This window comes from Balaenoptera physalus, assembly GCF_965194825.1.
Source record: "Balaenoptera physalus genome assembly, chromosome: X".
Classification (NCBI taxonomy): Eukaryota; Metazoa; Chordata; class Mammalia; order Artiodactyla; family Balaenopteridae; genus Balaenoptera; species Balaenoptera physalus.
The window spans coordinates 111,711,765-111,783,853 of record NC_138903.1 but is presented as its reverse complement, the minus strand read 5'-3'; the positions used below and the strand labels follow the sequence as shown (position 1 = coordinate 111,783,853).

The following is a 72,089-nucleotide window of genomic DNA, read 5'->3' as shown; positions in this document are numbered from 1 at the left end:
TTCTTCTGCTTCAGTTAATCTGCTATTGATTCCTTCTAGTGTATTTTTCATTTCAGTTATTGTGTTGTTGATTTCTGTTTGTTTGTTCTTTAGTTATTCTAGGTCCTTGTTAAACATTTCTTGTACTTTCTCCATCCGTGCCTCCATTCTGTTTCTGAGATTTTGGATCATCTTTACTATCATTACTCTGAATTCTTTTTGAGGTAGGTTGCCCATTTCCTCTTCATGTATTTGGTCTTGTAGATTTTTATCTTACTCCTTCGTCTGTAACGTATTTTTTTGTTGTCTCTTTTTTTTTTTTTTTTTTTGATGGATGGGGCTGTGTTCCTGTCTTACTGATTGTTTGGCCTGAGACGTCCAGTACTGGAGTTTGCAAGCAGTTGGGTAGAGCTGGGTCTTGGTGCTGAGATGAGGGCATCTGGGAGACCTCTCACCAATTAACATTCCCTGGGGTCTGAGGTTCTCTGTCAGTCCAGCGGTATGGACTCGGTGCTCTCACCACAGGAGCTCAGGCCCTTCCCCTGGCCCAGTCGCTCAGAGATTCCTCCTGTCCCTTTATGTGTCTGAGGTCCCCCACCAGTGCCCTGGTAGATGCCCTAGTTGTGAGGAGATGCAAACTCCACATTTTCCTACTCTGCCATTTTGACTCCTCCTCTCATATATCTAAATTATTTTTTAAGGTTGACAAAGATTTAAATATTGACAAATGGTGTTGCAAAATGAAAATTTAGTCACTAATAAAATTTAAATTAAATTATATGTCTTCAAAATGATAAATGAAAAAATGTGGTAATATAGAAAGGTAAATGCAATACTCTGTTCTTCAGCCTTTTAAAATTGGCTTCTTTCACTTAGTAATATGCATTTAAGTTTTCTCCATGGCTTGATAGCTCATTTCTTTTTAGTGCTGAATAATATTCTCTTGTCTCGGTGTACCACAGTTTATCTATTCACTTACTAAAGAAGATCTTGGTTGCTCCCAAGCTTTGGCAGCTTTTGGCAGTTATGAATAAAGCTGCTATAAATGTCTGTGTGCACGTTTCTGTATGGACGTAAGTTTTCAGTTTGTTTGGGTAAATACCAAGGACTGTGACTGCTGTATCAGATGGTAAAAGTATGTTTAATTTTGTCAGAAACTACCTTTTTGCATTCCCACCAGGAATGAATATGAATATGAGTACCTTTTGCTCCACACCTTCACTAGCATTTGATGTTGTCAGAGTTCTGGGTTTTGACCATTTTAATAAGTGTGTTGTTGTATCTAATTGTTGTTTTAATTTTCATTCCCCTGTTGACATAGGATTTGGATCATCTTTTCATATGCTTATTTGCCATCTGTATATCTTTTTTTGGTGTGGTGTCCGTTATGGTCTTTGCTGCATTTTAAAATAGGGTTACTTTCTTTTTGCTGAATTTTAAGAGTTCTTTGTATATTTTGGATAGCAATCCTTATCAGGTGTGTCTTTGCAAATAAATTTGTCCTATTTTTCATTTCTTTTTTTTTTTTTTTATTCTGTCTACTTGTGGGTTACTTAAACATTTTCTAGGATTCCATTTTTTATTAATTTCTATTCTTGAGTTAAACCTCTTGTATAGCTTTTTCAGTATTTGTTATTGCCATTACATTATGTATATATAATTTATCATAATCTATTGGTATGTTTTAACCTGTTTTGTATGAAGTGCAGAAACCTTGACTTCCTTTACTGTTTAAATTATGATTTTCTTAAATATATCCTCCACATCAATTTACTTATTTATTTTTTATTGAAGTATAGTTGATTTACAATATTTCAGGTGTACAGCAAAGTGATTCAGTTACACACACACACACACACACACACACACACACATATTCTTTTCCTGATTCTTTTTCATTATAGGTTATCACAAGATATTAAATGTAGTTCCTTGTGCTCTACAGTAGATCCTTGTTGTTTATCTATTTTATATACAGTAGTGTGTATCTGTTAATCTCAAATTCTCAATTTATCCCTCCCTCCTCTTTCCCCTTTGGTAACCATGAGTTTGTTTTCTAGGTCTGTGAGTCTATTTTTGTTTTGTAAAGAAGTTCATTTGTATCATATTTTTAGATTCCACATATAAGTGATATCATATGATATTTGTTTTTCTCTGCCTGACTTACTTCACTTAGTATGATAATATCTAGGTCCATCTATGTTACTGCAAATGGCATTATTTCATTCTTTTTTATGGCTGAGTAATATTTTATTGTCTATATATATATATACCACATCTTCTTTATCCATTCATCTGTTGATGGACATTTATGTTACTTCCATGTCTTGACTATTGTAAGTAATGCTGCTATGAACATTGGGGTATATTTCTGGCATTTTTCACAGAATTGGAACAAAAAATTTTTACACTTGTATGGAGACACAAGAAATCCCGAATAGCCAAAACAACCATGAGAAGGAAGAACAGAGCCGGAGGACTCACATTCCCTGACTTTGGAGTATACTACAAAGCTACAGTAATCAAGACAGTATGGTACCAGCACAAAAACAGACACATAGATCAATGGAACAGGATAGAAACTCAGAAATAAACCCATGCCATAGGGAAGTTCCTTAAAAAACAAAAATAGAGCTACTATATGATCCAGCAATTCCACTCCTGTGTATAAATCCAAAAAAATGAAAACTCTAATTTGAAAAGATACATGCACCCCAGTGTTCATAGCAGCACTATTTACAATAGCCAAGACATGGAAACAACCCAAGTGCCCATCAACAGATGATTGGTTAAGAGGATATGGTATATATATATATATATATATATATATATATACACATACATACTACTCAGCCATTAAAAAGAATGAAATATTGCCATTTGTAGCAACATGGATGGACATAGAGAATATTATATTTAGTGAAGTAAGTGAGACAGAGAAAGATCAATACTATATTATCACTTATATGTGGAATCTAAAAATAATAAAAAATAAATCTGTATACAGAACAGAAAAAGACTCATAGACATAGAAAACTTATTTTACCAACAGGGAAAGTGTGGGGGAGGGATAAATTAGTAGTACGGGATTGACAGATAAAAACTACTCTACATAAAATAGATAAGCAACACGGATTTACTGTATAACACAGGGAATTAATTCAACATCTTATAACCACCTATAATATATAGGAATATAATCTATAAAAAATAACTGATTCACTTTGCTGTACTCCTGAAAATAACATAATATTATCAATCAACTATCCTTCAATTAAAAAAAATTGTCTAGCTGAGTCTTTTTACTGGTTTATATGAGGTTCAGTGGCTTCTGTCCATGATAAGCAAATGCTCAAGTCATGTTTCTCCCTGAAAGTACCTGTCTTATTCCAGAAATCAGGTGGGTTGATTTCCCTGAGACTTCTGTGGTCAGACAAAATCAAGACATCAAAGATTTACCTTTTGTCCGTGTTTTTTGTGAGTGATGCTCTTTCAAACTCTCTATATTTCTGAATAGAAACCACACTTATGGAGTTTTAAATTTCAGCAATGTCGTTTTCTATTCTATTAGTATTACTTGGCTGTTTTCCACACCAACTTACTTTGTGTTCAATGTTCTCTTTTATTTCTTTAAACATTTAAAATATTTTTTGTTATGTTATTTTCTATAATGTAAAAACTAATAGCATACTTGGGATTCCACTCAATTGTTTTCATTGACGCTTGCTCATGTTTTGAATGGCTTTCTTTTGTGTTTTGTAGTTTCTGGGTTGATTCCTTTAAGTGTTTTTTTTACCTATCACCCTAAGGTGCTATCAATTCAAAACATTTTTAATTATTTGATGGCTGTAGTTATATTATACCACGTATGTAGTATACCCCTGAATCATACATCTATATGAGGATAGTCAATGTTAAATTTCTCAGTGAATGATTTTTTTCATATGGAGTCAAGGGTTATGTATTTTAGCTTGTCTTTGGATTAATTTTTAATTTTTATTTTAAACTGAGCTTTCTACTACTATAAAGACTAGTAGAAATATAGTAGAATATTTTTATATCCTTTTTAAGGCGGGGGGGGGTGGGTCAGCAAATTATGGCTTACATCTGGACTGTAGCTAAATGCAGCCTGCCAAGAATGGTTTTTACATTTTAAAGAGTAGTTTGAAAACAAGCAAACAAAAAACAAAGAAAAATACCTTACAATGACCATACATGACCTACAATATCTGAAATATTTACTATTTGGCCTTTTCTGAAAAAAAAAAAAAAAAATCCCTGACTCTTGATCTTGAACCCAAGAGTCATTAATGAAAAAACTAAACAACTTGACCTAATTAAAATTTCAAATTTCTGTTTGATAAATTACAATAGATTCAAAGTTTAAAAAGTTATAAAATGGGAGCAAATATTGATAAATTAAGATTTAATAATGAACATAGTTCTTTTCAAGAGCATATAAATGTCTTCTGCAAATCAATGAAATAATAGTCTTTTTAGAAGGCAATTTGATAATATACATAACATTTAAGATGCATATATGCTTTGAGCTAGCAGTTGAATTTCTAGTAATATTTGACAAGTGGTGAGGTTATGTTTGTAAAGATGTTCACTGTTGAATTGTTTATAACAGTGAAAATCTTCAAGAAATATTTTAGGAATAATTCACTAAATTATCATACATCCCATCATGTCATAATCCCGTCTAAAATTTAATGAATATTTACTATAAACCTGAGACACAAATGATTTACATGTATTAATTCATTCAGTGCTCATGGACCACCAGTTTGAAAGGTTCAATTATGTTCTGTAATATGTAGGAATGAACACCATCTCAATGAGGTTAAATAACTTGCCATAACTCACACAGGTAATGAGTGGTTAGCAAGTATTCTAATTTGAACATTCTGATTTCAGAGTTCACACTCTTAATCACTTTGCTATATTGGCACTCCATGTAACGCTATCTCGTTATTAAAAGAAAAATATAAACCTGTATATAACATGCAAAAACCTTTAGATATATTTTAATGAGATAAAAATAATCACAGGGCACTATATATATGTTAAAAACCATACCTCATGGATATATATATGTGTTTGTGTGTGTGTGTGTATATATATATATATATATATATCAATGAGCAATGTATATAAACAGAACAATGTATACCAGAATATTGACAAAAATTACCTCTTGAGGAGAGTGTGGGCAGTTAACAGTAGGTGGTAGTAGCAGAGTGGGAAAAAGCTCAAATTTAGCGTACTTATGTGTAAAAATCACTATTGCTTGAATTTGTCCAATGAGAATATGTTAATAGAATTATGGGTTAATAAAAAGAAATAACTTAATGTGGATTTCATTGTAACAAAATCTTATTTACCTTTATACTAACATTTTAATAAGAGCCTTTAAACTTAATAGAATGATGAGTGCTTAAATACAAAATGATACATCAGTGACTTTTTAAGCAATTCAGTATGGTAAATGGAGGATACGGATGATGGTCACTTGGCTTAGAATTAACAACCTTCTTAAAACTTCAGTGAAATGCTTGAATCTAATGAAAATTCCCATCTCTGTTTTATTGCAGTGGTATCACACCATTGGCATGCTAAAGAATTTGTCAGGCTTAACTATGCTCCTTTGTCTTTTGCAAGGAAAAAAAAATCTTTGTGGGAGGCAAAGACTGTAGATGCTGTCATGCTACCAATTTAAAAACAGAGCTGAATTTCTCAGTTTTTTATCACTCTAGTATCACATATCCATAGCAAAATATCTGGTGGAATACTGTACAAAATCTTTGACATTGAGCAAAACATTTAGAATTGTGCTAATTAAGCTTTTTTGTGACAATGCAGTTAGATTTTGTATGATTATTCAAATAATTTGGGGAAATAGCTGAAAATAACATTTATAGATATAGGTATAAAGCAGTGCACAAACCATGGATAATATCCCACTGTACTTGTGTTTCAGAGTTTTTAAAAAAGTTTTCTGACCAGTCATACTTGTAGAAGATGAAAAAGGAAAAATATAGCTTGTTTAAAATAACCGTCTATTAAGGTGAAAGAAGTAACAATATATTTTTAAAAGATTAATACTCTATTTACTGTTTAAAAGATGGTTATTTTAATTATATTTAAGCAATATACATTGTTTTATGAACAATTGAATTATTTCTATGTGCAAGTTATTATTCTGTGCCCTGAGTAAAAGAAAAGATACTAGGTCCTTCTATTAGAAACTGTTATCCTAAAGAAAGTAGAAGTTAAACATGTAAATAAATGATCACACTTTGGAGCTAAAATAGCCTAGGAAAACATTTTTTTGGAGAAAGCAAACAACTCAGCATGGACTGTTCAAAATTTTGAGAAGTCATAAATTTAGATAGACTTTAAATAATTTTGGAAACTCTGTTCATGAGGGAGGTATATGAAAAAGGAATATCATGAGTGAAGTCACAGAGAACTAATAGAATATAATATATTTAAGAAAGAGTGGATATTATTGTAGTGTGTGAATATGTGTTTGTGTTTTTGTGTGTGTGTGGTATGTAATATTAGGTAGGGAGTGGAAGGTGTATTACAAGAATATGAGGAATAAAATACAGATTGAGTAAAATTGCACTTGTTCTTTTATGCCATGCTAAGAAAAGAATTTATACTGTAAAAAATAGTGAAGTGTTTCAACCATAGATTTTACAATAATGAATATGGGATGTAGAAGGAACACTGATGGCAGAAAAGACTACAGATTGATGAAGACATTCCCTTAGTTAAGAAGACGAGTTTGAGGCCTACTACAAAAATCAAAGCAAGGTTTTAAAAGAGCATATACATTCAGAGTTATATGTGAGATAGAATTAATAGGGCCTGGTGCCCTGAAATTCCATTTAAAAAAATAATTGCAGATTATTATGATGAGAAACTCTAGGGACAGTAAATACAAGGGGAGGAAATTAAATGACTGCCCATGAATTCATTTATTTAAGGACAGAATTACAAGTGACAGAAAGTATAAACCCATGTCAATTCTTTCATTTGTTTATAGTTAATACACTTAATTCTCCAGAGCAGTTTTAAGTTTGCAGAAAATATAGAGTTCCAATATACTCCCTGTTGACTTAAAACAAATAGACTGCCAGCAAAATGGGTTTATTCGGGATCAGCAGAGAATTATGATTTAGTGTCTGCAACCATGGTGAGCCATGTGTAAGTCCCTCCTTGGCAAGTGAAGAACTCTTTATGGGGGGGAAAAAGAAGCTGGGAGGCTCTAGTAAACAATGAATCCATGGTTTTTCATTGGCTGAAACCTTGCCAGGAAAGTTGAGGAGTCTCTTCTTTTTGTTGGGCTTTGCTATTGTTGCATGCTGTGAGAACCCCCCTTCTGGTCTCCCAACTCTATTTAATTAAGGTTTTTATTCATTAATTTTTTATATTTTCCCCTTTTGATCAAGATCTTTCTCCAAAAGTATCACTGATCAGGAGTCAGGTTTTCTGTTTTCAGTGACTTTTTTGTCCCTCAATGCCAGGAGGAACCTTTCCTGGGTATATTGTCTCATGTCAGAGGAAAAGTAGACAGATTGGAAACCTACTGAAGTCACATGTGAGTAACAAAGAGAGGTAGGAGGGAAAACTGTCAGGAGGTTTTAAAATAAAGTTCATATGCTATCAAGATCAAGACATTGGAGATCATCTTAAGTGTTATGTCATCATCAGAAGTTTGGCAACAAACTTCCAAAAGGCCTGGTCTGGATATCCTGGAAGAGCTGTCTCATTAGATGTTGTATGCTTCAATTCTGGGAAAACATTACTTTCAGGACAACAGATGCCGTGAATGTCCAGCCAGGGTTTGGTGCTTTCTTTACATATGTCACGTGGATCCAAGAATCTATTCCTTGGAGTTTGTCCAGTGAGGTTGAAGAGAGTATTTCTTTTCTAATAGACAAAATCTCAAGGTTGCAAAGTATGATGCTTAAGGTCTTTGTCTCCTGAGAGCACACTGTGAAAGATTGCTCTACCAAAACATGGTTATTTTTAATAGAAGAAATTAGGCTTTTGCAATATTGGAGTATCTCTTTTTTTATCAGTTGTATGTCAAAAGAGGCAGGAGATAAGTGCATTGGGTGTCATAACTATCTCAAAGAGCAAAAGTTTATGAGTTCTAAAAGGGGTGGATATAAGAGTTAAAAGAACCAATGACAATGCTTTTGGCCAAGGTATTTGGAGAGCCCTTAAAATTTTGCCAATTAAGTCTTTATATTTTTACTGAAGTATAGTTGATTGACAATATTATATTAGTTTCAGGTGTACAGCACAGTGATTTTACAAATTATACTCCATTATAAGTTATTACAAGATAATGTCTGTAATTCCCTCTGCGATACAACATATCCTTGTTGCTTATCTATCTTATACATAGTAGTTTGTATCTCTTAATCCCATACCCCTAATTTTCCCCTCCCCCTTCTCACTCCCCCTTTGGTAACCACTAGTTTGTTTTCTATATCTCTGAGTCTGTTCCTGTTTTGCATATACATTCATTTGTATTATTATTTAGATTACACATGTAAGTGATATCATACAGTATTTGTGTTACTCTGCCTGATTTATTTCACTAAGCATGATATCCTCCAGGTCCATCCTCAGTGCTGCAAATGGCAATATTTCATTCATTTTTACGGCTGACTAATAGTCCTTTTAATATATATACCACATCTTCTTTATCCATTCATCTGTTGATGGACACTTGGGTTGCTTCCATGTCTTGGTTATTGTAAAGTGTTGTTATGAACACTGGGGTGCATGTATCTTTTCAAATTAGTGTTTTCATTTTACGGATATATACTCAGGAGTGGAATTGTTGGATCATATGGTAGTTCTAATTTTAGTTTTTTGAGGAACCTCCATATGTTCTCTGCAGTGGCTGAATCAAGTTACATTCCCATTAACAGTGTACAAGGGTTCACTTTTCTCCACGTTCTTGCCAACATTTGTTATTGTTATTTGTAGACTTTTTAATGGTAGCCATACTGACAAGCATGAGGTGATATCTCACTGTTGTTTTGATTTGCATTTCTCTAATACTTAGTGATGTTGAGCATCTTTTCATGTGCCTGTTACCCATCTGCGTGTCTTCCTTGGGAAAATGTCTGTTTAGGTCTTCTGCCCATTTTTTGAGTGGGTTGTTTGTTTTTTTGATATTGAGTTTAAGAGCTGTTTATGTATTTTGGATATTAATCCCTTGTCAGTTGCATCATATGCAAAAATTTTGTCCCCGTCCATAGGTTTCTTTTCATTTTGTCAATGACTCCTTTGCTGTGCAAAAACTTTTAAGTTTAATTAGGTCCCATGTGCTTATATTTGCTTTTATTTCTTTTGCCTAACAAGACAGATCAAAAATAAAATATTGGTACAATTTATATCAAAGGGTGTTCTGCCTGTGTTCTCTTCAAAGAGTTTTATAGTTTCAGGCCTTACATTTAGGTTTTTAATCCATCTTGAGTCTTTTTTTTATATGGTGTGAGGAAGTGTTCTAATCTCATTATTTTACATGTAGCTGTTAAGTTTTCCTAGCACCACTTATTGAAAAGACTGTTTTTTCTCCAGTGTGTTGTTCTTGACTCTTTTGTTGTAGAGTAATTGACTAGACATGTGTGGGTTTATTTCTGAGCTCTCTATACTGTTCCATTGAACTATGTGCCTGTTTCTGTGCCAGTACTATGCTGTTTTGATTACTGCAGCTTTGTAGTGTAGTCTGAAGTGTCGGAGGGAGATATTTCCAGCTTTGTTCTATTTTTCTCAGCTTACTTTGGCAATTTGGAATACTCTGTGATTCCATGTGAATTTTAGGATAACTTGTTCTAGTTCTCTGAAAAATGTCATGAGTATTTTGATAGGGATTGCATTAAATCTGTAGATTGTTTGGAGTATTATGGCCATTTTAACAATATTATCTTTTCCAGTCCAAGAGCATGGGTTATCTTTCCATTTCTTTGTATCACCTTCAATTTCTTTCATGAATGTTTCATAGTTCAGTGTATGTCTTTCACCTCCTTGGTTAAGTTTATTCCTAGGTATTTTATTATTTTTGATGCAATTTTAAATGGGTTTGTTTTTTATTTTCTGTTCTGATATTTCATTATAAGTGTACAGAAACACAACAGATTTCTGTATGCTAATATTGTATCCTGCAACTTTGATGAATTCACTTATTAGTTCTAATACTTTTTGGGTGGAGTTGTAAGGGTTTTCTATGTAAAGTGTTGCCATCTGCAAGTAGTGCCAGGTTTACATCTTCCCTTCCAATTTGGATGTCTTTTATTTATCTTTCTTGTCTGATTGCTGTGGCTAGATCTTCCAATACTATTCTAAATAGAAGTGGCAATAGTGGGCATCCTTGTCTTGTTTCTCAATTTAGCAGGAAGGCTTTCAGCTTTTCAACATCGAGTATGATGTTAGCTGTTGGTTTGCCATAAATGGCCTTTATTATATTGAGTTATTATCCCTCTATACTCGCTTTGATGAGAGTTTTTATCATAAATGGATGTTGAATTATGTCAAATACTTTTTCTGCATCAGGAGATGATCATGTGATTTTTATACTTCCTTTCATTAATGTGGTGTATTGCATTGACTGATTTGCAATTATTGAATCATCCTTGTGTCCCTGGGATAAATCCAGCTTGATCATGTGGTATGATACTTTTTATATTTTGTTGGATTCAGTTTGCTAATATTTTGTTGAGGATTTTTGTGTCTATATTCATTAAAGATATTGGCTTTAATTTGCTTTTTTATAATATTTTTGCCTGGTTTTGGTATCAGGGTAATGGTTGCCTTGAATGAATTTGGGAATGTTCCCTCCTCTTCAACTTTTTGGAGTAGTTTGAGAAGCATAGGTATTAGATTTTTTATATATGTTTGGTTAGAATTCCCCTGTGAATCCATCCTATCCTGGATGTTTGTTTGCTTGGAGTTTTTTTCTAAAAAATTCAATTTCACTACTAGTGATTGGCCCATTCAAATTGACTGTTTCTCCTTGATTCAGTCTTGGCAGGTTGAATGATTCTAGAATTTTTTTTCCATTTCTTCTCTGCTGTGAAATTTGTTAGCATATAAATTTTCATAGTATTCACTGATGATTTTTTGTATCTCTGTGGCATCTGTTGTTATTTCTCATCTTTTATTTTTTATTTTGTTTATTTGGGTTCTCTCTCTTTTCTTCATAGCCTAACTAAAGGTTTATCAATTTTGTTTATCATTTCAAAACAACTGCTCTTGGTTTCATTGATTTTTTTCCATTGTGTTTTTTATTCTATTTTATTTATTTCCTCTCTGGTCTTTATTATTTCTTTCCTTCTTCTGAATTTGGGCTTTGTTTCTTTTCTTTTCTAATACCTTAAATTGGTAGGTTACATTGTTTATTTGAGATTTTTCTTGTTCCTTGAGGAAGGCCTGTATCACTATAAACTTGCCTCTTAGAACTGCTTTTGCTGCATCCCAGAGATTTTGGAGTGCTGTGTTTCCATTTTCTTTTGTTTCAAGGTGTTTTCTGATTTCCTCTTTGATTTCTTCATTGACTTGTTGGATTTTTAATAGCATATTGTTTAGTTTCCATGTGTTTGTTCTTTTCCTGTTTTTCTTTCTGTAGTTGATTTCTAGTTTCATACATTTGTGATCGAAAACTGTTGATATAATTTCTCTCCTCTTAAATTGTTTGAGTCTTGTTTTGTGGTCTAGTATGTGATGTATGCTCAGGACATTCCAAGTGCATTTGAAAAGAATGTTTGTTCTGCTGTTTTTGGTTGTAATGTCCTGGAGATATCAATTAAATCCAACTGGTCTGTTTTGTCATTAAAGACCAGTGTTGCCTTATTGATTTTCTGTGTGGATGAAATGTCCATTGATGTCAGTGGGGTGTTCAACTCCCCTACTATTATTGTATTATTGTCAATTTCTCCCTTTATGTCTGTTAGTATTTGCTTCATGTATTTAGGTGCTCCTGTAAAGGGTGCATATATGTTAACGAGTCTAATATCTTCTTCTTGTATAGAACCCTTTCTCATTATATAATGCCCTCCTTTGTCTTTTTTTATAGCCTTTGCTTTAAAGTTTATTTTGTGTGATATAAGTATTGCTAATCTGCTTTCTTGTCATTTCTGTTTTCAGGAAGTATCTTTTTCCATCCCTTCATGTTCAGTCTATATGTGTCTTTAGCCCTGAAGTGGGTCTCTTGTAGGCAGCCTATTGAGGGTATTTTTTAATCCAATCAGCCATTCTGTATATTTTGATTGGAACATTTAGTCCATTGACATTTAAAGTAATTATTGATAGGTATGTATTTATGTCCATTTTATTACTTGTTTTCTGGTTGTTTCTTTAGTTTTTCTCTGCTCATTTCTTCTTTCTGTTTCTACCCTTGTGGTTTGATAATTTTCTTTAGTAGTATGCTTGTGTTCCTTTCTTTTTGTTTTTGTGTATCCATTGTCAGTTTTTTATTTGTCCTTACCATGGAGTTCATATATGTTAACCTTTAATTATATCTACCTGTTTTAAATTGATATTTATTTAAGTTCATACTCATTCTAAACATCTACATTTTTTACTCCCCTTGCCCACATTTTGTGTTTTGATGTCATATTTTACATCTTCGTGCTTATACTTTTACTGTTTATTATAATTTATTTGCTTTTATAATTTTTTGTCTTTTATTCTATGTATTGGCTTATTTAATTGGTTGATTCTCAATCCTTACTATATATTTGCCTTTCCTATTGGGATTTTCCCTTTCCTATATATTCTTACTTCTTTTCAATTTAAAGGACACCCTTCAATGTTTCTTTTAAGGCAGGTTTCGTTTTTGGGTTTTTTGTTGTTGTTGTTGCTGTTGTTGTTTTTTAAGTAAGAAGTGGATTTATTTAGAGAGATACACATTTCATAGACAGAATGTGGTCCATCTGAAAAGGCAAGAATGGCCTTGGGAGAAACACACTCCACAGACAGAGTGTGGACCATCTCAGAAGGTGAGAGGCCCCAAAATATGGCGTGGTTAGTTTTTATGGGTTGGGTAATGAGGCTAATAGGCTAATGAGTGGGAGGATTATTCCAACTATTTCAGGGAAAGGGTGGGAATTTCCAGGAATTGGGCCACCACCCACTTTTTGGTCTTTTATGGTTGGCCTTGGAATTGTCATGGCACTGGTGGGTGTGTCATTTAGTATTGATGAACTCTTAGTTTTTGCTTGTCTGAGTTATTTATCTCCCCTTCTATTTTAAATTATAATCTTGCTGGGTAGAGTATCCTAGGTTGCAGGTTTTTCCCTTTCAGCACTTTGAATATATCATGCAACTCCCTTCTGGCCTGCAAAATTTCTTCAGAGAAATCAGCTTATAACCCTATGGGGATTCCCTTGTATATGATTCTTTGTTTTTCTCTTACTGCCTTTATAATTCTCTTTTTATCTTTAAATTTTGACGTTTTAATTATGATACGTCTTGGTGTGGTTGTCTTTGAGTTCATCTTATTTGGGACTTTTTGCTCCCTGTACCTGGATATCTGTTTTCTTCTTCAGGTTTGGGAAGTTTTCAGTCATAATTTCCTCAAATACTTTTTTGATTCCCTTTGCTCTCTTTTCCTTCTGGAACTCCTATAATGCGAATCTTGGAATGCTTAAGGTTATCCTAGAGAATTCTTAAATTGCTTTCTTTTTTTAAGTTTGTTTTTATTTATGATGTTCTCATTGGGTGATTTCCATTATTCTATCTTCCAGATCACTTATGCATTGTTCTGTATCACTTAGTCTGCTACTCCTTTATTCTTCTTTTAAAATTTTAACTATTGAATTATTCATTTCTGATTGGGTTTTTTTATATTTTCTAGTTCCTTGTTGACATGTTCACTATTTAGATAAATTCTTTTTCTTAATTAAGGTAACATTTTATTACCAATATTTTGAATCTTTACCTGGTAAATTGCTTATTTCTGTTTAAATTTTTCAGGGTTTTCTTCTTGCTCTTTAAATTGAGAGTAGTTCCTCTGCCTTTTCATTTTGCTTAACTTTCTCTTCCTCTATAAATTTAGGTTAAACAGGTACCTACTGAAGTCTTGAAGTGGGGTTCTTCTGTGGGAGTGTCTCTATACAGTCTGCATATTCCTAATGACTTTGTTGGGAGAGCTGGATTTGATGTGGACACAATTCACTCATTACTTCAGGGTGCGCTGGTAGCTATCACCTTGGTAAGGAGTAAACCTGGACTTGGAGGGGCTAGAGCCTGCACCAGGTGTGAGGTGGGATTTTCTCTCTATTCAGTGGCCATCACTGTCCTCTCAGGGGCATGTTCTGTTCCCATATTGTTAGAGGAGAAACCCTGAGGGTCATGCTGGAACTTGCTCCTTTTCCTTTAGATTTGTATTTTTTCCTCTCCCCACACCAGGACCTTTGCCCCAGAGGAGGGGAGTGCTGAACAACTGGGGCCCGTGTGCAGACAAAAGTCCAATGTGCTCCCTGTTTAGGTACCCATATCTGTGCTCAAACACAGCCTCTTGTGAAAGTCCCCTTTTTCTCTCACAGCTGATTGCTGCCCACTGCTTCCAATGCCCTTGCCCTGTTGTGGAACCACTCTGCAGGGCTGGCACAGCTGGTGTGATCTCTCTGCATGTACCAAGGGGTGATCTATGGCAGAGTGGCTGCTGTCAGAGATCTGGGAATCTTCTCGGGTGCTTCCTGAGTAAGCACCAACAGTGGACACCACTGCACCATCCAGGATCTGCCCCGGGACTGGGTTGCCTCCTCAGATGGAGCCTGAGCCTGAGGAGCTGAGGGAGAGAGACAAGATGGTGCCAGAGGTGGAGCCTGAGACAAAGAAGCCTAGGAAGAAGAGCCTGATTCTTTGGGAGCCATCTTAACTTTCTTTAATCATTTGTTTGCTTCACTTAATTTTAAAAGTTTATTTTGCAGAGAGGCAACTTTAAGCTCCCAATAACATTTGGAAGCCTCAAAGTACTAATCGAAATAGGCTTACCATTCAGTTCTGGAAATTTCAGAGCTATAGTGATCCAATTCAGTTTTAAGAAAATTAAGTTTGGTGATTTCAAAAGTTTCCCATAATGGCCATTAATATTCTAAATTACCTATGGGCAGGTCTATCCATTTAGTTAGAAATGTGCATGAGGAAAGACCATAGTTTTGAAACATAAAATTGGCTTGAGTCCCTATGGGAGAGTGCCCTCAAAATGTTTAGATAACTAGGATCCCATTTCTCAGAGGTTTTTCTCTAGAGTAAAATAATCATATTCAAACAGCTTAAACAGCTTATAGCTCAAACAGCTCAGTTCAAATAGCTCATAACTCAAATACCCTGCAGGCTTAATACCAGCCAGTTCTAAGGGAATAGCTTGGTCCTAGAGGAGGCAGGCTGAAGGCTTCTCAGCCAATTTGCATAGAACAGCTCCTCTTCCAAAGGAATGGGCTGATGGCTGAACTGGCAGTTTCAGTGAATGAACTCCTGTTCTTGAAAGAATGGGTAAAAGGCTTTTCAGCCAGTTTCAGTTGAAACAATCTGATCTCAAAATTAAACTGAAGTGCCAAACAAGTACTTGCACACAGAACAAAGCCTTAACTAGAAAGGTGAAACCTTAAAATAGATGCTGAATAAAGCCTGGATAGCTTCAAATGCAAAAGGGGAGACTCAGATCCAGGATAAAGATATACCTTCAAACTCGAGGGTTAGTGAGAAAAGCAATGAGCAACAATGGGCTCAGTTGTGGGTACTGCATCTGTTTGTTCATCAGCCCTTGAGCAGTCAAAGGTCTTCTCTGGTCCCTGAACCAGCCACCAAAAAGTTGACCTAAAACAAACTGCTAGTTATTTCTCTAGCGAAAATGGATTTATTTTTTATCAGCTGAGAATTGCAGTTTGGGGTCTGCAACCATGGTGAGCCACGTGTGAGTCCCTGCATGACAAAGGAAGGATAACTCTTTTATAGAGGGGCAAAGGAAGTTTGGAGTGCTGTAGTAAATAAAGAGTCCATGGCTTTTCATTAGCTGAGTTGTTGCCAAAAAAGAGGAGTCTTTCTTTTTCCTGTTGGGTTCTACTATTTTCACAGGGAGTGAGTGTTGCGTTTTCTGGTCTCCTGACTGTATTTAACTGAAGTTTCTGTTTATTAATTTTTTTTACACCTCTCATTTCCCCCACAATCACGCCTATTATTATTAACATTTTGCATTAGCATGATTAAAATTAATGAGCTAATAATTCGTAACTAAAGTCCATAGATTACATTAGGATTTACTCTTTGTGTTGTACATTCTATAAGTATAAAAAATATATAGTGAGATATAAGCACCAATACAGTATCATACAGAATATTTTCACTACCCTAAAAAGTCTATTTTAAATTATTCATCCCTCTCTCTCTCCCTACCTTCAACCTCAGGCAACCACTGATCTTATTACTACTCCATAATTTTACCTTTTCCAGAATGTCGTATAGTTGGAGTCACACAGTATGTAGCCTTTTCGAATTGCCTTCTTTCACTAGCAATAAGCATTAAGGTTCTGCCATATCTTTTCATGGCTTGATAGCTCATTTCTTTTTAGCACTGAGTAATATCCCATTGCCTAGACATATCACTGTGTGTTTATCCATACACCTATTGAAAGACATATTGGTTGCTTCCAAGTTTTGACAATTATGAGTAAAGCTGCTATAAACATTTGTGTACAGGTTTTTGTGTGGATGCAAGTTTTCAACTCATTTGGGTAAATACCAAGTAGTACAATTGCTGGATCATATGGTATGAGTATACTTAGCTTTGTAAAAAACAAAAACAAAAAACTGCCAAAATGTCTTCTAAAGTGGTTGTACTATTTTGTATTCCCACCAGTAGTGAATGAGTGTCCTTGTTGCTCCACATTCTAGCCAGTATTTGGTATTGTCAGTGTTTTGGATTTTAGCCATTCCAGTGGGTTTGTAGTGGTATCTAATTGTTATTTTAATTTGAAATTACTTGATGTACTATGATGATGAATATCTTTAGATATGCTTATTTTCCATCCATATATCTTATTTGCTGAGGGGTCTTTTTAGATCTTTTGCCCATTTCTAAATGAGTTGTTTTTTTTCTTATTGTTAAGTTTTAAGACTCTTTTTTGATATATTTTGGGTACCACTCCTTTATCATATATGTGTTTTGCAAATATTTTCTCCAACTCTGTGTCCTGTCTTTTTATTCTCCTAACAGTGTCCTTCACAGGGCAGAAGTTTTTAATTTAAATAAAGTCCAAATTACCCTTTTTTTCAATAGAGCATCCTTTGGGTGTTGTATCTAAAACATGACCACCAAATCCAAGGTCACCTAGATTTTCTCCTGCTATATTCTAGAAATTTTAAAGTTTTGAGTTTTACAGTTAGTTCTATGATCCATTTTGAGTTAATTTTTGTGAAAGGTATAAGATTTGTGTATAGATTCATTATTTGTAATTCAAATATTTCCAAAATTGTTGTTATAAAATCAGGATGATGTTATAAGGGTGAAATTGGCAGATATTACAAAGTGATAAAGTCATCCAAATGAAATTTTAAAATAATGTTTAAACTAAAATCAAACACAAATAAATAACAAGAAAAGGAAAAGTCTGACACTTGAGGAAGGGAATGTGATATTCATGAATGATGAAGAAAAGTACAACTACCCAGTTCCTACTATGTTTCCATCTTCTCAGGCAAGGTGAATTAGTTTCAGATCAGAAAATATGTAATCAACATTGGTAATGGAAAACTGCATTCAATGGTATGTCAGAAGAATATAAGAGAACACCTGGTTACTCTAGATGTATTCAAGATCCCTGATCCAAATTAATTACAGAAGAAAGTTCTGAATGAGTTTCATAATTATATCACCAAATCTGCCAACAAATTTTTAGTCATTGTAAAGAATATGAAAGGGGTTAGAAGGCTGAATATGGAAAAACATGGTCCTTATTTTTCATGAAAAGGAAAGGGCATTTTGGTGACATGTCTCTTGATTTCAGTAAAATTATAAAATCAATCATTAAATAAGTTAACAATTATAAAATGTGATGAATGAGCACTAATTAATACATTCACTTGTTTTTTGACTGGGTTACTAAACAAATACATCAGGGAAATATAGCAATAGACATAGTATGTCTGTATTTCATCAGAGTCTCAATGTGTCCTTCTGGAAAAGATGGAAATATCTGGGATAACTGATAATAATGTTAGGATTTCTAACTCACAGGGACAGTGCTAATTTCTGAGTCCCTATCAACCTAGAGTGCATTCACTAATATCATGCCACAGATATCTCTCCTATTAATAATATATAGCAGCTACCAGGGAGAATATTGATGGCATTCAGTTGTAATTTGCATATAACATTAGAGTGAGAAGAAGACTTAGTATGTTAAAACCAAAAATATATTTTCATAGACTAGAGCATTAGTTGAATCTAACCAAGTAAAATTTATTAGAGATACATGTAAAGTCCTACAATTATGTCAATAATTTTTATTTATACACAACATGTTTGAAAAACCTGATTATATTTACCTAAAAATAAGAGTCTGTTGGTGGGGTGCACATTTTGCTGACTTCACATATTTGAGGGATTCCATGACTACCAGCAGAGATAAATGCCTAGTGGCATAAACAATGCCCCCCACCAAAGAAGAAATATTTATCAATTACGGCTATGCAGAATTGAATGGGCTTTTTGAATGGCTGTGTGTTCAATAAAGTTGAAGTATTAAAGAAGAAGCTAGAAAACCATGTATTATTGTATTGGGAGGAAATTCAATCATTCAATGGAGGATTCAATTGGATAATCATTAAGGTCCCTTCTGACCGAAATTGACTTGACAGTATTTTTTAAAGTATGCAACTTTTTGTTGGAAAATCAACTCAAAGTACTTTGAAATGCATATTCATAGTATGTAAAATCTTCCCCACTTTGTTATCAAAACTGGCTTCTTACAATCTCCATAGTTGCATATTAACCACACACTAGTATAGTCAGGCAAAATCAGTTCCCTGATGTTCTCTGATAGAGTAAAAATACTTTATTAATAGTGGAATATTCTCTTTTCATTGTTTGTCACGGTACTGTTGTACAGTACAATGGTTAATTGCCTGGCTATTTCTTTTTGCATTAGCCTGGACACTGCTGTTTAATAAGATAATGGCTTACATTTTAACAATTACAGTCCTATTCATTGAGATGGAGACATGTTTGCATGCTGACAATAAATGAGGGACAAACAGGAGTTTGTTTAAAGGCTGAACTGGAAACAGAAACAGTAAGTGTAAAGTCAATAATTAGAATCATTACTTCTGTGCCACTGAGGATTAATTTTCATTGGCAATAGCTGTTAGACCTAGTTGATGATTCTTGGAAAAATAATTTTCTATTTTCTGAGACAGATGTTGTCACAATTTACCCTGGCAATCTCTTAATCCTCTAGCGACCATAAGATTAATATCCATTAGTGAACAATCATGCTTAGGTTGATATCAACTGAATAGAATATTTAACTGATGGCTTGTGTCCTATCTGTGAGTGTTAGCACATTATAAAACTATAAACATTTTTTAAAGCAGTGTATTATGCTTGTGTCCATTTTTCCCCTTTCCCAAATTTGTAAAATATTCTTTGCTGTTCTGATAATCACGTATGATAGCTAAGAATAAAAAAAATTTAAATTAAGGCTACCAAATTTTATTACAATGTATAGATTACAATAATTACAATAATATATCTGGCTATCAGTGCATTTTCAACAGTTCCACTAAACTAACTTTTACAGATGCTGAAAAGCATTGTACAAGGGCTGTCAGAATTCATCTCATTTGTTTCTAATACACCTAAGTGCCTTCACTTTTTCTTTTCCCTCTGGAATTGCCATAATCGTCGTTCAGTCCCTTCACTCAACAAAAAAATACATTGAGAACTCTAACAAAAAAATACATTGAGAACTCTAACAAAAATTCTTTAGGGTAGATCAAATTTCTATTCTCTTTGATGGTGCTCTTGTTCACACTACTTGCTTGGATTCTGACTTCTTGTATCTTAGTCTAATTGCTAAGACCTGATATAATTCACCTTGGCACATGACCCAACTCTAACTCTGAACTATGACACTTTCAGGTCTTATTTTCCCACCCATTTATATTAATTTTCTATTGTCGCTGAAACAAATTACCACAAACTTGGTGAATTAAAACAATGCAAATATCTGATCATTCTGTACCTCAAAATTCTGACATGAGTCTCACTGGGCTAAAATCACGTTTTTGGCAAGGCTGCATTCCTTTCTGGAGGCTCTAGGGGCAAACACATTTTCTTTTCTTTTCCAGCTGCTAGAGGCTGTCTGCATTCCTTGGCTTATGGGTGTCTTCCTCCATCCTCAAAGCCAGCAACCATAGGTTGAGGTCTTCTAACATCAGATCACTTTGAAGTACCCTTCTGATTCCCTCTTCTACTTTTAAGGACCCTCCTGATTTAGGCCCATCCAGATAAGCTAATATAATCCTATTTTAAGGTCAAATGATTAGCAACGTTAATTCCATCTTCAACCTTAATTCCCCTTTACTATGTAACCTAACAAATTCACAGGTACTGGGGATTAGGACATGGGTATATTTGGGGGCCATTATCCTGCCTGCCACAGTTAAAATAAATATCTGAATTTTCACTTCTGATCAAGATTGAACTGGACTTACCTTTCCACCTGAAACAATTAAAAATTCAGACAAAATACATGAAACAATGCTTTTCAGGTCATCAAGTAGAACAGAACAGTAATCTCTAAAAAAAGAATAAGCAGACACTGTGAACCCTACAGTTGTCCCAACTAACTGCCTAGAACGATCTTAAAGGTTTCAGTGCAGGGATCAGGAACCCATACAAAGCCTGGCAATCTCGTTGAGTTGAGGAGATAGAGCTGCAACTCTGGGAAGACTAACACAGCTAAAGTTCACAGGACAGAATAACAGAGTGCTGCACAGACAAGTAGATCCCAAGATAAGAAGATGGTCTCCCTCAACTTTCCTGCTGAGTACTATTGGTTTTTTTTTAACCTGTGTATGTTTATTTTTTATTTATTGTCTTATTAGTCATCCATTTTATACATATCAGTGTATACATGTCAATCCCAATCTCCCAATTCATCACACCACAACCCCCACCCCTTGGTGTCCATATGTTTTTTCTCTACTTCCATATCTCAGTTTCTGCTCTGCAAACCAGTTCATCTGTACCATTTTCTAGGTTCCACATATATGCGTTAATATATGATATTTGTTTTTCTCTTTCTGACTTACTTCACTCTGTATGACAGTCTCTAGATGCATCCACGTCTCTACAAATGACCCAATTTCGTTCCTTTTTATGGCTGAGTAATATTCCATTGTATATATGTACCACATCTTCTTTATCCATTCGTCTGTCGATGGGCATTTAGGTTGCTTCCATGACCTGGCTATTGTAAATAATGCTGCAGTGAACATTGGGGTGCATGTGTCTTGTTGAATTATGGTTTTCTCAGGGTATATGCCCAGTAGTGGGATTGCTGGGTCATATGGTAATTCTATTTTTAGTTCTTTAAGGAACCTCCATACTATTCTCCATAGTGGCTGTATCAATTTACATTCCCACAAACAATGCAAGAGGTTCCCTTTTCTCCACACCCTCTCCAGCATTTGTTGTTTGTAGATTTTCTGATGATGCCCATTCTAACTGGTGTGAGGGGATACCTCATTGTAGTTTTGATTTGCATTTTTCTAATAATTAGTGATGTTGAGCAGCTTTTCATGTGCTTCTTGGCAATCTGTATGTCTTCTTTGGAGAAATGTCTATTTAGGTCTTCTGCCCATTTTTTGATTGGGTTGTTTGTTTTTTTAATATTGAGTTGCATGAGCTGTTTATATATTTTGGAGATGAATCCTTTGTCCGTTGATTGGTTTGCAAATATTTTCTCCCATTCTGAGGGTTGTTTTTTCGTCTTGTTTGTAGTTTCCTTTGCTTTGCAAAAGCTTTTAAGTTTCGTGAGGTTTCCTTTGTTTATTTTTGTTTTTTATTCCATTACTCTACGAGGTGGATCAAAAAAGATCTTGCTGTGATTTATGTCAAAGAGTATTTTTCCTATGTTTTCCTCTAAGAGTTTTATAGTGTCCGGTCTTACATTTGGGTCTCTAATCCCTTTTGAGTTTATTTTTGTGTAGGGTGTTAGGGAGTGTTCTAATTTCATTTAGCTGTCTAGTTTTCCCAGCACCATTTATTGGAGAGACTGTCTTTTCTCCATTGTATATCCTTGCCTCCTTTGTCATAGATTAGTTGACCATATGTGCGTGGGTTTATCTCTGGGCTTTCTATCCTGTTCCATTGATCTACATTTCTGTTTTTGTGCCAGTACCATATTGTCTTGATTACTGTAGCTTTGTAGTATAGTCTGAAGTCAGGGGGTCTGATTCCTCCAGGTCCGTTTTTTTCCCTCAAGATGCTTTGGCTATTCAGGGTCTTTTGTGTCTCCATACAAATTTTAAGATTTTTTGTTCTAGTTCTGTAAAAAATGCCATTGGTAATTTGATAGAGATTGCATTGAATCTGTAGATTGCTTTGGGTAGTATAGTCATTTTCACAATATTGATTCTTCCAATCCAAGAACATGGTATATCTCTCCATCTGTTGGTATCATCTTTAATTGCTTTCATCAGTGTCTTATAGTTTTCTGCATACAGGTCTTTTGTTTCCCTAGGTAGGTTTATTTTTAGGTATTTTATTATTTTTGTTGCAATGGTAAATGGGAGTGTTTCCTTAAATTCTCTTTCAGATTTTTTGTCGTTACAGTATAGGAATGCGAGAGATTTCTGTGCATTAATTTTGTATCCTGCAACTTTACCAAATTCATTGATTAGCTCTAGTAGTTTTCTGGTGGCATCTTTAGGATTCTCTATGTATAGTATCATGTCATCTGCAAACAGTGACAGTTTTACTTCTTCTTTTCCAATTTGTATTCCTTTTATTTCTTTTTCTTCTCTGATTGCCATGGCTAGGACTTCCAAAACTATGTTGAATAATAATGGTGAGAGTGGACATCCTTGTCTTGTTCCTGATCTTAGAGGAAATGCTTTCAGTTTTTCACCCTTGAGAATGATGTTTCCTGTGGGTTTGTCGTATATGGCCTTTATTATGTTGAAGTAGGTTCCCTCTATGCCCACTTTCTGGAGAGTTTTTATCATAAAGCGGTGTTGAATTTTGTCAAAAGCTTTTTCTGCATCTATTGAGATGATCATATGGTTTTTCTTCTTCAATTTTTAATATGGTGTATCACATTGATTGATTTGCATATATTGAAGGATCCTTGCATCTCTGTGATAAATCCCACTTGTTCATGTTGTATGATCCTTTTAATGTGTTGTTGGATTCTGTTTGCTAGTATTTTGTTGAGGATTTTTGCATATTCATCAGTGATATTGGTCTGTAATTTTCTTTTTTTGTAGTATCTTTGTTTATATCTGTACAAGCCTACCTCAAGAAACAAGAACAATCTCAAATAAACAATCTAACATTACACCTAAAGGAACTAGAGAAAGAAGAAGAAACAAAACCCAAAATTAGCAGAAGGAAAGAAATCATAAATATCAGAGCAGAAATAAATGAAATAGAAACAAAGAAAACAATAGCAAAGATCAATAAAACTAAAAGCTGGTTCTTTGAGAAGATAAACAAAATTGATAAACCATTAGCCAGACTCATCGAGAAAAAGAGGGAGAGGACTCAAATCAATAGAGTTAGAAATGAAAAAGAAGAAGTTACAACAGACACCGCAGAAATACAAAGCATCAAAAGAGACTACTACAAGCAACTCTATGCCAATAAAATGGACAACCTGGAAGAAATGGACAAATTCTTAGAAAGGTATAACCTTCCAAGACTGAACCAGGAAGAAATAGAAAATATGAACAGACCAATCACAAGTAATGAAATTGAAACTGTGATTAAAAATTTTCCAACAAACAAAAGTCCAGGACCAGATGGCTTCACAGGTGAATTCTATCAAACATTTAGAGAAGAGCTAACACCCATCCTTCTCCAACTCTTCCAAAAAATTGCAGAGGAAGGAAAACTCTCAAACTCATTCTATGAGGCCACCATCACCCTGATTCCAAAACCAGACAAAGATGCTGAGTATTATTTTAGTGCATGTATATGAGGAAACTACCTGAGGCCAACTCAATAAGCAACCAAAAAGAGCCAGGGAAACAATACTGTTAACTGAGCTTTGGGAATAGTTCTTGTTCCCAGAAGCCATAGTTGGAAAACTAGAAAGAATACTCAGGAGGGTATTGTCTAAGGAGGGAGGCAAAATTAATCCTATATAAAGGCTGCTGTGCTCCCATCTAATAAAGGTAAAGTCAAATCCCCAAAGGAGAAAGTATTTCCCAGTAACATAATTGTGTCCAAGAAGAAAGCTAAACTATATTTATTGAACACAATGATATCCAGTACTCAACAGTGAAACAAAATCACAATGTCAGGCGTCCATTAAAAAGTTACAGTGCATGAAAAGAAGTGGGAAAATATAGCACCAAAAAGAGAAAAATAGCTGACTAGAATCAGTCTCAGCAAGGATGGAAATTATAGAATTAATATACAAGGACGTTAAAATAATTAGTATTGAGTATATTCCATATGTTCAAGAAGGTAAGGAAAAGATTGGGCATGTTTAGTAGATGCAGGAAACATATAGAAACACCCAAATGAAACTTCAAGAGATGAAAAATGCAACATATGAATTAAAAAATTATTATATGGGACCATGTAATTTAGACACTACAAAAAAAATTAGTGAACTTGAAGATACAGCAACTGAAACTATCCAAAATGAAAAAGTAAGGCATTACACTTTCTGATTTTAAACTATATTATAAAGCTATAGTAATCGAAACAGTGTGGTACTGGCATAAAAACAGACACATAAATCAGTGGAACAGAATTGAGAGCCCAGAAATCAACCTAGGCCTATATGGTTAACTATTTGACATGGGAGACAAGAACACTCAATGCAGAAAAGACAGTCTCCTCAATAAATTGTGCTGAGAAAGGTGAATATTCACATGTAAAAGAATGGAAGTAGACCCCTATCTTTCACCATACACAAAAATGAACTCAAAATGGATTGAAGACTTAAATGTAAGACCTGAAATCATAGAACTAGAAGAAAACAGAGGACAACTTCCTTGAAATGGGTCTTGGCAATGATGTTTTGGATGTGACACCCAAAACACAAGCAACAAAAGGAAAGCTAAACAAGTAGGACAACATCAAACTAAAATGCTTCTGCAGCGTAAAAGAAACCATCAACAAAATGAAAGGCAACCTATGGAATAGGAGAAAATATTTGCAAATCATGTATTTGCTAAGAGGTTAATATCCAAAATATGTAAACGACTTATACAACTCAATAGCAATAATAATAATAATAATCCAATTTTTAAAATGGGCAAAGGACCTGAATAGACATTTTTCCAAAGAAGATATTCAGATGTCCAACAGGTATATGAAAAGGTGCTCAACATCACTAATCATTAGGGAAATGCAAATCAAAACCACAGTGAGACATCTCTTCACACCCATTAGAATGGCTATTATCTAAAAGGAGATAATAAATGATGACAAGGTCTTGGAGAAAAGAAAACCCTTGTGCACTGTTGGTGGGGATGTAAGTTCGTGCAACCACTATGGAAAACAGTATGGAGGGCCCTCAAAAAATTAAAAATAGAGCTACCATATGATCCAGCAATTCTACTTCTGGGTATATACCATAGGAAATAAAATCACTAGGACACAGAGATACCAGTACCCCCATATTTATTGCAGCATTATTTACAATAACCAAGACAGAGGAACAACTTAAGTGTCCATCAACAGATGAATATCAAGAAAATGTGGTATATGTATACAGTGGAATACTATTCATCCATAAGAAGAAGGAATTCCTGCCATTTGCAACAACACAGATGGACTTTGAGTGTAGTTTGCTAAGTGAAATAAGTCAGACAGAAAAAGGGTTGGGAGTTTGATTACCAAGGAGAATATGTAAAATTGTCATTAGAGATCTTGCAGAAACTTACCAGAAAAAAATTACTTGGTAGGTTTTCTGGAGAGTGTCAAAGGCTCACTTGAAGTCTGTGCTCTTTTTAGAGAAATGTTGAAACACCATATTTTGTATAGCTATGCATAGTAGTTTCCTATAGCTACCATAACAAATTACCACAACTGTAAGTGATTTAAAACATTACAAATATATCATCTCACAGTTCTGGAGGTTAGAAGTTCAAAATGGGTCACACTTGGCTAAAATTAATGTTTTGGTAGAGCTGCATTCCTTTCTGGGGGCTTTATGGGATTGTATTAGATTCCTAAGGCTGCCATAACAAATTACCACAAATTTAATAGCTTAAAAAAGCAAAAATTGGGCTTCCCTGGTGGCGCAGTGGTTGAGAATCTGCCTGCTAATGCAGGGGACACGGGTTTGATCCCTGGTCTGGGAAGATCCCACATGCCCCAGAGCAGCTGGGCCCGTGAGCCACAATTATTGAGCCTGCGCATCTGGAGCCTGTGCTCCACAACAAGAGAGGCCACGATAGTGAGAGGCCCACACACCGCGATGAAGAGTGGCCCCCACTTGCCACAGCTAGAGAAAGCCCTCGCACAGAAAGGAAGACCCAACACAGCCATAAAAATAAATAATTTTTAAAAAAAGCAAAAATTTATCCTTTTATATTCTGGAAGCCAGAAATACAAAATCAAGGTGTCAGGAAGTGCCACCCTCACTTTGGAGGCTCTAGGAGATAATCCTTCCTTGCCTCTTCCAGCTTCTGGTAGCTTCACATGTTCTTTGGCTTGTGGCTATATCACTTCAATCTTTGCCTTCATCTTTAATTGCTTTCTCCTCTCCCCTGTCTTCTATTCTTTTGTCTGTCTCAAATCTCCCTGTTTCTTTATCTTATAAGAACATTTGTCATTTGATTTGGGGCCCACTCAGATAATCCAGGATAATCTTATCTCAAGATTTGTAGTTTAATTACATCTGAAAAATTATATTTTCCAAATAAGGTAACATTCAGTTTACACACTGTACAGGGATTTTACATAGACATATTTTTTGAGGGGGGCCACCATTCATCCCATTATGGACCCAATCTGTTTTCTTGTATTTTTCAGCTTCTGGATGCTGTCTGCATTCTTTGTCTCATGGCTCTTTTCCATCTTCAAAGTAAGAAATGGCTAGTTGAGTATTCCTCACAGTATATCATTCTGACTCTGATTTTCCTGCTTTTACATATAAGAACCCTTTATATTGCCCCCCACCCCACCCCAATAATCCAGCATAACATTCCCCTCTCAAGGTCAGTTACTTAGCAACCTTAATTACCTAATCTAAGTTCAAGGGAATAGGGGTTGGACATTTTGAGGGAACAATTAGTCTGCCTACCACACTATAGAAAGCAAGGATGCCCTTTGTTCATCAGAGACACATATTTCCCCATATTTTTCATAAGTCTGTTCCATGTCCATAATAACAAAATCAGGCATATTTAATTTCCGGTTGAGTTATTAGCCAATCTAATTCTAAAATGTCTGTACAATGCTTATGTTATTCTCTCTGCAAGAAAGCAGAGATTGCTTATAAATTGAATCACATTTAGATTTCATCATATATAACTTTGTGCTCAACTTTGCTAATATTTACTCATGTGCAGAGTTTTTCATCCTTGGAAATGAAAATAAGTCAGAGGATATTGACTGGATTATATTGATTTAATTACATTATTCTTACTATAGTCAAATACAAATTTTTAAAATAAAAACTTAGAAGTCATATTGGGGGTTTTAACTATGAAATTTCTTGCAAAATAGTCAAGTGTTGTTTTGTCTTGGGCTATGGAAATGGAAATGTGCTGAGTTTTTTGTTTCTTTGTTTTATTTTTGTTTTCATGCTCTCATTAAAGATGACCTTATGTTATTCAAGCAAATGTAATTATTACTGGTGTTATTGTTGATTTTTCATAGCATTCTAGTACATACCATTACATACCATTTTTTTCTTCCAGTTTTATTGAGATATAGTTGACATACAGCACTGTGTAAGTTTAGGGTATACAGCACAATGATTTGACTTAACATACTTTATGAAACGATGACCACAATATGTTTAGTGAACATTCATCATCTCATATAGATACAAAATTAAAGAAATAGAAAACAACTTTTTCCATTTGATGTGAACTCTTCGGATTTACTCTTTTAAGCATTTTCATACATAGCATACAGCAGTGCTTACTGTATTCATCACGTTATAGATTACATCCCTACTATTTATTTATCTTATAACTGGGAGTTTGTATCTTTTGACTACCTTCATCCATTTCCCCCTCCCCCCACTTCTGGAAACCACAAATCTGATCTCTTTTTCAATGAGTTTGTTTGTTTGTTTTTGAAGTATCCATTAGTGATCTTTTAAGGTAGAATTTGCACAACTTCTGGACTAGGCTTACTTTAGTAAATAGGGAGGTTAGATCATTTAATAGAATTTTATACTCTTATTATAGAATAATGGGAAATATTCAAAATTTATCCAATGAAATATTTTTTCTTAAGTCATTTCCTGCTTTTTATTAATCCAGAGTATAAAGTTCACTAATGTTAGTAGTTTGACAATAATCTAAAAAAGGTATGTAAAAATCAGATATCTCTATAATCAATTACACTGAAAGCATGACAATAAAAATAGATATAAGATGTGGGTTTCATCAATAAAGGTGCATTCCCTGGTTCAGTGATATCACTCCAAAATGCTGGGCACCAAATGAGTTATAAATCTGAGAAAAATTAAATCACAGTTGAATGTATGTTACTAAAACACAAAGTACATAGAGGATGAAATAATAAAATAACTATAAAGTTAGAACCATTCAGTAATCTGTTCAATAAATATATTTTGAGCATGTTATGTGTGATAGGTATAATAGATCGAACGATCAAATGAATCTAATGCAGTTTGGTAAATGCCACAATAGGAGACATGCAGGGTGCTAGGAGTACACATATGAGGAGCTCTCATTCCTAGAACATGAAAACACTGTAGAAGATATAATCCTCCAATTTTTTTCTCTCAGATAACATATAAAGTTAAGGAAATTATACATCTAGTAGCACGCCAACACAACAATAAGAAATCAAATACTATAAAGGATTTGGAATATAAATGCTAAAGAGAATTAGAAAAAAGTAAAGGTCATTGGAGCAGTGAGCTAACGGAGAAGATGGAATTTGAGCAACTGATGAAAGAGTTGACCTTCAGTAAGTGGAAGTGTAGTGCAAGAATATTATAGTCAATGAGTACAACATATAATAGAGGAACCGTGACAAAGATGGCAGCTAAGGAGATGGGGAATAAGAGAAAGGTGCAGTAAGGACTGGAACAAGAATTTTGTGGAAGGGGGTAGTAAGTGATAAGCTTGATTTAAAAAAAAAAAAAGTGGGCCAAGATTGTGAAGTACTGGAGATTTTTGATTTGTTTAGGTCATTTATAATGAGCTCTTGTGTCAACCATGAAAGTGCAGCTCTAAGATCTCATGTAATAGACAAAAGACCCCAGGAGCACCCACAGGTGGCTGCCAGTAAATGACTGAAAGTCACAGTGATACTAAGGCAGATCCATTCCTACGAGATGTAGGACTAATCTCACAGGGCAACTTTGGTCCCAGGATACCATATTAGCCTGATGTAAATTTTCTTAAAACTGTGCTGCAGTCTGAGACTCTTCCTCGCTAATTCTTTCCTTCACAGAGCCCAGACTTGTAGTGTAGAATAACAGCTCTTTCCCTCTTCTCCAGCTTCCTGTCCTACCTTTTTCCCCCCCTCACAGGACTTTCTGGCAATAAAATTTCTTGCCCTTCTGACAGCACAACTCTTATTAATTCTTAAGCTGGAAAATGCAATGATGAAAATGAGATTTTATTAGAACTAAAATTGTAATGCTATAAACAGAGAAGTAAAAAATAAAGCCCTGGAAATTGGGAGGGTATGGATTTATTTAATAGCTATGTGATGATGACATGAAATTCAGATTTGGCAGCACATATGGGAAGAAAATGATAGAGCAGGTATGATGGAGAATTGCACAGTAGATCAATGTTTGCTCTGGTAAAAAGAAGCAATACATATATCCAATAAAGGATTTCCTTCCAAAATATATAACGAACTTCTTCAAATCAATTTAATAAAAGACTGATAATCTGACTTGAACAGGTTCTTCCATATAGATGATTCCAGATCTCCAATAAACATATAAACATGTAGTCGGCATCAATTATTCATCAGAGGAATGTTAATTAAAATCAGATTGAGAAACTATTAAATGCTCATAATAATGGTTAAAATTTTAAAAGCAGATAGTACCAAGTTTTGGTTAGGATGTAAAACAAGCTGATTTCCTACATACTCCTGGTAGGAGAATAAACTGTTAGATTCACTTTGGAAAAGCATTTGGCAATAGCTAATATGGTTGACTATATGTAAACTCAATAGCCCAGGACTTCCCTTTCTTTCCTAGTGTGTTCATTCTCATTGCTGTGCAGTTTCCATTCTTTGAATATACTAAAGCTTATGTATTCATTCTACTGTATGTATATAAATGTATATAAAGTTTAAAACCAAGGAGAACTAATTCGTGATGCTTAAAGTCAAGATAGTGGTCATTCTTGGGTGACTGTGCTTCAAGTGCTGCTGAAAATATTATATTTCTTGGCCTGAATGATGGTTATCCATATATTCACTTTGAGAAAATTCATCTAACTGTACACTTATGATTTATGCATCAATAAAATATTGTGCATTGTATATTGTATATGGATATTGTATTTAAATATTAAGAGAAATTTTAAAATAACAAAAATATGGTCTTTCCAGATTAAAATGTTCATATTATTCTTATTCTATTGATCTTACTGTATATGCTTTTACTGTTAGAGTTGGATTTGTTGAATGTTCATTATTTTCTAGATTTATAAATTTAAATAGGATTTGACTTTCCCATTAGACAGTAAAACCTTGAGCACTAGACTATTTCTAATCTTCATATCCACTCATTGATCTCTCCTTAAACAAAAGATACAGTGCTGCTAAAACCTTAGGTCATTGCTCTTATATCTCCATTTCTTGTGTGAAGGATACACACACACACACACATTCGTGTATGTGTGTGCTAGGTTGAAAATGGTATTTATTTTTAACTTCTTGATATTATCTCCTAATTACCTTAAACTTCCATAATTATGTTTTCATTATTAAGACTTCTTTTGCATCGTGCTGTTTTTTTTTTAATTTTTTTAATTTAATTTTTAAGACCTTTATTAATAGGTGCTTGCAGTTTGACATTTTTGAAAAAAAATCAAGTGTAAACTTTTATTACAAATTAAAAATGAGGTTCTTAAAAATCTCAAACTTGACCAGATATTAAACAATTTAAAAACCTTTAGAAGTGTATTGAGAAAAACAAGACTTTAAAAAAAAATGTTTTTCATTACCAAAAAGAGACCTCTTTAGGTAAAAATAATAAAAACCCCATGCTGCATAGATAACGCAGGTAGTTCTGGTTATGTGGTCAACAGGCAAAAAGCAAGCACTTAAGGTCTTCGGCTCCAATCTTTTGTTCATTTCTTAATCATATTCATTTCTTCTTGTTGGATGACTAAACCGGATGATGGTAGAGATGATAAGTGAGCATTTACTCAGCCCCGCCCTGCTCAGCCTCGTAGCAGACGAATTCTCAGCTGGTGAATAGGCTGCTTTTGTCTCTTTGCCATCTCGTGGTTTAGGGTTTTCTGGGCGTCTGCGTCCGTAATTGAAGTTGCGGCGGTACCGACGTTGAGGCGGCTGCTGACCTTGGGTCTCATCTCCTTGATTTTTCTTATCTTCTTCATTGCTGTCCTCTCCGGGCTGTCTTTGTCCAGGAGGGCCCCTGTGGTATCATGGTCTATAACCCTGATACATATACTGTCTCACTGGTCTACCTTGTTCCCCTGCACCCTGGTTGCCACAGGAGCGTTGGAATACAGTGGTCGTCGCCCACAGGGTCTCCGCGTGTAGTTAAGGTGGGAACCTTCGCCTGTGGTAGGGCCTGGCCTTCGGGAGCACTCTCCGATCCCTCATCCTTTTCCCCACTCTCACTACTCTGGTAATTCTGCTGGTGGTTGCGTGGAAGACCCCTGCGATGTGGAGAGCGTCTATAATGGTTACGGTCTGGTGCACATGTACCGCCTTGCGCTGGAACTCCACGAGGGCCTGTACCATTTGCTGTCTCCGCATCCTTTTCTCCTTCAATAACATCGAACGCCACAGTCTCTCTGTCTCCTACGCTGCGAAGGTACTTCCTGGGGTTCTTCTTCTTTATGGCAGTCTGGTGTACAAATACATCTTCCTCGATGTCATTCCTCTTGATGAAACCATATCCATTTCTTACATTGAACCATTTTACTGTTCCCCAAACCTTCGTTGTGATGACCTTCTTGTCGCCGCCTGCAGGCACCGCCAACGTGAGGCCGCCTGGGCCGCCGCTCCCTGCACCGCTGCCCGTCAGACCCGGCTCGGTGTCTGCAGCGCTGAGGGCGGGGGCGGCGGGCGGCTGCTGGGTCTCGCTGCTCGTGGCTGCGGTGATGGTGACTGGGGCCGGCGGCTGGCAGCTGCGGCTCCTCCCGGGCTGGGATGGTAACAAGGCCAGCTGCGGCGGTGGGGCTGCTCAGGGCCTCGCTGGGGTCCTGCTCTTCAAATTTAAGTGAAACAGTTGTCACTGCATTGTCATGCAAGGACTCGCGATTTGCCCTAATGAACCATTTTCACATCTTTGCCAGTAAGGTTCTAGGTATAATTTAGATTCTGCCAATGAGATGCACCAGAAAGAGAGTTAGAAAGCAGAAAAGTAAAAGACGTCGTTTGTCCTTATTACAGGAGGCAACAAGTGTTGATATTGGGTTCACCAGACATGACTAATTGTCACAGTCAGCCAGAGTCCTTCCCTCCCTGTAAGTCACATATGTTAAAGCTGCAGGGAAAGTGTGACATTTTCACTTGTTTCCTACACTTTTACCAAAATTGCTGTAGTGAATCTGAAAGCTGCTGGTGCTCCATAACTGATTTCCAAGCCTTGCAATGGTTTTAAGCACTTAATAATACCTTGTATTAAATCCCTTTTCAGAAGAAATACCTAGAATGATTTTTATATCCCCACATCATGTTGATATAGTCTCAATATTATAATGTTTGAGGAAATAACTACTTTTAACAAACATAACTAATCCAATTACATTTTCTTAGGTGAATTATTCAATTCAGCAAGTACATGTGCTTTTATTGTTTTTTTAAGTTCATTTTTACCCTTGCATCAACTTATGCTAGGGCACATATCAATTACCAACAATTATTCATTGGCCATCTACAGACATGCCTCTGAGATACTATGCGTTTGGTTCCAGATCACTACAATAAAGCAAATATTGCAATAAAGTGAGTCAAACAAATTTTTGGCTCCCAATGCATATAAAAGTTATGCTTACACTATACTATAGTCTATTAAGTATGTAATAGCATTATGTGTAAAAAAACAATGTACATACCTTAATTAGAAAATGCTAGGGGGAGGGATAAATTAGGAGTTTGGGATTAAAATATACACACTACTATATATAAAATAGATAACCAACAAAGACCTACTGTATAGCACAGGGAACTCTGCTCAATATTCTTTAATAATCTATAAGGGAAAAGAATCTGAAAAAGATTAGATATAGGTATGTGTATAACTGAATCACTTTGCTATACACTTGAAACTAACACAACATTGTAAATCAACTATACTTCAATAAAAAAATAATAATGCCGTTGGAAAAATGGTGCCAACAGACTTGCTTGATGCAGGGTTGCCACAAACCTTCATTATGTAAAAAACACTGTCTATGAAGAGTGATAAAGCAAAGTGCATTAAAACAAGGTATGCCTGTACTATCTTCTGAACACTGTGCTATGTCCTGGTGTTATAAGAATGTTGTATAACATGCTTTATGCTTACAATTTTATATTAGAAATTATAATCCTTGGTCTTTGGCAACCAAGGCTTCTTTTGTAATAAAGACACTTGGATTAAGTAAAAGATTGTCTTATTTTATCCCACACCATAATCTGTCATATTATAAGAATTGATTGTACTATAAACTTTACTGTTTACTTAATAAACATAATGTCCTTCTATGTACACAAATCTACATTTGTTTACAGAGTTACAAAGATGAATGCAATATGGTCCATTTCCCAATGTGCTCACAATCTAGTGGTGAGGGCAGGCATAGTTAGGACAAATTATAATGAGTTTAGGTTATGATGAACTCAACATAGAAGTAAAAAAAATACTACGATAGCATAAGCAAAGGGTTTGTTGTTGTTGTTGTTCTGGAATGACTTTTTATGAGTTAATGTATTTTTTTTTTAATTTACTTATTTATTTATTTATTTTTGGCTGTGTTGGGTTTTTGTTTCTGTGCGAGGGCTTTCTCTAGTTGTGGCAAGCGGGGGCCACTCTTTATCGCGGTGCGCGGGCCTCTCACTATCGCGACCTCTCTTGTTGTGGAGCCCAGGCTCCAGACGCGCAGGCTCAGTAGTTGTGGCTCACGGGCCTAGTTGCTCCGCGGCATGTGGGATCTTCCCAGACCAGGGCTTGAGCCCGTGTCCCCTGCATTAGCAGACAGATTCTCAACCACTGCGCCACCAGGGAAGCCCAAGCAAAGGGTTTTATTCTGCATCAAGAGTTGAATAAACCTTGCCATATGAATAGAAATGTTATCTGCCCCTAATTTGAATTCGATCAAGGCTGAAGAGGAAGAAGGGCATTTTGGACAAACAGAACAGCTAGAAAATGATATAAATGCATCAAAATAAAAGGGGTATTAGGTAATCAAAAATATTTCATGATATTGGTGTATACATTGCATGCTATCAGGATGAGTTTGAATTTTACTCTCTAGGCAATCAAGAGCCAACAGAAGAGAGCTAGCAGTGGAGAACATGATCAAAGTTGGATTTAGAGAGAATTCCAGTGGTAATGGGCATTCTGGAATAGAGGGGAGAATAATAGGTGTCCTGAAAATACCAATGTCCTTCTTTTGCTTTGTCGTTAATGCCTATTTTGCAAAGGTGACTTGCCTCATCGGCATAACTGCTGTAGTGTAACTGCCTGACATTAAGCTTTTTGATGGTAACGTAAGTGTCCGATATTAAGCTTTTGATTGCCGAGGCATCCATTTCAAAGACATCCATCTCGAATAAACATATTGCCAGCTGTATGACACAGCTCAGCTAAGTAAAAAACCAGGCTGCCCCACACATGAGGTTTCCCTTTTAGAAAACCCTGAGTAACCTAGGTTTACTGAGAGTGACCTTGCTTTTTCCTTCCCGTGCTCTAATTCCCACTCTTATGCTTTAAATTCTCCAATAAAGAGTGAACCTGTGAGGCCTTAGGCACCCCCCCTTTTGGACCCTGATAAGGACAGAGCCCCAGGTTGGTGCTCTCTCTCTCTGTCTCTCTTTCTCTGCTCATGACTTTGCTGTGTAGCTCTTGGGTGTGCCACATACCCTCCAGGACCTGTGAGTAATAGATCATTTTTTTCCCCCAAAGTTCCTTGATGGATTTTTGCTGATGTGCGTCTTGCAATCATAATAAGAACCACAAGGGCCTGTCCAGCCACAGCACTGGCTTTGGTTGGGAAAATAACTGTGGGCCCAGGTAAGTACATTAGAAATTCCTAGCCAATAGTATCACTATTGGTAGGCTGAGAGTGACACAAAACAACTGGCTTATAACAAAAATGAGGTACTTAACAACTGAAGTTCCTCAGACAAGGGTCCAAAGCCAATCTTACAAAAATAATATTTTTTTGAATTGTGCTATGTATAATGAGAAATATTAATGTATGACTTTATGAGCTCATACATGGTTAGTTACCTTAATTTATTATAGTTTTAATGTTTTTGTTTTTTCAAAAAAGCAAGCCCATAATTTGTATAATTGGTCTAAATTCTATCCATTGTACACTTTGTCTAATGATACCGTTGATCAATTTACTCTTTTTGAATAAATTTGTCCTATTATTGAATCCCCAATAAGCAGTAAGAACTGAGAAATCTTTCAACCTGAAGTGGAACATTAGAGATAGGGTCTCAAACCTAAAATAGTTTATGACAGACCATTTTATATTTAAGAAAAGCAATGTAAAAGTGTATACACTATCACCTAGTCCAGTAAAAGCTAGCTCATTACATACATTTCTCCAATTTTTCAAGGACAAATATAACTTCTCTGATTTTTTTTCCTCATTATTCTTTCTTTTGCTCTCTCTTTTGTCATTGAACACATTTTTGCTGGAGCCCAAGGGACAAAAAGTGCATTTTAAAGTCAAATATATAAGCTGTAATTAGGCTCAGGACCTGATTTTTTTAGTGAAAAAATTGAGGTCACATAGTTCAGATTTGTCCTTATGGATAAAGATGTTAAGATCACATCTTATTAAGTCTTGTGCTTTTTTTGGTCACATTCAAGAAACAAACAAACAAAAAATTCAATTATTTAATCATTATATCTTTTTCTTTCATCATATTATTTCTCTGTTTTTATTATTCATCTTCCTGTGCTCTATTATTACTGATAGAATGACAAGGTTAAAAATAATGCCTTTTGTTCAATACTTCTGAGTGTCTTTGAATGCCATACTTTGGAACCAAACTAAACATTATTCTTAACATTTATTATATTCCAAAACCAGGAAGGATACTCATAGGGAAATATTTAAAGAGTTCTACTTTCTCAAATTACCCTTGGATTGACTAGTGAGTAAAAAACCATGTTCTTGACTCACTGGGTTTAAATTCACCATCAGAGTTATCTCCAGAGAACTGCATTTCTACATCTAGGGAGACTCTTCTTGCTTGTCATTCTTAATTGAGAGCAGCAGCCCAAGTAACAGAACAGTACAAAGACCATCAGTAAAAATGTCACATCAAAATGAATTAAAGTAAAGGGATTTGCTAGCTATCAGTGTGTCTGTCAGGACATTACCAATCTTGACTCTCACATATCATATGTATGAACTGTTTATCATGGTTGATTTTTTCCTGCTGCAATGTGTACACTAACAATTATAGCAATTGCCTACACAATGTAAAATCAGTTGGCATAAAGCTATAATAAAAATTGTGTGATACTACTGCAAGTATGAGCATACAGATTAATTGAACAAAACAGTAATTATAGAAGGACAAAGAGAAGTTAGTTATTTAGTATATGATAAATAGAGCATATCAAATTGGAATGAAAAAGAGTTACTATTCAGTCAAGTATCTTAGGATAAATAGTGATTTAGGAAACACATATATAATTTCTATAACTACATCTATATGTTTTTTACTTCAATAGATACTATATGGACTAAAGCAGTGGCTTAAAGCCAGGAGATACATGTCAGAATAATTTTTTCAGCTCTCTCAAAATATACATTACAGCTGGTTCACTTGAAGAAATTGGGACAAACTAAAATATCAAAAATAGAAGATGTTATTTACTGGTACATCAAATCAAAAGACTATTAATGGAAGAGATATAAGGATAACATCTAATTTTATTGACATGAAAAACATCATAATATAATATTGAGAAAATTGACCAGGATACAAAAATGCATGCATAGTATGCCAGGGGTGGGGAATAAAAGAGAGAGAAGGATTGGAGAAAATACACCATAAAACAATAATGATTATTCCTGGATGTTGGAATTAAAATAGATTTTTCCTATTTCATTTACTCTGTTACCTTTGCTTATCTGTATTTTCAAATTTTTCTTCCCTTAGCACATATTACTTTTACATTAATAATATTATCAAAGTTAGAAAAAAGACTGAGTTATATATATTATATATAATAAGTATATATAAATAATGCATTATATATTATATATAATGTATAATTTCTGTATTATATATTATAATTTATATTCTGTATTATATATTATAATTTCTATATTGTATTATATAATATATTATAATTTCTGTATTATATGTAATATATATAATTTCTATAACCAGTTCTATTTCACCTAACATAATTATTTTTACTTACCTTTCTCTTTACTGTGTCACCATGATATAAATACAACCTGTTGAAAAGTGAAAATTGAAAAATCCAGTCAACTGTGTCTCTTTTCCACACATTTCTTTTTTTTTTTTAAATCCTTAAGCAAATTTTTTTTTCACACACACACACTGTATTTTATTTTTACAAGAGATAAATAGACTGACACCAAGCATTGTACATGGATGACCACAACAAAAGCAACAATGATTGCAGTTACCAAACCTGAAACACACTCATACTATGTCATAATATTGACATTCAGTCCAGTAATCCTCCACTGTAACAGCTCCTTTACTTTGCAGTGAAAATTGATTTGTATATTCTTTGCTTCTGAGTCCTTGTGGGATTTTTTTTTAATTCAGACAGAAAGTCACAAAAATTATACTCATCCTCATCAGTTCACTCAGTCCCATGTAATTAAATTTTTTTTCATGTTGATCTTTTGTTAGCACTTTTTTGAGTTCCTCAGTTTTTCATTAGAGTTCTGAAAATGCTTATTCATTCAGTTCAGCAGTACAGTCAGTTACCAGAAACCTGTACTTGTCAGAGTCTTTTCCATGAATTTCTTGAAGATGAAACCCTTTTATAGGAACATTTTTGCAAAAGCATCAGAGTACACCCAGAACTGTCTGTAAATGACAAAAGACTTAAAAATGACCACAGTTAAAGATTTGATGAAAGTTCATAATAATGCAGTTGACAAGAAAATTAGTTATTTCTGAGATATACATTTTAAAGTAATAACTAGGATTATTACTTATAACATTATAGCAGAACATATAAGATTTTTAGAAATTTCATGTAATGTCTGAAACATTTATATTAACATATTTCCATACAAATACAAATATAAGATTTTTAGAAATTTCATGTGATGTCTGAAACATTTATATTAACATATTTCCATACAAATAACCCAATGAATGTTTAGTATTAGTTGTTTTGTTTGTTTGGTTTTTTATACTGCAGGTTCTTATTAGGCATCAATTTTATACACATCAGTGTATACATGTCAATCCCAATCGACCAATTCAGCACACCACCATCCCCACCCCACCGCAGTTTTCCCCCCTCGGTATCCATATGTCCATTCTCTACATCTGTGTCTCAACTTCTGCCCTGCAAACCGGCTCATCTGTACCATTTTTCTAGGTTCCGCAAACATGCATTAATATACGATATTTGTTTTTCTCTTTCTGACTTACTTCACTCTGTATGACAGTCTCTATATCCATCCACTTCTCAACAAATGACTCAATTTCGTTCCTTTTTATGGCTGAGTAATATTCCATTGTATATATGTACCACATCTTCTTTATCCATTCGTCTGTCGATGGGCATTTAGGTTGCTTCCATGACCTGGCTATTGTAAATAGTGCTGCAATGAACATTCGGGTGCATGTGTCTTTTTGAATTACGGTTTTCTCTGGGTATATGCCCAGTAGTGGGATTGCTGGGTCATATGGTAATTCTATTTTTAGTTTTTTAAGGAACCTCCTTATTGTTCTCCATAGTGGCTGTATCAATTTACATTCCCACCAACAGCGCAAGAGGGTTCCCTTTTCTCCACACCCTCTCCAGCATTTGTTGTTTGTAGATTTTCTGATGATGCCCATTCTAACAGGAGTGAGGTGATACCTCATTGTAGTTTTTATTTGCATTTCTCTAATAATTAGTGATGTTGAGCATCTTTTCATGTGCTTCGTGGCCGTCTGTATGTCTTCTTTGGAGAAATGTCTATTTAGGTCTTCTGCGCATTTTTGGATTGGGGTGTTTATTTCTTTAATATTGAGCTGCATGAGCTGTTTATATATTTTGGAGATTAATCCTTTGTCCATTGATTCATTTGCAAATATTTTCTCCCATTCTGAGGGTTGTCTTTTCGTCTTGTTTATGGCTTCCTTTGCTGTGCAAAAGCTTTGAAGTTTCATTAGGTCCCATTTGTTTATTTTTGTTTTTATTTCCATTACTCTAGGAGGTGGATCAAAAAAGATCTTGCTGTGATTTATGTCAAAGAGTGTTCTTCCTATGTTTTCCTCTAAGAGTTTTATAGTGTCCAGTCTTATATTTAGGTCTCTAATCCATTTTGAGTTTATTTTTGTGTATGGTGTTAGGGAGTATTCTAATTTCATTCTTTTACATGTAGCTGTCCAGTATTCCCAGCACCACTTATTGAAGAGACTGTCTTTTCTCCATTGTATATCTTTGCCTCCTTTGTCATAGATTAGTTGACCATAGGTGCGTGGGTTAATCTCTGGGCTTTCTATCTTGTTCCATTGATCTATGTTTCTGTTTTTGTGCCAGTACCATATTGACTTGATTACTGTAGCTTTGTAGTATAGTCTGAAGTCAGGGAGTCTGATTCCTCCAGCTCCATTTTTTTCCCTCAAGACTGCTTTGGCTATTCGGGGACTTCTGTGACTCCATACAAATTTTAAGATGATTTGTTCTAGCTCCGTAAAAAATGCCATTGGTAATTTGATAGGGATTGCATTGAATCTTTATATTGCTTTGGGTAGTATACTCATTTTCACAATGTTGATTCTTCCAATCCAAGAACATGGTATATCTCTCCATCTGTTGGTATCATCTTTAATTTCTTTCATCAGTGTCTTATAGTTTTCTGCATACAGGTCTTTTGTCTCCCTAGGTAGGTTTATTCCTAGGTATTTTATTCTTTTTGTTGCAATGGTAAATGGGAGTGTTTCCATAATTTCTCTTTCAGATTTTTCATCATTAGTGTATAGGAATGCAAGAGATTTCTGTGCATTAATTTTGTATCCTGCAAGTTTACCATATTCATTAATTAGCTCTAGCAGTTTTCTGGTGGCAGTTTTAGGATTCTCTATGTATAGTATCATCTCATCCGCAAACAGTGACAGTTTTACTTCTTCTTTTCCAATTTGTATTCCTTGTATTTCTTTTTCTTCTCTGATTGCCGTGGCTAGGACTTCCAGAACTATGTTGAATAATAGTGGTGAGAGTGGACATCCTTGTCTCATTCCTGATCTTAGAGGAAATGCTTTCAGTTTTTCACCATTGAGAATGATGTTTGCTGTGGGTTTGTCATATATGGCCTTTATTATGTTGAGGTAGGTTCCCTCTATGCCCACTTTCTGGAGAGTTTTTATTATAAATGGGTGTTGAATTTTGTCAAAAGCTTTTTCTGCATCTATTGAGATGATCATATGGTTTTTATTCTTCAATTCGTTAATATGGTGTATCACATTGATTGATTTGCATATATTGAAGAATTCTTGCATCCCTGGGATAAATCCCACTTGATCGTGGTGTATGATCCTTTTAATGTGTTGTTGGATTCTGTTTGCTAGTATTTTGTTGAGGATTTTTGCATCTATATTCATCAGTGATATTGGTCTGTAATTTTCTTTTTTTGTAGTGTCTTTGTCTGGTTTTGGTATCAGGGTGATGGTGGCCTCATAGAATGAGTTTGGGAGTGTTCCTTCCTCTGCAATTTTTTGGAAGAGTTTGAGAAGGATAGGTGTTAGCTCTTCCCTAAATGTTTGATAGAATTCACCTGTGAAGCCATCTGGTCCTGGACTTTTGTTTGTTGGAAGATTTTTAATCACAGTTTCAATTTCATTACTTGTGATTGCTTTGTTCATATTTTCTATTTCTTCCTGGTTCAGTCTTGGAAGGTTATACCTTTCTAAAAATTTGTCCATTTCTTCCAGGTTGTCCATTTTATCGGCATAGAGTTGCTTGTAGCAGGCTCTTAGGACGCTTTGTATTTCTGCGGTGTCTGTTGTAACTTCTTCTTTTTCATTTCTAACTTTATGATTTGAGTCCTCTCCCTCTTTTTCTTGATGAGTCTGGCTAATGGTTTATCAACATTCTTTATCTTCTCAAAGAACCAGCTTTTAGTTTTATTGATCTTTGCTATTGTTTTCTTTGTTTCTATTTCATTTATTTCTGCTCTGATATTTATGATTTCTTTCCTTCTGCTAACTTTGGGTTTTGTTTGTTCTTCTTTCTCTAGTTTCTTTAGGTGTAAGGTTAGATTGTTTACTTGAGATTTTTCTTGTTTCTTGAGATAGGCTTGTATAGCTATAAACTTCCCTCTTAGAACTGCTTTTGCTGCATCCCATAGGTTTTGGGTCGTCGTGTTTTCATTGTCATTTGTCTCTAGGTATTTTTTCATTTCCTCTTTGATTTCTTCAGTGATCTCTTGGTTATTTAGTAACGTATCGTTTAGCCTCCATGTGTTTGTCTTTTTTAGGTTTTTTTCCCTGTAATTCATTTCTAATCTCATAGCGTTGTGGTCAGAAAAGATGCTTGATATGATTTCAATTTTCTTAAATTTACTGAGGCTTGATTTGTGACCCAAGATGTGATCTATCCTGGAGAATGTTCTGTGCGCACTTGAGAAGAACGTGTAATCTGCTGTTTTTGGATGGAATGTCCTATATATATCAATTAAATCTAACTGGTGTATTGTGTCATTTAAAGCTTCTGTTTCCTTATTTATTTTCATTTTGGATGATCTGTCCATTGGTGTAAGTGAGGTGTTAAAGTCCCCCACTATTATTGTGTTACTGTCGATTTTCTCTTTTATAGCTGTTAGCAGTTGCCTTATGTATTGAGGTGCTCCTATGTTGGGTGCATATATATTTATAATTGTTATATCTTCTTCTTGGATTGATCCCTTGATCATTATGTAGTGTCCTTCCTTGTCTCTTGTAACATTCTTTATTTTAAAGTCTATTTTATCTGATATGAGTATAGCTACTCCAGCTTTCTTTTGATTTCCATTTGCATGGAATATCTTTTTCCATCCCCTCACTTTCAGTCTGTATGTGTCCCTAGGTCTGAAGTGGGTCTCTTGTAGACAGTATATATATGGGTCTTGTTTTTGTATCCATTCAGCCAGTCTATGTCTTTTGGTTGGGGCATTTAATCCATTCACGTTTAAGGTAATTATCGATATGTATGTTCCTATGACCATTTTCTTAATTGTTTTGGGTTTGTTTTTGTAGGTCCTTTTCTTCTCTTGTGTTTCCCACTTAGAGAAGTTCCTTTACCATTTGTTGTAGAGCTGGTTTGGTGGTGCTGAATTCTCGTAGCTTTTGCTTGTCTGTAAAGCTTTTGATTTCTCCATCAAATCTAAATGAGATCCTTGCCGGGTAGAGTAATCTTGGTTGTAGGTTCTTCCCTTTCATCACTTTAAGTATATCATGCCACTCCCTTCTGGCTTGCAGAGTTTCTGCTGAGAAATCAGCTGTTAACCTTATGGGAGCTCCCTTGTATGTTATTTGTCATTTTTCCCTTGCTGCTTTCAATAATTTTTCTTTGTCTTTAATTTTTGCCACTTTGATTACTATGTGTCTTGGTGTGTTTCTCCTTGGGTTTATCCTGTATGGGACTCTCTGCGCTTCCCGGACTTGGGTGGCTATTTCCTTTCCCATGTTAGGGAAGTTTTCGACTATAATCTCTTCAAATATTTTGTCTGGTCCTTTCTCTCTCTCTTCTCCTTCTGGGACCCCTATAATGCGAATGTTGTTGCGTTTAATGTTGTCCCAGAGGTCTCTTAGGCTGTCTTCATTTCTTTTCATTCTTTTTTCTTTATTCTGTTCCGCAGCAGTGAATTCCACCCTTCTGTCTTCCAGGTCACTTATCCGTTCTTCTGCTTCAGTTATTCTGCTATTGATTCCTTCTAGTGTAGTTTACATTTCAGTTATTGTATTGGTCATCTCTGTTTGTTTGTTCTTTAATTCTTCTAGGTCTTTGTTAATCATTTCTTGCATCTTCTCAATCTTTGCCTCCATTCTTATTCCGAGGTCCTGGATCATCTTCACTATCATTATTCTGAATTCTTTTTCTGGAAGGTTGCCTATCTCCACTTCATTTAGTTGTTTTTCTGGCGTTTTTTCTTGTTCCTTCATCTGGTACATAGCCCTCTGCCTTTTCATCTTGTCTGTCTTTCTGTAACTGTGGTTTTTGGTCCACAGGCTGCAGGATTGTAGTTTTTCTTGCTTCTGCTGTCTGCCCTCTGGTGGTTGAGGCTATCTAAGAGGCTTGATGGGAGGCTCTGGTGGTGGGTAGAGCTGACTGTTGCTACAGTAAAACTTTAATCCACTTGACTGTTGATGGGTGGGGCTGGGTTCCCTCTCTGTTGGTTGTTTTGCCTGAGGCAAACCAACACTGGAGCCTACCTGGGCTCTTTGTTCGGGTTAATGGCAGACTCTGGGAGGGCTCACGCCAAGGAGCACTTCCCAGAACCTCCGCTGCCAGTGTCCTTGTCCCCACAGTGAAACAGAGCCACCCCCTGCCTCTGCAGGAGACCCCCCAACACCAGCAGATAGGTCTGGTTCAGTCTCCCCCAGGGTCACTGCTCCTTCCCCTGGGTCCCGATGTGCACACTGCTTTGTGTGTGCCCTCCAAGAGTGGGGTCTCTGTTTCCCCCAGTCCTGTAGAAGTCCTGCAATCAATTCCCACTAGGCTTCAAAGTCTGATTCTCTAGGAATTCCTCCTCCCGTTGCCGGACCCCCAGGTTGGGAAGCCTGACGTGGGGCTCAGAACCTTCACTCCAGTGGGTGGACTTCTGTGGTATAAGTGTTTGCCAGTCTGTGAGTCACCCACCCAGCAGTTATGGGATTTGATTTTACTCTGATTGTGCCCCTCCTACCGTCTCACTGTGGCTTCTCCTCTGTCCTTGGACGTGGGGTATCCTCCTTGGTGAAGTCCAGGGTCTTCCTGTCAATGATTGTCCAGCAGCCAGTTGTGATTCTGGTGCTCTCGCAGGAGGGAGTGAGAGCACATCTTTCTATTCCGCCATCTTCGTTAATCCTCTCCTTTGGAACTGGAGCACACGTCAGCCAAACTGAGAATCGTAGTGGACTTAACCTCCACACATTTGTTTCTGTGAACTGAATTAACTGAAAGATTGGATGACTTATAGAAATAATGATATAATACATTGAATAGTAAATGAAAAATATATCTGTCAAACTGTAATCATCATAGTATTTTAGAATTGCAAAAAACTTTAGAAATCAGATAATATAATTCTATCTTCCAGGAAATGAGAAAACTGAGTAATCAGTAGTCTTTTTTAAACATAATGTGGATATTGAACATGTATTTCTCAGAAGACTGCATAGCAAAAAATGGAAGGAACGACAAGAAAAGCATACAAATTAAGAAGCGAAACGATGAAACACCAGTTACAATGTTCTGGTAATTCTTTCCAGGACTGTGTAATTTTGGATTAAACTAAACTGTCCCTTTAGAGAAGAGGTAAAAATCAGACCTAAGGAATTGTTGTTTTCAAAAGGAAAGACTGATCATCTTGTTCTCCACGGCTTCTCCTCATTCTTAAACTTGTGTAAAAATTTCTGAACCTCATAGAAAAACTCTCTTCATTGGTAGGGTGGTCAAATTTCCAACAAATTAAATCCTCAAGTAATGCACCTGTAACAAAGGCAATGGGAAAAAAGATCCACAACTTCCAAAATCTTGTCACGGTTGGAAGACTCTAGCCCACAAAATAGAAAGGAGCACATTTGTGTGAGGCAATAGATTGAAATTTCAATCAGGCAATAGATTGAAAGTAGAATCACAATGATGATACCAAAGGCATGAAGAAATAGAATATACAGTATAACCAATATAAAAATTTTTGTTGTTATAAAACTATTGTCTATTACCCCCAAAATTGTTTGCATCCATTTTAGTAACCAAAATGTATGATTATTTTAAAAATTTACTTATACCTGATTTATATTCTCACTAGAACTTCTTCCATATTATAACTTCTCCATTATTTTGTTTCCTCTCTCAGTTAATAGATTTATGTCTTTAATTAATTTTTATTTTCAAGATAAGTAGATAGCTTATTTTCAAATTCCTTACGGATTCAGGCTTGATTTCTGCTGTCTTCATTCATTAAAACAACTTGGTTGGTAGAACTGCTTGTGTTCCAAATTTTATCTACTCAGATTCTCGGAATATTTCTTTCTTTATGTCTTGCACAGAATGTTGCCAAAGAATAAATCTGAGGACAGCTTGATTCTTATGTTTTTCTGTTTGTATGAAGCAACTCGCTTTTCAGGTCTCAGTGCATAAACAATTATTTTGTAAATATTTGAAATATTTTATTTTGCCAGGATGTGTCCGTATTTGGGCTATTTTCCTTTGGCTACATGGGTGTATGGTGATTGTGTGGGCGTACATACCCACACACCTGTGTAAAATTTCTCAAATAAACATATCTTTTCTAAAGACATTAACAATATTTTGAAATTGGTTTTTTAAAACAGTATGAAGAAGAAAAAAACCCTTATATTCTTTTATTCCCACAATGTATAATTAAATTCATCATATTTTAGAATATTGACTTCTGGCTTTTTTAGGTTTATATTTTGAAATTGTAGTATAATATATGATTGCCTTGTAATAAGAAATAAACAAATATTTGAGGTGACTAAAGCTAATGTCCCATTCAATCATTTAATAATATATTCAACAGTATTTATGGAGCCACAAATTGTTCTTGCTATATATACATCAGTAGTTGGGCTACCTTAGTATAAAAAGAGAGAAAATATCACTGCTCTTGCAGAGCTTGTATTATAGTGATCACAAAAATATAAATCAAATATATAAGTAAGTTGAAACATATATTAGATGGTAGTTAGTACTGTATTAATGAAGACATTCCAAAGAAACAGAACCAATAGGATGTGTGTGTGTGTGTGTGTGTGTGTATCATAAAACATGTATGTTGTTCTTTTGTTGCAACTTTTGTTGCTGGTGGTGGTGTCATTCTTGACACGTACCTGATGCCTTTACCACATCTTTGGCTAACCTTGAAGGACAAGAAAGACAATTAAGTCATCACAAGGGAAAGAAGCTTGTTTTATTTCTCGTAGAGTAGGCAGATGCAATTTGTATCACTGACAGCAAAGGCATGATGCCACCATCTCAGCCCTTTGCAAGGGCAATGCTTTGGAAGAGGGAAGCACAGTTATGCCACCTACTGCAAGACAAATGGCTAGCAGAGAGAAAGAAGGAAAGAAAGAAAGTAAGAAAGAAAGAAAGGAAGGAAGGAAGGAAGGAAGGAAGGAAGGAAGGAAGGAAGGAAGGAAGGAAGAAAGAGGAAGAAAGAAAGAAAGGAAGGAAGGAAGGAAGGAAGGAAGAAAGAAAGAAGAAGAATTTGTCTCATAAGATTATGGAGTCTGGCAAGTCCAAAATGTGCAGAGTGGGGCTGGCACACTGGAGACCCATGGGAGAGTTGATACTACAGTTTAAGTATGAGGGTCATCAGTTGGCAGAATTCTCTCTTATTTGAGGGAGGTCAGATTTTTATTCTATTCATGCCTTTAAATGATTGGGTGAGTCTGATCCACATTTTGGAGGGCAATCAGAAGTAGTGCTATGTGGAATACCATGAGATAAGGCATTCTATAAGCCCAAGGATGGTAGTTTTGGCAGAAGCATTGCATGCAGGGAGGGCATATCCATATTCAGAGTAAGTGTCTTTTCCATAACAATAAAATAATACTGCCCTTTCCATAACAGAAACAGTCCAATGTAATCAACCTGCCACCAGGTAGCTGGCTATCACTTCAGGGAATGGTGCCATTTTATGAGGCCAGCATTGCCCTAATATAAACCACACAAGGATGCTAAAAGAAAAGAAAATTACAGGCCAATATCCCAGATGATTGTATATGCTAAAATCTCCAACAAAATATTAGCAAACTAAATTCAACAATACATTAAAAGGATCATACACCATGATCAAATGAGATTTATTTCAGGGATGCAAGGATGGTTCAACATCCACATCAATCAATGTGATACACCACATTAACAAAACGAAGAAAAAAATCATATGATCATATCAATGGATGCAGAAAAAGCATTTGACAGGATTCAAGATGTATTCATTATAAAAACTCTCAATGAAATGGGTATAGTGGCACCATGCGTCAGCAGAACAAAGGCCATCTATGACAAGCCCAAAGCTATCATTATTCTCAATGGTAAAAAGCTGAAATCTTTTCCTCTAAGATGAGAAACAAGATAAGGATGACCACTCTTGCTATTTCTATTCAACCTCATACTTGAAATCCTAGCCAGAGCAATTTGGCAAGAAAAACAAATGAAAGGCATCCAAATTAGAGAGGAATAGGTAAAACTGTCTCTATTAGCAGATTATTTATTTTATATAGAAAATCTTAAAGAATACACCGAAAAACCGTTGAACCAATAAACAAACTCAGTAAATTTCCAGGATACAAAATCAATGCACCAAAATCATTTGCATTTCTATACACTAATTAATGAACTATCAAAAACAAATTTTTTAAAAATACCCCATTTACAATTGCATCAAAATGAATAAAAGAATTAGAAATAAATTTAACCAGAGAAGTTAATGACCCATACACTGAAAAGTAAAAGGAATGATGAAATAAATTGAAGAACAAAAAAAGGAAAACTATCCTGTGCTCGTGGATTGGAAGAATTAGTACTGTTACAATGGTCATACTACCCAAAGCACTTAAAGATGAAATGCAATCCCTATCTTAATTCCAGTGACACCTTTGACATAAATAGAACAAACAATTCTAAAATTTGTATGGATCCAAAAAGACCCTGAATAACTAAAGCAAACTTCAGAAAGAAGAACAAAGTTGGAGACATCACACTTCCTGATTTCAAACTATATTATAAAGTTATAGTAATCAATGCATTATGATGATTGCATAAAAATACACATAGATCAATGGAAAAGGATAGAGAGCCCAGAAATAAACCCATGCATATACAGCAAATTAATTTATGATGAGGGAGCCAAGAATATACAATGGGGAAACGATAGTCTCTTCAATAAATGGTTTTGGAAAAACTGTACAGCCATATGCAAAAGAATGAAACTGGACCACTATGTTATACCATACACAAAAATCAACTCAAAATGGATTAGACTAGAACGTAAGACCTGAAATCATAAAATTTCTAGAAGAAGACATAAGGTTTAAGCTCCTTGACATCAGTCTTGGCAATGATTTTTTGGATTTGACACCAAACGCAAAGGCAACAAAAGCAAAAATAAGCAGTTGGGATTACATCAAACTAAAAGCTGCAAAGGAAACAACAAAATGAAAAGGCAACCTATGAAATGGGAGAACATATTTGCAAATCATATATCTGATGAGGGGTTAATATGCAAAATATATAAAGAACTCATACAACTCAATACAAAAATAACAAACAAGCCAATTAAAAAATGGGCAAGAGATGTGAATAGACATTTTTCCAAAGAAGACATACATATGGCCAACAGGTACATGAAAAGATGCTCAACATCACTAATTATTAGAGAAATGCAAATCAAAACTACAATGAGGTAGCACCTCACACTGGTCAGAATGGCCATCATCAAAAAATCTACAAACAATAAATGCTGGAGAGGGTGTGGAGAAAAGGGAACCCTCTTGCACTGTTGGTGGGAATGTCAATTGGCACAGCCACTATGGAAAACAGTTTGAAGGTTCCTCAAAAATTAAAAAGAGAACTATAGTATGGTCCATTAATTACAGTTCTGAGTATTTATCTAAAGGAAATGAAATCACTGTTGAAGACATATGGGTACTTCCATGTTCATTGCAGCATTATTTGCAATTGCCAAGACATGGAAATAACCTAAGTTTGCATTGATGGATGAATGGATAAATAAAATGTGAGAGATATATATTCCATACATATAATATATAACAAAACACTATATAGTTAATAATGTTAATTAATATTAGTTAATAATTTAAATTAATATTAATAATGTATGATATATAGTTATATTATTCATCCATAAAATAGAAGTGAATCCTGACATTTGTGACAACATGAATGAACCCTAAGGGCATTATGCTAAGTGAAATAAATTAGACAGAGCAAGGTAAATACTGTATGATCTCATTTAGATGTGGAAGCTAAACAAACAAACAAACAACAATAAAAAACCCTAAACTCATGGATACAGTGTACAGATTGGTGGTTGCCAGAGGTGGGGGAAGAGGTCTGGACCAAATGGGTGAAGGTTATCAAAAGGTACAAACTTCCAGTTATGAGATAAATAAGTCCTGGAGATGTGATATGCAGCATGGTGACTATAGTTAGCAATTCTATATTATATAGCAGAAAGTTGCTAAGAGTAGATCTTAAAAGTTCTTATCACAGCAAAAAGTTTGTAACTATATGTGGATACTATAGTTGGTAACTATACATGGATGTCAACTGTTGTGTTAATCATTTCAAAATATATACATATATCAAATTATTATGGTGTACACCTAAAACTAATACAATGTTTTAAGTCAATTATATCTCAATTTTAGTAAGAGGTTTTAAATCAAGAAAAAAACTGTCTATTAATTTTCTTACTTTCCTTTTCTGAAAAAAATGAACACTAAATAAAGCTACACATCTCCTCATTTTTTCTTCTTCCCTATATGTCCTCTTTTACAGGGTTCCAGTTATATTTTTATCATTGCTGATTCCATTGTAAATTATGATAGAACAGCCTCAAGATTTGGGGGGAATAAGTGGGATATAAATCCTAATTAAGTAAAGTAACATGCTCGAATATGTTTTCATTTATCCTTATGAAAATATATGATGACTCCATATTGGAAATGTGTGAAATTTACCCTTTTTTGCTGTAATGAACAAATTTCTTCTGTCTTCATTGAATGAAAAAATTGCTATGAAATTTGCAGTAGTCACTTCAATTCTGTTTTAAAAATTGGTTGATACTTATGGATTTTCCCCTAAATCTGTTGAAGAGTATTAGAGTTTTTATCCATGGGCCCATGAAACCCTAATTCTGTTGTTACCCTACTTTAAAGAAGTCTTAAACTCAGTCATGGCTCTGAGTTAAAGCTCAAGGAGAATGTTTGCATAGTGAGTGTCAGACATTTTCAGTGTTAATATACAGTTGTCCCTCTGTATCCTCAGGGAATTAGTTCCAGGACCCCTTCCCTATGGACAGCAAAATCTATGCATGCTCAAGTCCTTTATATAAATTGACATAATTTTTGCACGTAACCTATGCACATCCTCTCATATACTTTAAATCACTTCTAGATTACTTATAAATACCTAAGACAATGTAAATGTTATGTAAATAGTTGTAAGTACAATATAAATGCTATGTAAATAATTGCCAGTGCACAGCAAATACAGATTTGGTTTTTGAAACTTTTCGGAATTTTTTTTCAAATATTTTCAATCCGTGATCAGTTGAATCTGCAGCTGCAGAAACTGTGGATACAGAGGGTAGACTGTATACCATCTTTTGGCACAGTTGACTGTAAAGATTTTTTCGGTGGCCAAATGGTACTTATATTTCACTCAAAAGTATGTCTGTCATAGAATCGGAAGAATAACAGGTTGCATGAATATCTGCAACAGACTGTTATTTGTTTTTTTGTATTGTTAGCCTCAGTAGCCTCTTATGATCTTTTGTATTTCTGTGGTGTTGATTGTTACTTCTCCTTTTTCATTTCTGATTTTATCAGTTTGGACCCTCTCCATTTTTCTCTTGCTGAGTGTGGCTAAAGGTTTATCAATTTTGTTTATGTTTTCAAATAACCAGCTTTTAGTTTCATTGATCTTTTCTATTGTGTGTGGTCTTTTTTTAGTCTATATTTCATTTATTTCTGCTCTGATCTTTATGATTTCTTTCTTTCTACTAACTTTGGGTTTTATTTGTTCTTCTTTCTCTGGTTCCTTTTGGTGTAAGTTTAGGTTGTTTATTTGAGCTTTTTCTTGTTTCCTGAGGTAAGCTTGTTTTGCTAGAAACTTCCCTCTTAGAATTGCTTTTGCTGCATCCCATAGGTGTTGGATCATTGTGTTTTCATTTTTTGTTTTTTTGTCTCTAGGTATTTTTTGATTTCCTCTTTGATTTCTTCAGTGATCCATTGGTTGTTTAGTAACATATTGTTTAGCCTCCACGTTTGTGGTTTTGCAGATTTTTTCTTGTAGTTTATTTCCAGTTTCATAGTGTTGTGGTCGGAAAGATGCTTGATATGATTTTAATTTTCTTAAATTTACTGAGGTTTGCCTTGTGGGCTAGCATGTGATCTATACTGGAGAATGTTCCATGTGTACTTGAAAAGAATATGTATTCTGCTGCTTTCAGATGGGATGCTTTATATAAATATTAAGTCCATCTGGTCTAATGTGTTATATAAGGCCTGTGTTTCGTTACTGATTTTCTGTCTGATCATCTGTCCATTGATGTGCTGAGTGTTAAAGTCCACCACTATTATTGTGTCACTGTTGATTTCCCCTTTTTTGGCTGTTAGCATTTGCCTTATATGTTGAGGTGCTCTTATGTTGGGTGCATATGTATTTACAATTGTTATATCTTTTTCTTGGACTGATCCCTTGATCATTATATAGTGTACTTCTTTGTCTCTTATAATGGTCTTTATTTTAAAGTCTATTTTGTCTGATATGAGAATTTCTACTCCAGCTTTCTTTTGGTTTCTATATGCATAGAATACCTTCTTCCATCCCCTCACTTACAGTCTGTATGTGTCCCTAGATCTGAAGTGGGTCTCTTGTAGACAGTATATATACAGATCTTGTTTTTGTATCCATTTAACCAGTTTGTGTCTTTTGGTCGGAGCATTTAATCCATTTACATTTAAGGTAATTATTGATATGTATGTTCTTATTGCCATTTTGTTAATTCTTTAGGATTTAGTTTCGTAGGTCTTTTTTATTTCCTTTCTCTATTGTTCTCTTGTGTTTTGATGACTATCTTTAGGGTTGTGTTTGGATTGCTTTTTCTTTTTGTGTGTGTACCTATTATAGATTTTTGGTTGGTGGTTACCATGAGGTTTTGTATAGCTATATATATATATACATGATTGTTTTAAGTTGCCAATCTCTTAATTTCAAATGCATCTTAAAAACTCTGCATTTTTATTGTCTTCCTCTCATGATTACTGTTTTTAATATCGTATTTTACATGTAAGTGTTTTGTATATCTTAACTACTTATTGTGTATATAGATGATTTTACTATTTTTGTGCTTTGACCTCCCCACTAGCTTTATGTGTGGATGATTTCCTACCTTTACCCTATGTTTGCCTTTACTGTGAACAACTATATGCCAATAAAATGGACAACCTAGAAAAATGGACAAATTCTTAGTAAGGTATAGTCTCTGAACATTGAACCAGGAAGAAATAGAAAATATGAGCAGACCAATTACCAGTTAGAAAATTGAGTTAGTAATTTAAAAACTCCCAACAAACAGAAGTCCAGGACCAGATGGCTTCACAGGTGAATTCTATCAAATATTTAGAAAAGAGTTAATACCTATCCTTCTGAAACTATTCCAAAATATTGCAGAGGAAGGAACACTTCCAAACTCATTCCATGAGGTCACCATTACCCTCATACCAAAACCAGACAAAGATATCCCCAAAAAGAAAATTACAGGCCAATATCACTGATGAACATGGATGCAAAAATCTGCAACAAAACACTAGCAAACCAATTCCAACAATACATTGAAAGGTTCATACACCATGATCAAGTGGGATTTATTCCACAGATGCAAGGAGTTTTTCAATATCCACGAATCAATCACTGCAATATATTATATTAACAAATTGAAGAATAAAAACTGTATGATCATCTCAATAGATGCATAAAAAGCTTTTGGTAAAATTCAGCATCCATTTATGGGAAAAACTCTCCTGAAAGTGGGCATAGAGGAAATATACCTCAATATAATAAAGTCCATATATGACAAACCCACAGCTAACATCATACTCAATAATGAAAAACTGAAAGCTTTTCCTCTAAGATCAGGAACAAGGCAAGAATTCCCACTCTTGCCACTTTTATTCAACATAGTTTTGGAACTCCTAGCCACAGCAAAAAGATTAGAAAAGGAAATAAAAGGAATCCAAATTGGAAAGGAAGATTACTTCTTCCTGTCACTGTTTGCAGATGATATAAAGCTATATATAGAAAATACTAAAGACACCACCAGAAAACTACTAGAGCTCATCAATGAATTCAGTAAAGTTGCAAGATACACAATTAATATACAGAAATCTGTTGCATTTCTATACACTAACAATGAAGTATCAGCAAGAGAAATTACAGAAACAATCCCATTTACTGTCACATCAAGTAGAATGAAATACCTAGGAATAAACTTACTGAAGGAAGCAAAATACCTGTACTTTGAGAACTGTAAGATACTGATGAAAGAAATGGAAGAAGACACAAATAGATGGAAAGATATACTGTGTTCTTGGATTGGAAGAATCAATGTTGTTAACATGACCATACTACCCAAGGCAATCTAGAGATTCTATGCTATCCCTATCAAAATAACAATGGCATTTTTCACAGAATGAGAATAAATAATTTTAAAATCTATGAAAGCACAAAAGACCCCAAATAACCAAAACAATCTTGAGAAAGAAGAACAGAGCTGGAAGAACCATGCTCCCTGACTTCAGACTATACTACAAAGATATAGTAATCAAAGCAGTATGGTACTGGCAGAAAAACAGACACATAGTTCAATGGAACAGGATAGAGACTCCAGAAATGAACCTACGTGCTTATGGTCAATTACTCTCTGACGCAGGAGGCGAGAATATACAATGGAGAAAAGACAGTCTCTTCAACAAGTGGTGTAGGGAAAGCTGGAGAGCTACAGTAAAACAATGAAATTGAACATTCTCTAACACCTTATAATGTTAGTCTTTTTACTAACTGCTGATGACAGTGTGGCACAAAACAGAATTTTAAAAAGTTTTTCTAACTAACTGAAGTTTTTTTCCCCAGATAACATGGCTTTTAAAAACTCCCAGAAATAACCCAGCTTTAAATACTTCCCTGTCTTGAAAAATCCAAAAGGAGACATAACTTTCAGTAGTATTTATGGTGTCATTAAGTAGGCCTTTCACCTTCGTATAGGTCAGTTTTTGCAAATATTGATTCCACTAGCCTGTGTATTATATAATTATCATCAAGAGAAATCTACAAGTTAGCTGCAGCAATTTTCTAGAATTCAATCTAATATATTATTCTAAAGGTGAAAAACACACAAAAATCAGGTTCTCATTTATGCCATCTCCTGGTTATTTATTGAAAAATATTTTTGAGCACTGGTGAAGTAATCCTAATATGAGAACAAGTAAACTAGGGTGTAGCCCTTAGCCTTTGAAAGATGATGATCATTTTCTTCAGGGAAGGATTGATGCAGAGGTTAGAACCCTGTTTTTATCATTTGCATGTGTGAATCATCAACTCGTTACATGTGCCTAGTGACAAAGTGTAGTGAGGGAAAGTGTTTATTTTTAGTTTCTATCCATGTAAGGCTCAAACTGGGAATTTCCTCTCACATTATCTTCATTATTGCTACTATATGTCTTCCCTGCTGCAATGGAAAATATTTTATCTTATGAGGCATTTTCAGCTTTTGAAGTTTAAAGATTGACTTTGGAAAGAAGGTACTGTACTGAGGCTCTGTAAATATTTAGAGTTTACTGTTGTTAGGTTGAGACCAATTCTCTGATTTGATGTTGCTTGTGTAAATTTGTCTGATGCCCAGTAAGTGTCTGTCTGTCTAATGATGTGTCAGAGTTGATAAATGGGCCCATTATAAAAGACTGAAAACATTAAAAATATGTCAGTATTATTAAAGTCCAGAAACTGAACATATGTGTATTCTATACACCCTGATTTATATAAGTCTGATGGAAGATGGATGATGGGAACTGGGTGCAAAAATATATAAGTTAATGAAATTAAACTGTATTGTTGGTGATGGATGAAGTCTCAGTTACCAGGTGTTTAATAATAGTAGAGATAATGCAAAAACTGAAAAGGGATTCTGGTTTAATTATGTATTTTCTGTGTAGCTTCACTAATGAATTTAATTGGTCTCTGGGAGATAGCACAACTGAGATGTCAAAAAGCAGCTTTAGCCTCCCAATCCAGAGTAGAATGGCAATTTAAATAACAATCTTTGAATAATAGTAAGAGAAATAATATTAGAAAGATCTACTGAGATAAATAAATGCAATTGTAACTGAAGCATATATCAAATAGTTCTATACATCATCTGTGTGTATATCCTATGGGAATTAATTCTTTGTATTTACTTTTCTTGATAATTCACTGTTTTGAGTTTGATATATTAACAACACTTAAATTCCTTCTAAAATATATCAGGGCTATGCTATTTGCTGTCCTCTAAGCCATATGCTATTAATTAATTTTACTTTTTTAAGTTTGATATATGCCAGCTGTCTTAGTCCATTTGGGTTGCTTTAACAAAAATACCATGGAAACATTTATTTCTCACAGTTCTGGGGGCTGGGAAGTCTACCCTCAGGCCACCCACAAATTCAGTGTCTGTTGAGAGTCAGCTTCCTAGTTCATATGTGGCCATCTTCTTGTTGTATCCTTACATGGTGAAGGGGGAGAACTCTGGTCTTTTCAGTCTCTTATAAGGGGGCACTAATCCCATTCTCAAGGGCTCCACCCTCATGACTTAATTACCTCCCAAATGTCCCACTTTCAAATACAAGCATACTAGGGACTTAGGCTGCAACATATGAATTTTGGGGGAACACAATCATTCAGAGCATAGCACCAGCAAACTAAGCTTTTTCATAAATTAAGATTGTTATAGTTATTATTTTCTAGAATCTATACATAAGGGCCTCCCTGATGTCACAGTGGTTAAGAATCCATCTGCCAATGCAGGGGACACGGGTTCAAGCCCTGGTCCGGGAAGATCCCACATGACATGGAGCAACTAAGCCTGTGCGCCACAACTACTGAGCCTGTGCTCTAGAGCCCGCGAGCCACAACTACTGAGCCCACATGCCACAACTACTAAAGCCCACGCCTAGAGCCCATGTTCCGCAACAAAGAGAAGCCACCACAATGAGAAGCCCGCTCACCACAATGAAGAGTAGCCCCCGGTCTCCACAACTAGAGAAAGACCATGCACAGCACTGAAGACTCAACACAACCAAAAATAAATAAATAAATAAACTTATTTTTAAAAATTTATACATAAATGTTGGGACAAATGTAGAGGCTTTTTCTACTTACATGCCAGTATTGGAGGTTTTATCCATATTAAGTTTTCACCAAGATTTGGGCAACAGAGGATATTTTTTCCCTACCTTCTTAAGTATTGTCTATGCATGAGGTTTGAAGGAATATGGATGTTTCCTGGGTTAGACTTTGTATGAGAGATGATTACTGAAAATCTGAAAGACTGATTTTTAAAAAATTCAGCAGATAGAAACAGCAAGCAAAAGTCAGTGATCTTTTTACATGCAAAAAAATATTGCCACATTTGAGCTATAGAGAGTACCTGCCTTACTGTGACACATATCTGGGTTGAAAGGGAAAGGACAGATCTGCTTTCATTGGATGCAAATACATTCTCAATACCACCCTTTACCCACAAATGCAGTTATTAAAACGCTGAGCCATTTTTGTAGCAGTACAATACTCCAGTTTTTTTTACAAAGCAAGCCCACTCACTCAGTGATAGAAGAGGTTGAGAACGGAAATCTGGATTGGCTAAGACTTGTCTAATGCAACCTTCCTTAGTATGCACATCACATCCTGCCAGCTATACTGCAGGGAGCAAGTGGTTATCACACAAACGTGCATCCTCTGAGCCAGAATAAACACCCGGTTACTCTCCATCTAAACTAGTTTTCTAGAAGGAAGAGAAAATATATAGGAACAAAAAAAGAGAATGAAGAAAGGGGGGGAATGAATAACCCTTTTCCCTTTTCTAAGAAGACAACAACCAATAGAACTTTTTTTTCTTACCATTTTCTACTGGAAAAAAAAAAAAAGCGTTATCTCAGCCATTAAGCCAAAGAGCAACAACTTAAGGTTCCAAGCTGTGAAAGGAAGTAGCAACTTATGCCAGGTAGGAAGTCCTTTCTGCCTCCTCTTTAAGTTTTCTAAACCATGATTTCTGTTAAAATCCTAGTGCTGACTTCTAGAGATCTGGTGTCTGTCATCTACTTTTTCTTGAATGAAAAAGCCCTTGGTGAAACTTCATTACTAATGACCTTCAGGATATTTATTGGAAAGGAGAGGAGACAGTGCAATAAAAGGAGGCAGTCTCTACTATTTTCTTGAGCAGAGGTGTGTGGAACATTAGGATGCAGCTGACAAAACTGCAGCTGTTGCCTATCTATGAACTCGTGTCCCAAATTAGTAAAAATGAGCTGTTTTGCAATTATAGAAACAGCTGCTCTGCTTATTTAGGAACACTGGTGCAATAGCTTTTATAAAATGTATCACCATATGTTTTGTTCTGTACAATAGGTGAAAGTGGCTTAGGGTGCTCAAAGATATGCTACAACTTAACATATTGTTTTAGTTTTCTGAACACCTTGCATATTTCATTCATAGTTTTTCAGCACTGAGTTTCTTTAGTGGCAGTTGTTTCTCTTACAAAAGATTGATGTCTTTCCCATTTTCTACTGTATACATTTAACAATATATGCTTTTCCATTCCCTATACCTATTGGGATTTGAATTTGAAAGGCCCTCTTGAATTTATTCGCTTTCCCATGCCTCATTTATAAAATTCTTAGATAGTGAACAATTTATTACAAAATTCTTAATTTGGTATTAATTTTTTTCTTAGCTCTCCTTCTCTTATTTGTTTTATTTAACTTGATTTGTATACTTAATTTCCCTCAAGCCTTCACTTTATGTTTTATGTTTAGGTTAGAAAAGTGAGTTTTCAATCTGCATTTATTAAAATGGAATCTAAAAAAAAATGATCAAATGAACTTATTTACAAAACAGAAACAGACTCACAGACTTACAGAAAGAACTTATGGTTACCGGGGGGAAGGGTTGGGGGGAGGGATAATTAGGGAGTTTGGGATTGACAAAAAAAAATTGCAAATCACTATATCGTACATCTGTAACTTATGTGATATTGTGCACCAACTATATATCAATAAAAAAGAAAGCGAAAAAAAATAAAATGGAAGTTATTTAATCTCTATTTTATATTTTGGTGCCTTAAAAAGCATACATGCAAAATACCAGCTGCTGGCATTCTTCTTAAAACTTTTTTTTTTTTTTGAGGTTGTGTTTCAAGTCACTTCCATAGTCATGTTTTCTATTTCAGGTAAATATTTGAATGGCTCATAGAACTCAAAAAGTGTAATATTTCTGTGTTCTCAATTTGTGATTAGTAAACATAGTCTTTGCAGAAGATTAAACGTATTTAAAATGATTACACCTAAATAATACTTAAAAATCGTTTATAAGTCTATTTTGGTCAAAATTCTGTTAAGTTAGTAAACAGTAGTAATTAATTCCAGGAATTAATAATTACTAGGCATAATTATAGGTGAAAATTATGTTATCTTATAAATGCTTTCCACTTATAGAATTTAATGGCCAATCTATTATAAACATTATGGCCAAATATTTAATGACTAATAAGTACCCATACCAAAGAAGGACAATTAGGAAATTTATGAATCCTGGTCTAGTGAAATAATTAGTTTTGCATAGGTAAAATTCTATGCTTTAGTTACAGGCATAGTTACATGGGAATATTGACTGATCCTGAGAACCTTTTGAGAAATATATGAGTGTAAAATTCTAGAACATACATTACGATCTGCCATTTATTTTTCTAAGTAAGACAGAGAGTTGTTCAATTTAATGATCTAATCGGTTTCCTAATCCTTTTTTTGTTTGTTTGTTTACATATCTGTCTGGACCTGAACATTAATTTCAACACCTATATGTATTTGTCTTATTAATTAATTAATTAATGAACTAAGTCTACACCACTGAAGCAATCTGTTAGTGAAAAAAGTACCCAGTTAACCCAATACTTTTAAGGTATCATTTTGTAAATTCTTAATTTTAAATGACAGTAACACTATCATCTATGCAAAAGAAAAGTGAAGAATGTTACCACTTCTGCTGTTCATGAGTGGAACTTGCATTCCATTTTTTGCTAAAATTTATATTTCCTAATTTTTCATAACATCTATACAGGCAAGTCAGATTTTTTTCTGTCTTTATCATTATATAAAATGATGTATTTTTCACCAAGTTGTAACTTGGGGTGAGAGTCAATGAGCTCTGACTACTCTATAGAGCCCAAAATACCATTACCAGGTCTAAGTGAGGATCAATGTTCTAACTAGGAATTTATGCTTCGTCTCACAATGAGGGGTATTTTATGTTAAAATGTCTTTGAATTGAGCTTAATAAGATCCCTGTTTTCAAAAGTGGGATTTCAAACACAATCGTCGTAGCTTATCTAAGTCCTAATACAAAATACATAATAGTAAATTAATGCATTATTATGAATGATCCATCTTAAAGAGTCTAACATTGTGTTTACAGATGGGACCAACTGTTTTGATTCATATGTCTGTAGAGAGAGATTTATACCAAATATAGAGAAGGGTAATCCATTTAATGTGTGAATAAAATTAAGAATAAAATATTATGTATGGGGAATTCCCTAGCGGTCCAGTGGTTAGGACTCTGGCTTTCACTGCCATGGGCCTGGGTTCAATCCTTGGTTGGGGAACTAAGATCCTGCAAGCCCTACAGTAGAGGGTTTGCTCATTTCTGTAGTGGATATTACTCTGAGAAAACCATAATTCAAAAAGAGTCATGTACCACAATGTTCATTGCAGCTCTGTTTACAATAGCCAGGACATGGAAGCAACCTAAGTGTCCATCGACAGATGAATGGATAAAGAAGATGTGGCACATATATACAATGGAATATTACTCAGCCATAAAAAGAAATGAAATTGAGTTATTTGTAGTGAGGTGGATGGACCTAGAGACTTTCATAGAGTGAAGTAAGTCAGAAAGAGAAAAACAAATACTGTATGCTAACACATATATATGGAAACTAAAAAAAAAAAAAGGTTCTGAAGAACCTAGGGGCAGGACAGGAATAAAGACGCAGATGTAGAGAATGGACTTGAGAACACGGGGAGGGCGAAGGGTAAGCTGGGACGAAGTGAGAGAGTAGCATGGACATATATACAATACCAAATGTAAAATAGCTAGCTGGTGGGAAGCAGCCGCATAGCACAGGGAGATCAGCTCGGTGCTTTGTGACCACCTAGAGGTTTGTGATAGGGAGCATGGAGGGAGACGCAAGAGGGAGGGGATATGGGGATATATGTATATGTATAGCTGATACACTTTGTTATAAAGCAGAAACTAACACACCATTGTAAAGCAATTATACTCCAATAAAGATGTTAAATAAATAAATAAATAGAAGCTAAGGAATGCCGAAGATTACCAGAAAACCACCGGAAGCTAGGGTAGAGTCACAGTATAAATGTTTCTATTTTCAAAAGGAAACGACAGTGGTGACATCTTGATCTCTGACTTCTAGCCTCCAAAACTTACAAGACAAAATTTTTTTGTTGCTTAAGCCATCCAGTGTGTAATACTTTGTTACAGTACAGCAGCCCTAGAAAACTCATACAGTACCCAAGACTTAAAAACATATGTTCAAACAAAGACTTGCACAGGAATGTTCAGAGCAGCACTATTTACCATAACCAGAAGGTAGAAACAATACAAAATGTCAATAAACTGATGAATGGATTAAAAAGATGTGGTATATCTATATGATGGAATATTATTGTCACAGAAATGAATGAAATACTGATACATGCTACAACATGGATGAACCTTCAAAGCATTATTATGTTAAGTGAAGGAAGCCAGACATAAAAGGCCACATGTATGATTCCATTTGTGTGAAATATCCAGAATAGGGAAATCCATAGAGACAGAAAGCAACTTAGCTTCCACCAAGGTTGGAGGGAGGGATGAATGGAAAATAACTGTTTAAAGGGTATGTGGGTTTTTTTTGAGGGAGGGATGATAAAAATATTCTGGAATGTAGTGATAGTTGCACAACATTATGAAGGCACTAAAAGCCACTAGAATTGTATACTTTAAAACGGTTAATCTTATATTATGTGAATTTTACTTCAATAAAAATAGTGACAGCTGTATTTTAGGCATGGGAATTTGAATTTCATTGTTTTACTGAGACAGGAAAGAACATAGATATTGCAATTTGAAAATCAAAGTTTTAGCATTGCAATTTAAGGAGAAAATCATCTTTTTACTAGTAAACTGAGACAATTTTATATGAAAGTCATTGAAGAAAAACAGACTCCCCTAGTGTCATTTTTACCATCACTTTTTTCATCTTAAGAGCAATTTTAAAAGAGAAGTATGAAAAATTATGTTTATGACTTTCTCATTTCAGTTGACTTAGTATTATTTATGACTTTTTTTGTGAGATGACCTCTGTTTTCTATGTAATATTTATGCCAGACAATTTATTTTATAGCTCAGATGAGTCATAGGAAAGTGAAATATCATAACAGGGTTTTATTGCACCTAATTACTGGGCCCTTAGCTACCCTTGCCTAAAAATTACTCTATTCAAAATCCATGTCTTGTCAGTGGTATAGAAACATTATTGATTGTCAGTAAGTTTCTTGAGTTGGTCAACTCCTTGAGTGTATCCAACTCTCGATTGAATTGTCATCCCTGAACTAAAGTGTACACATATAATTTATCAGAAAAACTACCACACACTACCACACCTTATTATTCATCTTTAGCTTGAACACTTCCAGCGAAGGGGAACTCACTAGCTCTTGAAAAAAAAGAAAATCCATATTATTTTTGATAGTTTAGGCTATCAGAAAGTTGTCCTTTTTATTTAGCCACTCTTTTCCCCTTCAAATTCTACTCCTTTGCCCTAGTTTTGTTGTATAAAGTAACATAGAATAAATATAATCTTTCTTTCATACACAATTATTTAATTTTTATTTTTATTTGGAAACATCAATCATATCTCCTTATAAATTCACTTCTTTGAAGCAATATCTGGAAATTTATTTTAGTCACATATACCAGGTAGGCCACATCTCCTTCAGTTTCAGCATGTTTTAGACTCAAATACTTTATTTTTGTTAAATTTTGCCTTGTTAGATTTAGCCCATTAGATCTTTATTGGTTGTCATCCTGCTGGTTATCATGTCAGCTCTTTGTTCCTTTTTTGTGTATGTTTTCCACAAATTTGATCAGCAAGTTACTAATGTCCTTGTTTATGTCACTAATAAAAATATTTAATAGGACAGGGCTGATAGCCAACTTAGTTAAAATTTTCTCCAGCTTAAAAATGATCCCTTAATCAGATCCCCATAGTTATGGACATTCAACTACCATAGTTGTGGACATTCAACTACTTGTAACTCTGCAAAACTTCCTTTTTTTTCCACTTTGCCATCCTTTCCAAAATGTTATCATGAAACATCTAGTTCTAATTATTGTTTAGTACAGAAATGCAATAATTTTTGTAGAATTCCTATAGTTCAAAACACAAGTGACTCTCTAATAAAAGCAAGTTGAATTAATTTGAGCTGGATAATTTTCTTAGTAAATGTCAGTTTCAGACCTTTCCTTCCCAAAGGCATGCTCTGCTTTGCCCCGCTTCTGAGAAAATGTGATAATATATGACAAGTCTCCACAAGAAGGTAGATATTGGAATTAATTTCCTGGTCTGAAATCTGGAGTGTCTTCTAGAAACATATCTTGTTCACTGATTTATTCACACTGGTCCCTTCCCCTCCAAGTTATTGGTTAATGTAGCCATTGGCAATCACTAGGACTAAGTCTCATTTGCTTGGTTCTGTTTCTGCACTGAGTTCCCACTTGCTTGAATATGTCTCTGAACATTTTCTTTTTTTTTTTTTGACATCTTTATTGGAGTATAATTGCTTTACAATGGTGTGTTAGTTTCTGCTTTATAACAAAGTGAATCAGTTATACATATACATATGTTCCCATATCTCTTCCCTCTTGCATCTCCCTCCCTCCCACCCTCCCTATCCCACCCCTCTAGGTGGTCACAAAGCACCGAGCTGATCTCCCTGTGCTATGCGGTTGCTTCCCAATGAACATTTTCTTAAGCCTTGCCAGACCCTTTTTAGCGTGGAGCTGAACATTTGAGCATTTTTCTTATACTCTTATCATCTGGGATCTTTTCCAACCGGAATATGTATGTAAGGAGCTCAGCTGAGCTGGAGAGTGAGCTGAGATGTCAGGTGTCAGAATATCCAGTTAAAGCAACAAGCCAAAAATTAAAGTAACAATCAAGACTTTAGTCATTTACTGTAATTGTATAAGGAAGAGGTTAAAATTGGAAAAAATGCAGATCCCTTGTATTCCATTTTTTCCAAGGAACAGCATGCTGGTAGAAGATCAAGTGGATCAAGTGCAGATGTGGGGGTCATCTTACTATTGAAGGAGCCTGTATTAGTCTGCTTTGATAGGGCTGCTGTTATAGACTGAATTGCGTCCACCCCTAAATTCATATGTTGACGCGCTAACCCTCAGTACCTCACAATGTGACTTTATTTGGAGATAGGACTTTTAAAGAAGTGATTAAGTTAAAATGAGGTCACTAGGGTGGATTCTAATCCAACAGGACTAGTGTCCTTAGAAGAAGAGATTAGGACACATATACACACCAAGGGAAGAACATGGAAGATACAGGGAGAAGATAGCCATCTACAAGGCAAGAATAGAGGTACTCAGAAGGAACCAATCCTGCCAACACCTTGATCTTGGAACTCCAGCCTCCAGAATTGTGATAAAATACATTTCTGTTGTTTAAAACATCCAGTCTGTGTCATTTTGTTATGCAGTCCTAGCAAATGAGTATAGCGGCCATAACATTCTAAGTACCATAGAATGAGTGTCTTAAACAACAGAAATTTATTCTCTCAGTATTCTAGAGGCTAGGAGTCTGAGACCAAGGTGTCAGCAGGGGTGGTTTCTTCTCAGGCCTCTCTCCTTACCATGTAGATGGCCATCTTCCTCTAGTATCTTCATATGGTCTTCTCTCTAGGAGTTTCTGTATCCAAATCTCCTCTTAGGACATCAGTCAGATTGGATTAGGGCCTAGCCATGTGACCTCATTTTATCTTAATTACCTCTTTAAAAGCCTTGTCTCTGAATACAGTCACATTCTGAGGTACTGGGGGTTAGAACTTAGACATATGAACTTGGGGGGAACACAGTTCAGCCAATAACAGAGAGCAGAACAAAAGGCTCTGGCAGTTTTATCAACCTGGGAACCATGGGGAGTCAAGGAGGGGGAAGGCTAGGAATGGAAAAGTACTGAGTACTAAGTCAGAGTGTGGAAAAGTGCCTTCAAGTTTTCCCCCTCCTTCTCCTCGCCACTTAAGGAGGCCTTAGCAGAAGTGCCTAAAGAAGAGCTCTGCCCATGGCCTCAGATAAAGAGACAGGAATAAAGGCACTTGGGCTAGAAATGCAAATAAGTGAAGAGCAAGACCAGCCAGAGGGGCCTGAGAACTTGACTGCAACTCCCTTCAGAGACTACAGTGCATTAACTGTGCATCAAATCCGGTATGGGGAGAGCAGCTTTCCCCCCATAAAGCGTGCCAGGTAAAGCCTTTGTAATTGTCTATGATTGACTTGAAAAATCACTTATAAGTTTTTATCCAGGAGCTGGACTCCTCAATGTAATTTCACTGTGAAGATCTCTTGGATATTGATGCTAGCTCAAACTAGAACTGAGATCTGGAGGTTCCTTTTGGAATACACACTACCTTTGTTGGAGATGAGATCTAGAGAATGAATCGGTCCACCTTCCCCTCTCCCTGCTGATTTGCCATTGGCATCTCGGCATGTCTAGATGCTGTTTTTATGACATAACTGACTTCTAATACAAAGCCCTTATTGTATAATTAAAACCCAGTAATTTATATATACATATTCTGACATCTTTCGTATAGCTACCATAAAACTCACTGACCCATTGCGTGACGTACTTTCATCTTTTTAGAAAAAATATTGTTGCATTTGATTACCTAAAGTTGTTGTCACTTCTTCCATTTACCATGACTCCTAAAATATTGTAAGCAGTACTTTGTCAATAGCATCTGGGAACTATTTTCATAAACTGAGATCCTTGATTTATGTAAAGCAATTATGTGATCTCTTACAATCAATGCCAAATACCTTCGGATTTAGTTTTGTCTTGTGAGTGTTCCCTGTGCTGTACAACATATCATTTTTGCTTACCTATTTTATACATAGTAGTTTATATCTCTTCATCCCATACCCCTATCTTGCCTCTCCCCCTTCCTTCTTCCCACTAGTAACCATTAGTTCTGTATATCTGTGAGTCCGTTTTCTGTTTTGTTATTTATGTTCATTTGTTTTAATTTTTAGATTTCACATATAAGTGATAACATAGAGTATTTGTCTTTGACTGATTTATTTCACTAAACAAAATACTCTCTAGGTCCACCCATGTTGTTGCAAATGGCAGAATTTTGTTCTTTTTTATGGTTGAGTAATATTCCATCATATATATAAAAAACATCTTCTTTATCCATTCATCTGTTCATGGACACTTAGGTCGCTTCCATATCTTGGCTACTGTAAATAATGTTGCTATGAACATTGGGGTGCATATATCTTTTCAAATTAGTGTTTTCATTTTCTTCAGATATATATAAAGGAGTAGAATTGCTGGGTCATACTTCTATGCTTAGTTTTTTGAGGAAGCTTCATAATGTTTTACAAAGTAGTTCCACCAATTTACATTCCCAACATCAGTGTAGGAGGGTTCCATTTTCTTCACATCCTCTTCAACATTTGTTATTTGTAGGCTTTTTGATAATAGCCATTTGACAGGTGTTAGGTGATACCTATTGTGGTTTTGATTTGCATTTCTCTAATGATTAGTGATATTGAGCATCTTTTCATGTGCGTGTTAACCAGCTGTATGTCTTCTTTGGAAAAATGTCTATTCAGGTCTTCTGCCCATTTTTAAATTGGGATTTTTTTTCTTTGATATTGAGTTGTATGAGCTGTTTATATATTTTGAACATTAACCGCTTATTGGCCATAACATTTTCTCCCATTCAGTAAGTTGTCTTTTCATTTAGTCAGTGGTTTCCTTTGCTGTGCAAAAGCTTTTGAGTTTAATTAGGTCCCATTTGCTTATTTTTGCTTTTATTTCTTTTGCCTAAGAGACAGATCCAAAAACATATTGCTACAATTTATGTCAAAGAATGCTCTGCCTATGTTCTCATCTAGGAGTTTTATGGTTTCAGGTTTTACATTTAGGTCTTTAATCCATTTTGAGTTTATTTTTGTACATGATGTGAAGAAATGTTCTAATCTAATTCTTTTCCATGTAGCTATCCAATTTTCCCCACACCACTTATTTCATTCTTAGGATTTTAAATACCTGTGCAATTAGACATATGCAGTGTACTTTACTTTTCTCTAACAAATTTGTATTTAATGGACAACTGTTTCCTTTCACAGCTAAATTTCAGTCCTATATCCTTTACTTCCCTTTTTAGTTGAAATTCCCTTCATCAGATCAAGAAGTCACTCAAAATATATATGCATGTCTGGTGTTACTTGATTCTTAGCTAAGAGTCCATTACTCAGGTGTCATAAACAATGATGATCATATTATTGTTTACTTTTTGTTTTGTATTTAATCTTGTTTAGTTGATATTGACACCTCTCCCTGTGCTTGGTTGGTGAGGTCATACATACTCCTGAACCATAACTGAAGATATATCATTGCTTTATCTTTCCTTATACTCATTTTTTCATTGGTATTTAAATAATTTTTCTGAGAGAAATTGGATATACGGAAGTATAGCATATCTATAAATTTGAGTATTTCTGTTAGACTCATGAAATTTCAGCAGTAATTACTTTGTGGCACCATATTTTCTTCTTTTTAAACTAGAGTAAGATTGGAATTTTATAGCAGAAATTACAATTGTAGTTTTTCACATTTTCCTTAAAGATGCTTCCTAGGGTTCTTCTAGTGGTAATGTTTATGCCACCTGAATTCAGAAGAGTTAGAAGCAGTCCAAACTTTTGACAAACTTCTCAAGTACTCCATTACTCCATTACATCCTAGAAATACATGCAGAAAGGCAGCATGCCTCCCTATTTGCCAGAATGTCCCCTCAAATATTCCTCCATATCACTTGGCAGCGAGATGCCTACCACTTCTACAGATTTTTTTTTATACTTGCTAAGGCATATGCCACCTTCCTACTGTTCTGTGCAAAATGAGATGTGTACTTTGAGTCTCTTTCTATGCAAAAGACTGAGGAATTTTCTCATTCTGTCTTCAAAATGTATTGGACACTTGGATAAGTAGGGAGGGAGTAATACTGAATTATTCAAAAATTAAATATGTGATATTATGCAATGAGGCAAAAAATAATTATAAGAGAAGAATTGGGGCTTGTGAAATTGTTTTTAGTCATTAAATACCAAGCATTGCTTGGTAGCATTCCATTTGAATTATTTAATAAATCTACTGGGAAAATTTTTAAATAGTATTTAAAGACTAGTTTTGAAATAATATTGCATCAAGACTGTAGACTAGTTGGTGATATAAATGATAGAAATGATGTGTTTATAGTTTATTGTGACAGAAAATTTCCTAGTAGACCTCAGCAAATTGTCAGAGTTGTTCTGGGAATCATTCCAATTTATTGTCTTTTTTCCAGCTCTTGATGAATTCCAAAATTGGTTTTACAGTTGTTGGCTTTTTGGTTGTTGACTAATATGAGACATATGCATAAACACACTTGGATTTATATGGTATTGAATCATGGCATTAGAAGAAACCCTAAAATACCACCTTGCACTTTGCCTTGCTTCTAGACATCAGATAGAAAGAAAAAAAGTCATCTTTAGAAATAAAGGATTCAGGGAAAAGGGTTTAGTGAAAAATCACCAACATGCATTGGTTTTGATTTTTAATAGACTCATACATTATTAATAACTCTATTTTATCCACAGGCATTTATCCAATCACATAGAAATTCTCTTCTTCACAGATAATCCAAAGCAAGGATAGTTCATTAATGTTAACCAAATTTAGTTGTAGAAAAGCAGGAGGTAGTTTTCAGTGTAGATTTAATTGACTGAGGTAAGGTCTCCTTCATGGCTGTTTGATACAAAATTTAATAGTATTTCATACACTTTTCTTATTATTCATGGTTGGCATTTTGATAATGTCTTTTGTTTCCTGTCTCTCCTGTATACCTTTAGACTCAGTTAAATGTACTCATCAGTCTATTCTCCCACACCAGGGCTTACCCTTTCAGTTTTATGCTTCTTTTGCTGGGAGCTTATTGGCTATCATTTATAATCTTGTTTGTATTGTCTTGATTATGCTACTGAGCTTTGTTTATAGCTTTCAGTAATTTCCCCACCTACTCAAAACTTCATGCTCTTACTATTTCTCTTCAGCATCTTTGCCAGTAGTTTACCATAATTTCATCACTTTCATGAGACATATATTAGGACAAGTGTAATTGCTATCTCATTGTTTCTATAATCACAGTAATTTATATCAGTAATCACAATAATCAATGTCATATATGCTACTATAAAATTATAATTTTTGATCATGTAGAAAAATTTACATAGTTCCTCATTTTGTACAAGACAGTTGATGACTTTAAAAAAATCAAACCTTGTATCTAAAATTCTTTAAACTTTTAATTTGAAACTGAACATGGGATTTCTCACTCAGCAGAAAGGCATTATAACACTCATTTGTTTCTTTCATCATTCAATTAAAATTTATTTAGTGTCTTCTATATTTCAGATACTGTACTATGCAATAAAGATTTAATGGTGAGCAAGATAGGCATAGTCCCTATAATCACACATCTTATGGTTTGTTGGGAAAGCTAACCAATGAAGAAGCAATATATTGGTATATGATAAATGTTAAGATTCAAATAAGCTGATGGTAGTATGTAGGAGGACAATCTAAGTTTTAGGTTATAGAATGAATTTACAGTCACAAGTGTATAATTTGTATATAGTAGTAGGCTAAAAATTAGCCATACAATATGTGTGTATGTGTGGATCAAACTATGTAGATTTGTGTTGCCTTGCACTTAGCAAATTGCTACTTCTAAACAAAAAACTATAAATCAAAACTCACCAATAATAGTTAAAGTACATTGGGTTTTTTTTTTTTTACCACAGTCAAGCCAGAAGGTTTCCAAATTTTCATGAACTGAATATGATTGTAGCATGTAGTTCTGGGTTGGTGGAGCTTCATTTGATTGCATTATATTAACATTGTTTTCCCATCTGTACAAACCTTAATTGATACTAGTAATAGTAATGTCTTACGTTTATATAATGCTTTCAATAATTTCAGAATATTTTAACATCTATTATCATTTACCCTTGAAATAACCCTTGGATATGGTAGATTGTGCTATCTCCATTTGACAAATGAGAAAACGAGGAAATAGCAACTCAAGAGACTTATAGAGAGAACCAAATAAATTGATGGTGGAATTGGGATTTGTGTTACTCATGTACACTGAGTACTCATGTACTTAGAGTAGCTTAATGTGCAAAGCCCATAACTCCTCCCCTTGGAGGACTGTTATTAGAAGAGCTAGTTTTTTTTGTTTTTCATTTTTGAAATGAGAATCTTCCATGGCCTTCAGCTCATAGCACTTCTATGGCGGGAGTGATTATATCCTCATTCTTATCACAGCTGAGATACAAGTACGTTTGCAGCCGCTGATATCCTCATCATTGTACATACATGCATGATGATTTTCTGTGTTATATTCTTTACTTCATTAAAATATCTAGGTCAGGGTTTGTAGTCAAACAATAAATGTTACCAAAGCATAAGTGTGCTACTGATTGATAGAAAGCTAAGGATAACTTTTTTTTTTTTTTAAATCAGAATTGAGACTTCCTGGGCGGTCCAGTGGTTAACACTTCCCCTTCCAATTCAGGGGGTGCGGGTTTGATCCCTGGTCGGGGAGCTAAGATCCCACATGCCTCGTTACCAGAGAACCAAAACATAAAACAGAAGCAATATTGTAACAAATTGAATAAAGACCTTAAAAATGGTCCACATAAAAGAAAAAATCTTAAAGAAAAAAAAAAAAGAACTGACAATAGATGACAATGCCCCTTTTAGAAGGTGCAATAAGACAAAGAGGATGAGAAGAGACCAATGTCAACAGATAGAATTAATGCTTTTACATTTAAGAAGAGGCCCTCTCTGTACCCGTGTAACTGGCAATATTAAGTTTGTGCTTAAGCAAAAATACTCTACCAGTATTAAAACACCTTGGACTGTGAAGGTAAGTTGAAGGCCAAGGCAAAGTGAAGGTAAAGGTGTACAAAATCAAATCCTGATGAATCAAATATCTTCTTAATATTTTTAACATAACTTGCTCTGTTTTTTTAAATTTTGTTTTGTTTCTTTGGCTATAGAGAAGAATGCCTTAGGAATAAAGATTTTTATTTCCCTTAATTTAAAGGATGGTAATTTTATTGTGAATTCTATCTCTTAAGATTTTGAAATCACTAAAGAAATGAAATTTAGTGATAATTCCTGGAAGAATGACAGAAACTTTATGATTCTAGAAATTATACCTCTTTTTGATAGGTTCCCATAGGTATGCCCTTGTTAGAAACTGTCTTGATTTTCAGTGATTTTCAACAATTTACCTAGAGACAATTTTTTTTCTTCCTTCCTTCCTTCCTCCCTTCCTTCCTCCCTCCCTCCCTCCTTTTTTGCTTCCTTCTATCTTTCTTTCCTCCTTCCTTTCTCTCTCTTTCTTTCTCTCTCTTTCTTTTCTTTTTCTTTCTTTCTTGCTTTCTTGCTTTCTTGCT

At 34.9% G+C, this 72,089-nt stretch overlaps 1 pseudogene across 1 annotated transcript; it reads right to left on the bottom strand.

Moving 5' to 3' along the window:
• Positions 1-14,899: 14,899 nt before the first annotated feature.
• LOC309652741 (Y-box-binding protein 1 pseudogene) lies at positions 14,900-35,380 on the bottom strand (annotated as a pseudogene). The gene is made up of 2 exons: positions 35,267-35,380; positions 14,900-32,774 (listed from the first exon to the last, which is right to left on the bottom strand). The product of its transcript is annotated as a Y-box-binding protein 1 pseudogene (transcript).
• Positions 35,381-72,089: the final 36,709 nt, after the last annotated feature.